Source organism: Melospiza melodia, chromosome 2, assembly GCF_035770615.1.
Source record: "Melospiza melodia melodia isolate bMelMel2 chromosome 2, bMelMel2.pri, whole genome shotgun sequence".
Lineage (NCBI taxonomy): Eukaryota > Metazoa > Chordata > Aves > Passeriformes > Passerellidae > Melospiza > Melospiza melodia.
The window spans coordinates 52,065,604-52,136,995 of NC_086195.1; positions in this window are offsets into that span (position 1 = coordinate 52,065,604).

Genomic DNA, 71,392 nt, shown 5'->3' on the forward strand with positions numbered 1-71,392 from the left:
ACCTTGGACGGGGCTTGGAGCAGCAACAAAGGAGAAGCTTGATGGTAGAGAAACAAAGTCGGACTATAGAAGAAACTCGGATTGAAGTATAGGATCAAGTTTTCTCTCAGCTCTTGGGGTAAATTCAAAGTTGTACAAAATGACATTTATCTGTGCTATTCACTACTGTAACAGAAAGTTTCATGAAAACTGTACAGAAGATAGTAAATTTTAAAAGAGATAAGAATTACAGCATAAAATCCATGGGATAGGTTACAACATGAGACACTCTCTAAGAGAAAATCTCTTTGTTTCAGCACTTCATCGGGGTAAGATTTCATGAAGTGCCAAAGAAGGCGGCAAAATATCATTCGGGACATTATTTACTGGAATTCAGCCTGGCCATTAGTAGGAACTGCCTTTGAACATATCATGTAGATATACCACACACGCTTTCCCTTCACTGAAAAATTACTGTTTACAACAAATAAGCAATTGACGATCAAAATTGATTGAAAGCATCTTAAACATGTCAAGTATTTCATTGTAGATGATCTGTGATCCAAATGCTTCTTCCACCTTCGAGAGGGACAGAAGAATTCTTCCATATCATGATGGTTTAAAATTGTATCAACCAATGTTTTCTGCTGAAAAGATATCATCTATTTTTTTCTATTTTTGGAAGAAAATATTCCTAGACATACAACAGGTGAGAACTAAGTAATTTTAAAGAAACAAATGAAATGAAAATATTCTGTAAATAGAATGAAATGAAAAGCTGTGTTTTAAATAGGAGCTAAATATTAAACAGAATTTTTGTACCAGGCATTTGAATTACTGCACCAGCTCTTTTGCCCATCAAGAGAGGCATTTAGCATTTCAGTCTTTTCCAAGGTGTTCATGATCTGCTATGCTGATCTCTGTGTGTGCCTAGGTGTGTGTGGAGGGGGGGGCATATGAAGGGGAGTGTGTATGTTTGCTTTACAATTGTTGTGGCAGATTCATGCCTCAGCTCCACATTTTGTTTTAAAAAGGTCACACCGAGTGGATATGAAGTTTACTATCAACAAGAGATCGATTCCCAAATCATCCATTTGACTCTCCCTTATAAATCATGTGCTTTGTTGCATATTTTATCAAATATACTTTCAAGCCAGATGGAGGAAGGAGGATGTGGGAATCCCTCCACCATCTTGCAACTTTTATGTAAGTAGGTTTTCAAGAAAATCATCATTTCTCTTTTAAATATGTCTGGAACAGGCATGATGGTAGTGTCAACCTGTTGGAGTTTTTGTTGCTGGAAGAAGTTGTACAAAAGGATTGGTTTTTACATTGACCAGTTACTGAATCAAGCGCAGGAATACATTGGAAATTTAGCTGGGGGTTCCTTTTCCCAGCAGACTACTTCTAGAACGAGCTTGTACACTGAAGCTGACTCTTTTGCTCTCTTTTTGTTTCTTTCCTATTTTCTTGGCTTCTTTGCCACTATCTAGACAATTTTGGAACTTTGTTCCCAACTAAAATGGTTTCAATAGTCTGATTGTGATCATACATTTTTACAAGGAATTTTTAAAATCTTTCCTCGAGTCCAGAAAGTCAAGGACTTAGATCTTTTTCTTCCCTTATCAATATTGCCATGAAATTGATAAATAAAGACCAACTCTTTATTTTTGTTTTTAACCCACGTAGATAATTCCCATCCATTAATCCATTTTGTGGACCAATAGCTGCCATTCTGATGGAAGCTGTCACTTCTTAACAATAGGCATTCTGTGACTATGTTGACTGCACTTTGGGTGAAGATCCTAACTGGTCTTAGATATACATAGGGAGAAATTTGCTCAGCCAGTGTCAGTCTTAAGCATGCGTATCAGAAGATCTTTCTAGAGCTGGGAATTTTCCCATGAAAGGGATTCAGTTAGGGAAGAGACACTTGTGCCAGAGTTTTACATTCTTCTTGAACACTGCTTAAGGAACTTAGATGCCATGTCCATTTGGATCTCTGTCTGCACAGAACTTTGTCATGCCAGCGCTTTGAAATGCATCTTGAAGAGAATTCACTAGCACAGAATGAAAGAGAGTGGAAGGGGTTGGTGGGGCTAACCAGGCCCAACCCCCCTGCCTAAACCAGGATACCTAGAGCCTCTTGCCCAGGATTCTATCTGGGTGTACTTTTAATGTCTTCAAAGATCCAGGCTCCACAATCTTTCTGGGCAGTCTGTGCCGTGGTTCAGTCACCCTGACAGTAAAGAAACATTTACTGATGTTCAAAGGCAATCTCCTGTATTTCAGTGTGTGCCCACTGCCTCTTGTCTTTTCCCTCAGCATCACTGAAAAGACACTGATTCCCTCCCCTTTGCACTATTGCTTCCATATGTATGTGTGATGCCATGTAGAGGTATGTCAAAAACCTCCCTGAAGCCCAGGCAGATAATATTCCCTTCATCTACCAGTCAAGTTGATTCATCAGAGGAGTTTAAAGTGATGTTCAGCATGAAATTCCCCTGAAAAATCATGCTAACTACATTATTTGGTCATCTGTCATGTGCCTGGCAAGGATTTCCAGGAAGAGCTGCTTCATCAACTTCCTGGGGATAAAAAAGAGGCTGGCTGGTTTGTACTATGGCGAGTCCTCTTAATTGCCTTTTTTGAAGATGGGTGTCATTTGCTAACATCCACTCTTTAGCTCCTCTTCTCATCTACACCTCGGCAAAAAGCTTTTCCACTATGTCTGGCTAGGAAAAACTGTGCCAGCACAGAAAACATCTCCCATCGTGTTCTAGAAGTTGCACGGATGTCTGCCAAGTGTTTGGCAGGAAGAAAAGAAAAGTTGTCCAAAACAGCTTCCAATCGAATGTTCCTGTGATTGGAAAAGTCAGGAGAGTGCAAAGGTACTGTTTTCTATCAGTTGGCAAGGTGCGCACACAATCCCAGTGTTGTACAGCTTGCTTCTTCACCTTCCCGAAGCTGCCGCTCTCGCCGGCTGCCGGAGCCCAAGAAGCGGCTTCTTCGCGCAAAGACGATTGTGCCGCTCACAGTGCTCTCCTTAGCGCGGCTTCTGCCGAAAGACGCCCGGCAGCGGCTCTTACCTCCGGAGAGCATCCTACCTTCGTCTTTAGCTCCTCTTCTCATCTACACCTCGGCAAAAAGCTTTTCCACTATGTCTGGCTAGGAAAAACTGTGCCAGCACAGAAAACATCTCCCATCGTGTTCTAGAAGTTGCACGGATGTCTGCCAAGTGTTTGGCAGGAAGAAAAGAAAAGTTGTCCAAAACAGCTTCCAATCGAATGTTCCTGTGATTGGAAAAGTCAGGAGAGTGCAAAGGTACTGTTTTCTATCAGTTGGCAAGGTGCGCACACAATCCCAGTGTTGTACAGCTTGCTTCTTCACCTTCCCGAAGCTGCCGCTCTCGCCGGCTGCCGGAGCCCAAGAAGCGGCTTCTTCGCGCAAAGACGATTGTGCCGCTCACAGTGCTCTCCTTAGCGCGGCTTCTGCTGAAAGACGCCCGGCAGCGGCTCTTACCTCCGGAGAGCATCCTACCTTCGTCTTTCGCGTCTTTTGTAGTCTACATCTTAGCAAAAAGCTTTTCCACTATGTCTGGCTAGGAAAAACTGTGCCAGCACAGAAAACATCTCCCATCGTGTTCTAGAAGTTGCACGGATGTCTGCCAAGTGTTTGGCAGGAAGAAAAGAAAAGTTGTCCAAAACAGCTTCCAATCGAATGTTCCTGTGATTGGAAAAGTCAGGAGAGTGCAAAGGTACTGTTTTCTATCAGTTGGCAAGGTGCGCACACAATCCCAGTGTTGTACAGCTTGCTTCTTCACCTTCCCGAAGCTGCCGCTCTCGCCGGCTCCCGGAACCGAAGAAGCGGCTTCTTCGCGCAAAGACGATTGTGCCGCTCACAGTGCTCTCCTTAGCGCGGCTTCTGCCGAAAGACGCCCGGCAGCGGCTCTTACCTCCGGAGAGCATCCTACCTTCGTCTTTCGCGTCTTTTGTAGTCTACATCTTAGCAAAACGCTTTTCCACTATGTCTGGCTAGGAAAAACTGTGCCAGCACAGAAAACATCTCCCATCGTGTTCTAGAAGTTGCACGGATGTCTGCCAAGTGTTTGGCAGGAAGAAAAGAAAAGTTGTCCAAAACAGCTTCCAATCGAATGTTCCTGTGATTGGAAAAGTCAGGAGAGTGCAAAGGTACTGTTTTCTATCAGTTGGCAAGGTGCGCACACAATCCCAGTGTTGTACAGCTTGCTTCTTCACCTTCCCGAAGCTGCCGCTCTCGCCGGCTGCCGGAGCCCAAGAAGCGGCTTCTTCGCGCAAAGACGATTGTGCCGCTCACAGTGCTCTCCTTAGCGCGGCTTCTGCCGAAAGACGCCCGGCAGCGGCTCTTACCTCCGGAGAGCATCCTACCTTCGTCTTTCGCGTCTTTTGTAGTCTACATCTTAGCAAAACGCTTTTCCACTATGTCTGGCTAGGAAAAACTGTGCCAGCACAGAAAACATCTCCCATCGTGTTCTAGAAGTTGCACGGATGTCTGCCAAGTGTTTGGCAGGAAGAAAAGAAAAGTTGTCCAAAACAGCTTCCAATCGAATGTTCCTGTGATTGGAAAAGTCAGGAGAGTGCAAAGGTACTGTTTTCTATCAGTTGGCAAGGTGCGCACACAATCCCAGTGTTGTACAGCTTGCTTCTTCACCTTCCCGAAGCTGCCGCTCTCGCCGGCTGCCGGAGCCCAAGAAGCGGCTTCTTCGCGCAAAGACGATTGTGCCGCTCACAGTGCTCCCCTTAGCGCGGCTTCTGCCGAAAGACGCCCGGCAGCGGCTCTTACCTCCTGAGAGTGGCAGCTTCGGGAAGGTGAAGAAGCAAGCTGTACAACACTGGGATTGTGTGCGCACCTTGCCAACTGATAGAAAACAGTACCTTTGCACTCTCCTGACTTTTCCAATCACAGGAACATTCGATTGGAAGCTGTTTTGGACAACTTTTCTTTTCTTCCTGCCAAACACTTGGCAGACATCCGTGCAACTTCTAGAACACGATGGGAGATGTTTTCTGTGCTGGCACAGTTTTTCCTAGCCAGACATAGTGGAAAAGCGTTTTGCTAAGATGTAGACTACAAAAGACGCGAAAGACGAAGGTAGGATGCTCTCCGGAGGTAAGAGCCGCTGCCGGGCGTCTTTCGGCAGAAGCCGCGCTAAGGAGAGCACTGTGAGCGGCACAATCGTCTTTGCGCGAAGAAGCCGCTTCTTGGGCTCCGGCAGCCGGCGAGAGCGGCAGCTTCGGGAAGGTGAAGAAGCAAGCTGTACAACACTGGGATTGTGTGCGCACCTTGCCAACTGATAGAAAACAGTACCTTTGCACTCTCCTGACTTTTCCAATCACAGGAACATTCGATTGGAAGCTGTTTTGGACAACTTTTCTTTTCTTCCTGCCAAACACTTGGCAGACATCCGTGCAACTTCTAGAACACGATGGGAGATGTTTTCTGTGCTGGCACAGTTTTTCCTAGCCAGACATAGTGGAAAAGCGTTTTGCTAAGATGTAGACTACAAAAGACGCGAAAGACGAAGGTAGGATGCTCTCCGGAGGTAAGAGCCGCTGCCGGGCGTCTTTCGGCAGAAGCCGCGCTAAGGAGAGCACTGTGAGCGGCACAATCGTCTTTGCGCGAAGAAGCCGCTTCTTGGGCTCCGGCAGCCGGCGAGAGCGGCAGCTTCGGGAAGGTGAAGAAGCAAGCTGTACAACACTGGGATTGTGTGCGCACCTTGCCAACTGATAGAAAACAGTACCTTTGCACTCTCCTGACTTTTCCAATCACAGGAACATTCGATTGGAAGCTGTTTTGAACAACTTTTCTTTTCTTCCTGCCAAACACTTGGCAGACATCCGTGCAACTTCTAGAACACGATGGGAGATGTTTTCTGTGCTGGCACAGTTTTTCCTAGCCAGACATAGTGGAAAAGCGTTTTGCTAAGATGTAGACTACAAAAGACGCGAAAGACGAAGGTAGGATGCTCTCCGGAGGTAAGAGCCGCTGCCGGGCGTCTTTCGGCAGAAGCCGCGCTAAGGAGAGCCCTGTGAGCGGCACAATCGTCTTTGCGCGAAGAAGCCGCTTCTTGGGCTCCGGCAGCCGGCGAGAGCGGCAGCTTCGGGAAGGTGAAGAAGCAAGCTGTACAACACTGGGATTGTGTGCGCACCTTGCCAACTGATAGAAAACAGTACCTTTGCACTCTCCTGACTTTTCCAATCACAGGAACATTCGATTGGAAGCTGTTTTGGACAACTTTTCTTTTCTTCCTGCCAAACACTTGGCAGACATCCGTGCAACTTCTAGAACACGATGGGAGATGTTTTCTGTGCTGGCACAGTTTTTCCTAGCCAGACATAGTGGAAAAGCTTTTTGCCGAGGTGTAGACTACATAAGACGCGAAAGACGAAGGTAGGATGCTCTCCGGAGGTAAGAGCCGCTGCCGGGCGTCTTTCGGCAGAAGCCGCGCTAAGGAGAGCACTGTGAGCGGCACAATCGTCTTTGCGCGAAGAAGCCGCTTCTTGGGCTCCGGCAGCCGGCGAGAGCGGCAGCTTCGGGAAGGTGAAGAAGCAAGCTGTACAACACTGGGATTGTGTGCGCACCTTGCCAACTGATAGAAAACAGTACCTTTGCACTCTCCTGACTTTTCCAATCACAGGAACATTCGATTGGAAGCTGTTTTGGACAACTTTTCTTTTCTTCCTGCCAAACACTTGGCAGACATCCGTGCAACTTCTAGAACACGATGGGAGATGTTTTCTGTGCTGGCACAGTTTTTCCTAGCCAGACATAGTGGAAAAGCGTTTTGCTAAGATGTAGACTACAAAAGACGCGAAAGACGAAGGTAGGATGCTCTCCGGAGGTAAGAGCCGCTGCCGGGCGTCTTTCGGCAGAAGCCGCGCTAAGGAGAGCACTGTGAGCGGCACAATCGTCTTTGCGCGAAGAAGCCGCTTCTTGGGCTCCGGCAGCCGGCGAGAGCGGCAGCTTCGGGAAGGTGAAGAAGCAAGCTGTACAACACTGGGATTGTGTGCGCACCTTGCCAACTGATAGAAAACAGTACCTTTGCACTCTCCTGACTTTTCCAATCACAGGAACATTCGATTGGAAGCTGTTTTGGACAACTTTTCTTTTCTTCCTGCCAAACACTTGGCAGACATCCGTGCAACTTCTAGAACACGATGGGAGATGTTTTCTGTGCTGGCACAGTTTTTCCTAGCCAGACATAGTGGAAAAGCGTTTTGCTAAGATGTAGACTACAAAAGACGCGAAAGACGAAGGTAGGATGCTCTCCGGAGGTAAGAGCCGCTGCCGGGCGTCTTTCGGCAGAAGCCGCGCTAAGGAGAGCACTGTGAGCGGCACAATCGTCTTTGCGCGAAGAAGCCGCTTCTTGGGCTCCGGCAGCCGGCGAGAGCGGCAGCTTCGGGAAGGTGAAGAAGCAAGCTGTACAACACTGGGATTGTGTGCGCACCTTGCCAACTGATAGAAAACAGTACCTTTGCACTCTCCTGACTTTTCCAATCACAGGAACATTCGATTGGAAGCTGTTTTGGACAACTTTTCTTTTCTTCCTGCCAAACACTTGGCAGACATCCGTGCAACTTCTAGAACACGATGGGAGATGTTTTCTGTGCTGGCACAGTTTTTCCTAGCCAGACATAGTGGAAAAGCGTTTTGCCGAGGTGTAGACTACAAAAGACGCGAAAGACGAAGGTAGGATGCTCTCCGGAGGTAAGAGCCGCTGCCGGGCGTCTTTCGGCAGAAGCCGCGCTAAGGAGAGCCCTGTGAGCGGCACAATCGTCTTTGCGCGAAGAAGCCGCTTCTTGGGCTCCGGCAGCCGGCGAGAGCGGCAGCTTCGGGAAGGTGAAGAAGCAAGCTGTACAACACTGGGATTGTGTGCGCACCTTGCCAACTGATAGAAAACAGTACCTTTGCACTCTCCTGACTTTTCCAATCACAGGAACATTCGATTGGAAGCTGTTTTGGACAACTTTTCTTTTCTTCCTGCCAAACACTTGGCAGACATCCGTGCAACTTCTAGAACACGATGGGAGATGTTTTCTGTGCTGGCACAGTTTTTCCTAGCCAGACATAGTGGAAAAGCTTTTTGCCGAGGTGTAGACTACATAAGACGCGAAAGACGAAGGTAGGATGCTCTCCGGAGGTAAGAGCCGCTGCCGGGCGTCTTTCGGCAGAAGCCGCGCTAAGGAGAGCACTGTGAGCGGCACAATCGTCTTTGCGCGAAGAAGCCGCTTCTTGGGCTCCGGCAGCCGGCGAGAGCGGCAGCTTCGGGAAGGTGAAGAAGCAAGCTGTACAACACTGGGATTGTGTGCGCACCTTGCCAACTGATAGAAAACAGTACCTTTGCACTCTCCTGACTTTTCCAATCACAGGAACATTCGATTGGAAGCTGTTTTGGACAACTTTTCTTTTCTTCCTGCCAAACACTTGGCAGACATCCGTGCAACTTCTAGAACACGATGGGAGATGTTTTCTGTGCTGGCACAGTTTTTCCTAGCCAGACATAGTGGAAAAGCGTTTTGCTAAGATGTAGACTACAAAAGACGCGAAAGACGAAGGTAGGATGCTCTCCGGAGGTAAGAGCCGCTGCCGGGCGTCTTTCGGCAGAAGCCGCGCTAAGGAGAGCACTGTGAGCGGCACAATCGTCTTTGCGCGAAGAAGCCGCTTCTTGGGCTCCGGCAGCCGGCGAGAGCGGCAGCTTCGGGAAGGTGAAGAAGCAAGCTGTACAACACTGGGATTGTGTGCGCACCTTGCCAACTGATAGAAAACAGTACCTTTGCACTCTCCTGACTTTTCCAATCACAGGAACATTCGATTGGAAGCTGTTTTGGACAACTTTTCTTTTCTTCCTGCCAAACACTTGGCAGACATCCGTGCAACTTCTAGAACACGATGGGAGATGTTTTCTGTGCTGGCACAGTTTTTCCTAGCCAGACATAGTGGAAAAGCGTTTTGCTAAGATGTAGACTACAAAAGACGCGAAAGACGAAGGTAGGATGCTCTCCGGAGGTAAGAGCCGCTGCCGGGCGTCTTTCGGCAGAAGCCGCGCTAAGGAGAGCACTGTGAGCGGCACAATCGTCTTTGCGCGAAGAAGCCGCTTCTTGGGCTCCGGCAGCCGGCGAGAGCGGCAGCTTCGGGAAGGTGAAGAAGCAAGCTGTACAACACTGGGATTGTGTGCGCACCTTGCCAACTGATAGAAAACAGTACCTTTGCACTCTCCTGACTTTTCCAATCACAGGAACATTCGATTGGAAGCTGTTTTGGACAACTTTTCTTTTCTTCCTGCCAAACACTTGGCAGACATCCGTGCAACTTCTAGAACACGATGGGAGATGTTTTCTGTGCTGGCACAGTTTTTCCTAGCCAGACATAGTGGAAAAGCTTTTTGCCGAGGTGTAGATGAGAAGAGGAGCTAAAGACGAAGGTAGGATGCTCTCCGGAGGTAAGAGCCGCTGCCGGGCGTCTTTCGGCAGAAGCCGCGCTAAGGAGAGCACTGTGAGCGGCACAATCGTCTTTGCGCGAAGAAGCCGCTTCTTGGGCTCCGGCAGCCGGCGAGAGCGGCAGCTTCGGGAAGGTGAAGAAGCAAGCTGTACAACACTGGGATTGTGTGCGCACCTTGCCAACTGATAGAAAACAGTACCTTTGCACTCTCCTGACTTTTCCAATCACAGGAACATTCGATTGGAAGCTGTTTTGGACAACTTTTCTTTTCTTCCTGCCAAACACTTGGCAGACATCCGTGCAACTTCTAGAACACGATGGGAGATGTTTTCTGTGCTGGCACAGTTTTTCCTAGCCAGACATAGTGGAAAAGCGTTTTGCCGAGGTGTAGATGAGAAGAGGAGCTAAAGAGTGGATGTTAGCAAATGACACCCATCTTCAAAAAAGGCAATTAAGAGGACTCGCCATAGTACAAACCAGCCAGCCTCTTTTTTATCCCCAGGAAGTTGATGAAGCAGCTCTTCCTGGAAATCCTTGCCAGGCACATGACAGATGACCAAATAATGTAGTTAGCATGATTTTTCAGGGGAATTTCATGCTGAACATCACTTTAAACTCCTCTGATGAATCAACTTGACTGGTAGATGAAGGGAATATTATCTGCCTGGGCTTCAGGGAGGTTTTTGACATACCTCTACATGGCATCACACATACATATGGAAGCAATAGTGCAAAGGGGAGGGAATCAGTGTCTTTTCAGTGATGCTGAGGGAAAAGACAAGAGGCAGTGGGCACACACTGAAATACAGGAGATTGCCTTTGAACATCAGTAAATGTTTCTTTACTGTCAGGGTGACTGAACCACGGCACAGACTGCCCAGAAAGATTGTGGAGCCTGGATCTTTGAAGACATTAAAAGTACACCCAGATAGAATCCTGGGCAAGAGGCTCTAGGTATCCTGGTTTAGGCAGGGGGGTTGGGCCTGGTTAGCCCCACCAACCCCTTCCACTCTCTTTCATTCTGTGCTAGTGAATTCTCTTCAAGATGCATTTCAAAGCGCTGGCATGACAAAGTTCTGTGCAGACAGAGATCCAAATGGACATGGCATCTAAGTTCCTTAAGCAGTGTTCAAGAAGAATGTAAAACTCTGGCACAAGTGTCTCTTCCCTAACTGAATCCCTTTCATGGGAAAATTCCCAGCTCTAGAAAGATCTTCTGATACGCATGCTTAAGACTGACACTGGCTGAGCAAATTTCTCCCTATGTATATCTAAGACCAGTTAGGATCTTCACCCAAAGTGCAGTCAACATAGTCACAGAATGCCTATTGTTAAGAAGTGACAGCTTCCATCAGAATGGCAGCTATTGGTCCACAAAATGGATTAATGGATGGGAATTATCTACGTGGGTTAAAAACAAAAATAAAGAGTTGGTCTTTATTTATCAATTTCATGGCAATATTGATAAGGGAAGAAAAAGATCTAAGTCCTTGACTTTCTGGACTCGAGGAAAGATTTTAAAAATTCCTTGTAAAAATGTATGATCACAATCAGACTATTGAAACCATTTTAGTTGGGAACAAAGTTCCAAAATTGTCTAGATAGTGGCAAAGAAGCCAAGAAAATAGGAAAGAAACAAAAAGAGAGCAAAAGAGTCAGCTTCAGTGTACAAGCTCGTTCTAGAAGTAGTCTGCTGGGAAAAGGAACCCCCAGCTAAATTTCCAATGTATTCCTGCGCTTGATTCAGTAACTGGTCAATGTAAAAACCAATCCTTTTGTACAACTTCTTCCAGCAACAAAAACTCCAACAGGTTGACACTACCATCATGCCTGTTCCAGACATATTTAAAAGAGAAATGATGATTTTCTTGAAAACCTACTTACATAAAAGTTGCAAGATGGTGGAGGGATTCCCACATCCTCCTTCCTCCATCTGGCTTGAAAGTATATTTGATAAAATATGCAACAAAGCACATGATTTATAAGGGAGAGTCAAATGGATGATTTGGGAATCGATCTCTTGTTGATAGTAAACTTCATATCCACTCGGTGTGACCTTTTTAAAACAAAATGTGGAGCTGAGGCATGAATCTGCCACAACAATTGTAAAGCAAACATACACACTCCCCTTCATATGCCCCCCCCTCCACACACACCTAGGCACACACAGAGATCAGCATAGCAGATCATGAACACCTTGGAAAAGACTGAAATGCTAAATGCCTCTCTTGATGGGCAAAAGAGCTGGTGCAGTAATTCAAATGCCTGGTACAAAAATTCTGTTTAATATTTAGCTCCTATTTAAAACACAGCTTTTCATTTCATTCTATTTACAGAATATTTTCATTTCATTTGTTTCTTTAAAATTACTTAGTTCTCACCTGTTGTATGTCTAGGAATATTTTCTTCCAAAAATAGAAAAAAATAGATGATATCTTTTCAGCAGAAAACATTGGTTGATACAATTTTAAACCATCATGATATGGAAGAATTCTTCTGTCCCTCTCGAAGGTGGAAGAAGCATTTGGATCACAGATCATCTACAATGAAATACTTGACATGTTTAAGATGCTTTCAATCAATTTTGATCGTCAATTGCTTATTTGTTGTAAACAGTAATTTTTCAGTGAAGGGAAAGCGTGTGTGGTATATCTACATGATATGTTCAAAGGCAGTTCCTACTAATGGCCAGGCTGAATTCCAGTAAATAATGTCCCGAATGATATTTTGCCGCCTTCTTTGGCACTTCATGAAATCTTACCCCGATGAAGTGCTGAAACACAGAGATTTTCTCTTAGAGAGTGTCTCATGTTGTAACCTATCCCATGGATTTTATGCTGTAATTCTTATCTCTTTTAAAATTTACTATCTTCTGTACAGTTTTCATGAAACTTTCTGTTACAGTAGTGAATAGCACAGATAAATGTCATTTTGTACAACTTTGAATTTACCCCAAGAGCTGAGAGAAAACTTGATCCTATACTTCAATCCGAGTTTCTTCTATAGTCCAACTTTGTTTCTCTACCATCAAGCTTCTCCTTTGTTGCTGCTCCAAGCCCCGTCCAAGGTGACCTTGAATACTTTCAGGGATGGGACACCCACAACTTCTCTGGGCAACCTGTTCCAGTGTTCCAGCACTCCCACAGTAAAAAAGGCCTTCCTTTCATCTAATATGTGTAGGAAATCATAAATCTAGGCATAGAAGCTTGGAGTGCAAATTTGAAATTCTTTGGATTTGAAGCACATTTTATATGAATACTGACTTACAGATGACTAAAAGATGTTGATGGGCATTTGAGCTGACAAGTTTTGAAAAAGTGCACGGAAATTAAAATTGAAACCACTAAAATTAAAAACTCCTTGCCATTTTCTTTTTCCTCTCCTATTCAAAATTGCATATGTCAGATATCAGTGCTTCATGCAAACCTCTCAGATGCTCTCAGAGAAAAAGCTTTTCTTTCAGACTAAGTTGCGGTTGACGTAGAACACTAGCAGGAGTGAAAGATTTTCTGGGCATCGGGGCAGCCCGTTCTCCTTGGATTTGTGTGCAGAATGCATTTTATCCAAACTGGAAAATAGATCCCAGCTCTGTTCTATTCATCATTCTTACTTCATCAGGCCAGAAGATTCTGTGAAAAGTAGCCTGTGGACCTTGAAGACAGCGCATGTGAACCAGATGAGAGGTGATAGAGAAGTTGAGGGAGAGAAGAAAGAGCATGAGGCTGAAACCAGAAAGTATTTCTCCACGTGATCATGGAAGATTGCAGGAGCCACTTGGTACTATCAAACCAGCCCAACTTGGCACTGGTGCCACCTTGGGTCTGGGAGCCATGTTGCATATCGTGCATTTTAAGGAGCCAGCTGGCCACACCCAGCCATATGCCCCCAAACACAAACCAAGGCCCTTTTCTCTGGCAAACAAAACTCAGCTGCCCTGCTTCTGGATGGCAGATTGCAGGAACCACTTGGTACTATCAAACCAGCCCAATTTGGCACTGGTGCCACCATGGGTCTGGTCACCATCCTGCCTATTGTAGCTTTTCAGGAGCCAGCCGGTCACTCTCAGCCATAGGCCCCCAAACACAAACCTCGGCCCGTTTCCCTGGCAAACAAAAGTAAGCTGCCCCGCTTCTGGATGGCAGATTGCAGGAGCCACTTTGCACCATCAAACCAGCCCGACTTGGCACTGGTGCCACCTTGGGTCTGGGAACAATCCTGCGTATCGTACATATTCAGGAACCAGCCGAACACTCCCAGCCACAGGCCCCCAAACACAAACAACGGCCCATTTCCCTGGCAAACAAAACTCAGCTGCCCCGCTTCTGGATGGCAGTTTGCAGGAGCCACTTGGGACTATCAAACCAGCCCGACTTGGCACTGGTGCCACCTTGGGTCTGGGAACCATCCTGCGTATGGTGGATTCTAAGGAGCCAGCCGGCCACTCCCAGCCACAGGCCCCCAACAAAAACCACGGCCCTTTTTTCTGGCAAACAAAACTTAGCTGCCTCACTTCTGGATGGCAGATTGCAGGAGCCACTTGGTGTAATCAAACCAGCCCGACTTGGCACTGGTGCCACCTTGGGTCTGGGAACCATCCTGCGTATCGTGGATTCTAAGGAGCCAGCCGGCCACTCCCAGCCACAGGCCCCCAAACAAAATCAACGGCGCTGTTCCCTGGAAAACAAAACACGCTTGCCAACTTTTTGATGGAGTTTGCAGGAGCCACTTGGTACTATCAAACCAGCCCGACTTGGCACTGGTGCCACCTTGGGTCTGGGAAACATCCTGCGTATCGTGGATTCTTAGGAGCCAGCCGGCCACTCCTAGCCACAGGCCCCCAGACAAAAACCTAGGCCTATTTCTCTGGCAAACAAAAGTAAGCTGCCCCGCTTCTGGATGGCAGATTGCAGGAGACACTTGGTACTATCAAACCAGCCCAACTTGGCACTGGTGCCACCTTGGATCTGGGAACCATGCTGTGTATCGTGGATATTCAGGGGCCAGCCGGCCACTCTCAGCCATATGTCCCCAAACAGAAACCTCGGCCCGTTTCTCTGGCAAACAAAACTCAACTGCCCCTCTTCTGGATGGCAAATTGCAGGATGAACTTGATACTAAAACCGCAGGCCGACTTGGTAGTGGTGACACCTTGGACCTGGGAACCATCATGCGTATCGAGCATTTTAAGGAGCCAGCCGGCCACTCCCAGCAATATGCCCCCAAAAACAATCCACGGAATTTTTCTCTGGCAAACAAAAATCAGCTGCCCCGCTCCTGGATGGCAGATTGCAGGAGCCACTTTGCACCATCAAACCAGCCCGACTTGGCACTGGTGCCACCTTGCATCTGGGAACCATGCTGCCTAGCGTGGATTTTCAGGAGCCAGCCGGCCACTCTCAGCCATAGGCCCCCAAACAAAACCCACGGCCCGTTTCCCTGGCAAACAAAATTAAGCTGCCCCGCTTCTGGATGGCAGATTGCAGGACGCACTTGGTAGTATCAAACCAGCCCGACTTGGCACTGGTGCCACCTTGGGTCTGGGAACCATCCTGCGTATGGTGGGTTCAAAGGAGCCAGCCGGCCACTCCCAGCCACAGGCCCCCAAATACAAACAACGGCGCTTTTCCCTGGAAAACAAAACTCGCCTGACAACTTTTTGATGGCAGATTGCAGGAGCCACTTGGTACTATCAAACCAGCCCAACTTGGCACTGGTGCCACCATGGGTCTGGTCACCATCCTGCCTATCGTAGCTTTTCAGGAGCCAGCCGGTCACTCCCAGCCATAGGTCCCCAGTCACAAACCTCGGCCCGTTTCCCTGGCAAACAAAAGTAAGCTGCCCCGCTTCTGGATGGCAGATTGCAGGAGCCACTTGGTACTATCAAACCAGCCCAACTTGGCACTGGTGCCACCTCTGGTCTGGGAACCATGCTGCGTAACACAGATTCTACGGCGCCAGTCGGCCACTCCCAGCCACAAGCCCCCAAACACAAACAACGGCGCTATTCTCTGGCAAACAAAACTCCACTGCCCCTCTTCTGGATGGCAAATTGCAGGACGCACTTGGTACTATAAAAACAGCCCGACTTGGCACTGGTGCCACCTTGGGTCTGGGAACCATCCTGCGTATTGATCTTTTTAATGAGACAGCCGGCCACTCCCAGCCATATGCCCCCAAACACAACCCACGGCCCTTTTCTCTGGCAAACAAAACTCAACTGCACCGCTTCTGGATGGCAGATTGCAGGAGCCACTTGGTACTATGAAACCAGCCCTACTTGGCACTGGTGCCACCTTGGGTCTGGGAACCATGCTGCCTAGCGTGGATTTTAAGGAGCCAGCCGGCTACTCCCAGCCACAGGCCCCCAACAAAAACCACGGCCCTTTTTTCTGGCAAACAAAACTTAGCTGCCTCACTTCTGGATGGCAGATTGCAGGAGCCACTTGGTGTAATCAAACCAGCCCGACTTGGCACTGGTGCCACCTTGGGTCTGGGAACCATCCTGCGTATCGTGGATTCTAAGGAGCCAGCCGGCCACTCCCAGCCACAGGTCCCCAAACAAAATCAACGGCGCTGTTCCCTGGAAAACAAAACACGTCTGCCAACATTTTGATGGAGTTTGCAGGAGCCACTTGGTACTATCAAACCAGCCCGACTTGGCACTGGTGCCACCTTGGGTCTGGGAAACATCCTGCGTATCGTGGATTCTAAGGAGCCAGCCGGCCACTCCTAGCCACAGGCCCCCAGACAAAAACCTAGGCCTATTTCTCTGGCAAACAAAAGTAAGCTGCCCCGCTTCTGGATGGCAGATTGCAGGAGACACTTGGGACTATCAAACCAGCCCAACTTGGCACTGGTGCCACCTTGGATCTGGGAACCATGCTGTGTATCGTGGATATTCAGGGGCCACCCGGCCACTCTCAGCCATATGTCCCCAAACAGAAACCTCGGCCCGTTTCTCTGGCAAACAAAACTCAACTGCCCCTCTTCTGGATGGCAAATTGCAGGATGAACTTGATACTAAAACCGCAGGCCGACTTGGTAGTGGTGACACCTTGGGCCTGGGAACCATCATGCGTATCGAGCATTTTAAGGAGCCAGCCGGCCACTCCCAGCAATATGCCCCCAAAAACAATCCACGGAATTTTTCTCTGGCAAACAAAAATCAGCTGCCCCGCTTCTGGATGGCAGATTGCAGGAGCCACTTTGCACCATCAAACCAGCCGGACTTGGCACTGGTGCCACCTTGCATCTGGGAACCATGCTGCCTAGCGTGGATTTTCAGGAGCCAGCCGGCCACTCTCAGCCATAGGCCCCCATACAAAACCCACGGCCCGTTTCCCTGGCAAACAAAATTAAGCTGCCCCGCTTCTGGATGGCAGATTGCAGGACGCACTTGGTAGTATCAAACCAGCCCGACTTGGCACTGGTGCCACCTTGGGTCTGGGAACCATCCTGCGCATCATGGATTTTCAGGAGCCAGCCGTCCACTGCCAGCCACAGGCCCCGAAACACAAACAACAGCCTTTTTCTCTGGCAAACAAAATTCAGCTGCCCCGCTTCTGGATGGCAGATTGCAGGAACCACTTGTTACTAACAAACCAGCCCGACTTGGCACTGGTGCCACCTTGGGTCTGGGAACCATCCTGCGTATCGTGGATTCTAAGGAGCCAGCTGGCCACTCCAGCCACAGGCGCCCAAAACACACACAACGGTGCTTTTCCCTGGAAAACAAAACTCGCCTGCCAAACATTTGATGGCAGATTGCAGGAGCCACTTGGTACTATCAAACCAGCCCAACTTGGCACTGGTGCCACCATGGGTCTGGTCACCATCCTGCCTATCGTAGCTTTTCAGGTGCCAGCCAGCCACCCCCAGCCAGAGCCCCCTAGATAAATATTTCGGCCCGTTTCCCTGGCAAACAAAAGTAAGCTACCCCGCTTCTGGATGGCAGATTGCAGGAGCCACTTTGCACCATCAAACCAGCCAAACTTGGCACTGGTGCCACCTCTGGTCTGGGAACCATCCTGCGTATCGTGGGTTCTAAGGAGCCAGCTGGCCACTCCCAGCCACAGGCCCCCAAACACAAACAACGGCGCTTTTCCCTGGAAAACAAAACTCGCCTGCCAACTTTTTGATGGCAGATTGCCGGAGCCACTTGGTACTATCAAACCAGCCCAACTTGGCACTGGTGCCACCATGGGTCTGGTCACCATCCTGCCTATCGTAGCTTTTCAGGAGCCAGCCGGTCATACCCAGCCATAGGCCCCCAGACACAAACCTCGGCCCGTTTCCCTGGCAAACAAAAGTAAGCTGCCCCGCTTCTGCATGGCAGATTGCAGGAGCTATTTAGTACTATCAAACCAGCCCGACTTGGCACTGGTGACACCTCTGGTCTGGGAACCATCCTGCCTATCGTGGATTTTCAGGGGCCAGCCGGCCACTCTCAGCCATATGCCCCCAAAAACAAACCACGGCCCTTTTCTCTGGCAAACAAAACTCAACTGCCCCTCTTCTGGATGGCAAATTTTAGGACGCACTTTGTACTACGAAAACCGCCCGACGTGGCACTGGTGCCACCTTGTGTCAGGGAACCATCCTGCATATCGAGCTTTTTAAGGAGCCAGCCGGCCACGCCCAGCCATATACCCCCAAAAACAAACCACGGACCATTTCTCATGGAAACAAAAATCCGCTGCCCCGCGTCTGGATGGCAGATTGCAGGAGCCACTTGGTACTATCAAATCATCCCAACTTGGCACTGGTGCCACTATGGTTCTGGGAACCATCCTGCCTATTGTAGCTTTTCAGGAGCCAGCCGGTCACTCCCAGCCATAGGCCCCCAGACACAAACCTCGGACCGTTTCCCTGGCAAACAAAATTAAGCTGCCCCGATTCTGGATGGCAGATCGCAGGAGCCACTTGGTAGTGTCAAACCAGCCCGACTTGGCACTGGTGCCACCTTGGGTCTGGGAACCATCCTGCGTATCGTGGATTCTAAGCAGCCACCCGGCCACTCTGAGCCACAGGCGCCCAAACACAAACAACGGCGCTTTTCCCTGGAAAACAAAACTCGCCTGCCAACATTTTGATGGCAGATTGCAGGAGCCACTTGGTGCTATCAAACCAGCCCAACTTGGCACTGGTGCCACCATGGGTCTGGTCACCATCCTGCCTATCGTAGCTTTTCAGGAGCCAGCCGGTCACTCCCAGCCATAGACCCCCAGACACAAACCTCGGCCCGTTTCCCTGGAAAACAAAAGTAAGCTGCCCCGATTCTGGATGGCAGATTGCAGGAGCCACTTGGTACTATCAAATCAGCCCAACTTGGCACTGGTGCCACCATGGGTCTGGTAAACATCCTGCCTATCATAGCTTTTCAGGAGCCAGCCGGTCACTCCCTGCCATAGGCCCCCAGACACAAACCTCGGCCCGTTTCCCTGGCAAACAAAAGTAAACTGCCCCGCTTTTGGATGGCAGATTGCAGGATGCATTTGGTACTATCAAACCTGCCCGACTTGGCCCTCGTGCCACCTTGGCTCTGGGAACCATGCTGCGTAACGTAGATTCTACGAGGACAGGCGGCCACTCCCAGCCACAGGCCTCTAAACAAAAACAACGGCGCTTTTCCCTGGAAAACAAAACTCGCCTGCCAAATTTTTGATGGCAGATTGCAGGAGCCACTTGGTACTATCAAACCAGCCCAACTTGGCACTGGTGCCACCATGGGTCTGGTCACCATCCTGCCTATCGTAGCTTTTCAGGAGCCAGCCGGTCACTCCCAGCCATAGGCCCCCAGACAAATATCTCGGCCCGTTTCCCTGGCAAACAAAAGTAAGCTGCCCCGCTTCTGGATGGCAGATTACAGCAGCCACATGGTACTATCAAACCAGGCCAACATGGCACTGGTGCCACCTTGGCTCTGGGAACCATCCTGCCTATCGTGGATTTTCAGGGGCCAGCCGGCCACTCTCAGCCATATGCCCCCAAACACATACCCCGGCCCTTTGCTCTGGCAAACAAAACTCAACTGCCCCTCTTCTGGATGGCAAATTGCAAGACGCACTTGGTACTACGAAAACAGCCCGACTTGGCAGTGATGCCACCTTGGGTCAGGGAACAATCCTGCGTATCGATCTTTTTAAGGAGCCAGCCGGCCACGTCGAGCCATATACCCCCAAAAAATAACCACGGAACTTTTCTCCAGCAAACAAAAATCCGCTGCCCCGCGTCTGAATGGCAGATTTCAGGAGCTATTTAGTATTATCAAACCAGCCCGACTTGGCACTGGTGCCACCATGAGTCTGGTAACCATCCTGCCTATCGTAGCTTTTCAGTAGCCAGCCGGTCACTCCCAGCCATTGGCCCCCAGACACAAACCTCGGCCCGTTTCCCTGGCAAACAAAAGTAAGCTGACCCGCTTCTGGATGGCAGATTGCAGGAGCCACTTGGTACTATCAAACCAGCCCAACTTGGCACTGGTGCCACCTTGGCTCTGGGAACCATCCTGCGTATCCTGGGTTCAAAGGAGGCAGCCGGCCACTCCCAGCCACAGGCCTCTAAACAAGAACAACGGCGCTTTTCCCTGGAAAACAAAAGTCGCCTGACAACTTTTTGATGGCAGATTGCAGGAGCCACTTGGTACTATCAAACCAGCCCAACTTGGCACTGGTGCCACCATGGGTCTGGTCACCATCCTGCCTATCGTAGCTTTTCAGGAGCCAGCCGCTCACTCCCAGCCATAGGCCCCCAGACAAATATCTCGGCCCGTTTCCCTGGCAAACAAAAGTAAGCAGCCCCGCTTCTGGATGGCAGATTGCAGGATGCACTTGGTACTATAAAACCAGCCCGACTTGGCACTGGTGCAACCTCTGGTCTGGGAACCATCCTGCGTATCGTGGATTCTAAGGAGCCAGCTGGCCACTCCCAGCCACAGGCCCCCAAACACAAACAACGGTGCTTTTCCCTGGAAAACAAAACTCACCTGCCAACTTTTTGATGGCAGATTGCAGGAGCCACTTGGTACTATCAAACCAGCCCAACTTGGCACTGGTGCCACCATGGGTCTGGTCACCATCCTGCCTATCGTAGCTTTTCAGGAGCCAGCCGGTCACTCCCAGCCATAGGCCCCCAGACACAAAGCTCTACCCGTTTCCCTGGCAAACAAAAGTAAGCTACCCCGCTTCTGGATGGCAGATTGCAGGAGTCACTTTGCACCATCAAACCAGCCCGACTTGGCACTGGTGCCACCTCTGGTCTGGGACCCATCCTGCGTATCGTGGATTCTAAGGAGACAGCTGGCCACTCCCAGCCACAGGCCCCCAAACACAAACAACGGCGCTTTTCCCTGGAAAACAAAACTCGCTTGCCAACTTTTTGATGGCAGATTGCAGGAGCCACTTGGTACTATCAAACCACCCCAACTTGGCAAGAAGTGGTTCCTGCAATCTGACATCCAGAAGCGGGGCAGCTTACTTTTGTTTGCCAGGGAAATGGACCGTTGTTTGTGTTTGGAGGCATATGGCTGGGAGTGGCCGACTGGCTCCTTAAAATCCACGATACGCAGCATGGTTCCCAGACCAGAGGTGGCACCAGTGCCAAGTCGGGCTGGTTTGATAGTACAAAGTGGCTCCTGCAATCTGCCATCCAGAAGCGGGGCAGCTTACTTTTGTTTGCCAGGGAAACGGGCCGGGCTTTCTGTCTCGGGGCCTATGGCAGGGAGTGACCGGCTGGCTCCTGAAAAGCTACGATAGGCAGGATGGTGACCAGACCCATGGTGGCACCAGTGCCAAGTTGGGCTGGTTTGATAGTACCAAGTGGCTCCTGCAATCTGCCATCAAAAAGTTGGCAGGCGAGTTTTGTTTTCCAGGGAAAAACGCCATTGTTTGTGTTTGGGGACCTGTGGTTGGGAGTGCCCGGCTGGCTCCTTAGAAACCACGATACGCAGCATGGTTACCAGACAAGAGGTGCCACCAGTGCCAAGTTGTGCTGGTTTGATACTACCAAGTGGTTCCTGCAATCTGCCATCCAGAAGCGGGGCAGCTTACTTTTGTTTGCCACGGAAACGGGCCGTTGTTTGTGTTTGGGGGCCTGTGGCTGGGAGTGGCCGACTGGCTCCTTAGAATCCACGATACGCAGGATGGGTCCCAGACCAGAGGTGGCACCAGTGCCAAGTCGGACTGGTTTGATAGTCCCAAGTGGCTCCTGCAAACTGCCATCCAGAAGCGGGGCAGCTTACTTTTGTTTGCCAGGGAAACGGGCCGAGGTTTGTGACTGGGGACCTATGGCTGGGAGTGACCGGCTGGCTCCTGAAAAGTTACGATAGGCAGGATTGTGACCAGACCCATGGTGGCACCAGTGCCAAGTTGGGCTGGTTTGATAGTACCAAGTGGCTCCTGTAATCTGCCATCAAATAGTTGGTAGGCGAGTTTTGTTTTCCAGGGAAAAGCGCCGTTGTTTTTGTTTGGGGGCCTGTGGTAGGGAGTGGCCGGCTGGCTAATTAGAATCCACGATACGCAGGATGGTTCCCAGACCAGAGGTGGCACCAGTGCCAAGTCGGGCTAGTTTGATGGTGCAAAGTGGCTCCTGCAATCTGCCATCCTGAAGCGGGGTAGCTTACTTTTGTTTGCCAGGGAAACGGGCCGAGCTTTTTGTCTGGGGGCCTATGGCGGGGAGTGACCGGCTGGCTCCTGAAAAGCTAAGATAGGCAGGATGGTGACCAGACCCATGGTGGCACCAGTGCCAAGTTGGGCTGATTTGATAAAACCAAGTGGCTCCTGCAATCTGCCATCAAAAAGTTGGCAGGAGAGTTTTGTTTTCCAGGGAAAAGCGCCGTTGTTTGTGTTTGGGGGCCTGTGGCTGGGAGTGGCCGGCTGGCTCCTTAGAATCCACGATACGCAGCATGGTATCCAGACCCAAGGTGGCACCAGTGCCAAGTTTTGCTGGTTTGATAGTACCAAGTGGTTCCTGCAATCTGCCATCCAGAAGCAGGGCAGCTTACTTTTGTTTGCCAGGGAAACGGGCCGTGGTTTTTGTCTGGGGGCCTATGGCTGAGAGTGACCGGCTGGCTCCTGAAAAGCTACGATAGGCAGGATGGTGACCAGACCCATGGTGGCACCAGTCCCAAGTTGGGCTGATTTGATAGTACCAAGTGGCTCCTGCAATCTGCCGTCAAAATTTGGCAGGCGAGTTTTTATTTTCCAGGGAAAAGCGCCGTTGTTTGTGTTTGGGGGCCTGTGGCTGGGAGTGGCCGGCTGGCTGCTTAGAATCCACGATACGCAGGATGGTTCCCAGACCCAAGGTGGCACCAGTGCCAAGTCGGGCTAGTATGATGGTGCAAAGTGGCTCCTGCAATCTGCCATCCAGAAGCGGGGCAGCTTACTTTTGTTTGCCAGGGAAACGGTCCGAGCTTTGTGTCTCGGGGCCTATGGCTGGGAGTGACCGGCTGGCTCCTGAAAAGCTACGATAGGCAGGATGGTGACCAGACCCATGGTGGCACCAGTGCCAAGTTGGGCTGGTTTGATAGTACCAAGTGGCTCCTGCAATCTGCCATCAAAATGTCGGCAGGCGAGTTTTGTTTTCCAGGGAAAAGCGCCGTTGTTTGTGTTTGGGGGCCTGTGGCTGGGAGTGGCCGGCTGGCTCCTTAGAATCCACGATACGCAGGATGGTTCCCAGACCTGAGGTGGCACCAGTGCCAAGTCGGGCTGGTTTTATAGTACCAAGTGCATCCTGCAATCTGCCATCCAGAAGCGGGGCAGCTTACTTTTGTTTGCCAGGGAAACGGGCCGAGATTTGTGTCAGGGGGCCTATGGCTGGGAGTGACCGGCTGGCTACTGAAAAGCTACGATAGGCAGGATGGTGACCAGACCCATGGTGGCACCAGTGCCATGTTCGCCTGATTTCATAGTACCAAGTGGCTCCTGCAATCTGCCATCAAAAAGTCGGCAGGCGAGTTTTGTTTTCCAGGGAAAAGTGCTGTTGTTTGTGTCTGCGGGCCTGTGGCTGGAGTGGCCGGCTGGCTCCTTAGAATCCACGATACGCAGCATGGTTCCCAGAACCAAGGTGGCACCAGTGCCAAGTTGGGCTGGTTTGATAGTACCAAGTGGTTCCTGCAATCTGCCATCAAAAAGATGGCAGGCGAGTTTTGTTTTCCAGGGAAAAGCGTCGTTGTTTGTGTTTGGGGGCCTGTGGCTGGGCGTGGCCGGCAGGCTCCTTAGAATCCACGATACACAGCATGGTTCCCAGACCCAAGGTGGCACCAGTCCCAAGTTGGGCTGGTTTGATAGTACCAAGTGGTTCCTGCAATCTGCCATCCAGAAGCGGGGCAGCTTACTTTTGTATGCCAGGGAAACGGGCCGAGGTTTGTGTCTGGGGGCCTATGGCTGGGAGTGACCGGCTGGCTCCTGAAAGGCTACGATAGGCAGGATGGTGACCAGACCCATGGTGGCACCAGTGCCAAGTTGGGCTGGTTTGATAGTACCAAGTGGCTCCTGCAATCTGCCATCAAAAAGTTGGCAGGCGAGTTTTGTTTTCCAGGGAAAAGCGCCGTTGTTTTTGTTTGGGGGCCTGTGGCTGGGAGTGGCCGGCTGGCTAATTAGAATCCACGACAGGCAGGATGGTTCCCAGACCAGAGGTGACACCAGTGCCAAGTCGGGCTAGTTTGATGGTGAAAAGCGGCTCCTGCAATCTGCCATCCAGAAGCGGGTTAACTTACTTTTGTTTGCCTGGGAAAAGGGCCGAGGTTTGTGTCTGGGGGCCTATGGCTGGGAGTGACCGGCTGTCTCCTGAAAAGCTACGATAGGCAGGATGGTGACCAGACCCATGGTGGCACCAGTGCCAAGTTGGGCTGGTTTGATAGTACCAAGTGGCTCCTGCAATCTGCCATCAAAAAGTTGGCAGGCGAGTTTGTTATCCAGGGAAAAGCGCCGTTGTTTTTGTTTGGGGGCCTGTGGTTGGGAGTGCCCGGCTGGCTCCTTAGAAACCACGATACGCAGCATGGTTACCAGACAAGAGGTGCCACCAGTGCCAAGTTGTGCTGGTTTGATACTACCAAGTGGTTCCTGCAATCTGCCATCCAGAAGCGGGGCAGCTTACTTGTGTTTGCCACGGAAACGGGCCGTTGTTTGTGTTTGGGGGCCTGTGGCTGGGAGTGGCCGACTGGCTCCTTAGAATCCACGATACGCAGGATGGGTCCCAGACCAGAGGTGGCACCAGTGCCAAGTCGGACTGGTTTGATAGTCCCAAGTGGCTCCTGCAAACTGCCATCCAGAAGCGGGGCAGCTTACTTTTGTTTGCCAGGGAAACGGGCCGAGGTTTGTGACTGGGGACCTATGGCTGGGAGTGACCGGCTGGCTCCTGAAAAGTTACGATAGGCAGGATTGTGACCAGACCCATGGTGGCACCAGTGCCAAGTTGGGCTGGTTTGATAGTACCAAGTGGCTCCTGTAATCTGCCATCAAATAGTTGGTAGGCGAGTTTTGTTTTCCAGGGAAAAGCGCCGTTGTTTTTGTTTGGGGGCCTGTGGTAGGGAGTGGCCGGCTGGCTAATTAGAATCCACGATAAGCACGATGGTTCCCAGACCAGAGGTGGCACCAGTGCCAAGTCGGGCTAGTTTGATGGTGCAAAGTGGCTCCTGCAATCTGCCATCCTGAAGCGGGGTAGCTTACTTTTGTTTGCCAGGGAAACGGGCCGAGCTTTTTGTCTGGGGGCCTATGGCGGGGAGTGACCGGCTGGCTCCTGAAAAGCTAAGATAGGCAGGATGGTGACCAGACCCATGGTGGCACCAGTGCCAAGTTGGGCTGATTTGATAAAACCAAGTGGCTCCTGCAATCTGCCATCAAAAAGTTGGCAGGAGAGTTTTGTTTTCCAGGGAAAAGCGCCGTTGTTTGTGTTTGGGGGCCTGTGGCTGGGAGTGGCCGGCTGGCTCCTTAGAATCCACGATACGCAGCATGGTATCCAGACCCAAGGTGGCACCAGTGCCAAGTTTTGCTGGTTTGATAGTACCAAGTGGTTCCTGCAATCTGCCATCCAGAAGCAGGGCAGCTTACTTTTGTTTGCCAGGGAAACGGGCCGTGGTTTTTGTCTGGGGGCCTATGGCTGAGAGTGACCGGCTGGCTCCTGAAAAGCTACGATAGGCAGGATGGTGACCAGACCCATGGTGGCACCAGTCCCAAGTTGGGCTGATTTGATAGTACCAAGTGGCTCCTGCAATCTGCCGTCAAAATTTGGCAGGCGAGTTTTTATTTTCCAGGGAAAAGCGCCGTTGTTTGTGTTTGGGGGCCTGTGGCTGGGAGTGGCCGGCTGGCTGCTTAGAATCCACGATACGCAGGATGGTTCCCAGACCCAAGGTGGCACCAGTGCCAAGTCGGGCTAGTATGATGGTGCAAAGTGGCTCCTGCAATCTGCCATCCAGAAGCGGGGCAGCTTACTTTTGTTTGCCAGGGAAACGGTCCGAGCTTTGTGTCTGGGGGCCTATGGCTGGGAGTGACCGGCTGGCTCCTGAAAAGCTACGATAGGCAGGATGGTGACCAGACCCATGGTGGCACCAGTGCCAAGTTGGGCTGGTTTGATAGTACCAAGTGGCTCCTGCAATCTGCCATCAAAATGTCGGCAGGCGAGTTTTGTTTTCCAGGGAAAAGCGCCGTTGTTTGTGTTTGGGGGCCTGTGGCTGGGAGTGGCCGGCTGGCTCCTTAGAATCCACGATACGCAGGATGGTTCCCAGACCTGAGGTGGCACCAGTGCCAAGTCGGGCTGGTTTTATAGTACCAAGTGCATCCTGCAATCTGCCATCCAGAAGCGGGGCAGCTTACTTTTGTTTGCCAGGGAAACGGGCCGAGCTTTGTGTCAGGGGGCCTATGGCTGGTAGTGACCGGCTGGCTACTGAAAAGCTACGATAGGCAGGATGGTGACCAGACCCATGGTGGCACCAGTGCCATGTTCGGCTGATTTCATAGTACCAAGTGGCTCCTGCAATCTGCCATCAAAAAGTCGGCAGGCGAGTTTTGTTTTCCAGGGAAAAGTGCTGTTGTTTGTGTCTGCGGGCCTGTGGCTGGAGTGGCCGGCTGGCTCCTTAGAATCCACGATACGCAGCATGGTTCCCAGAACCAAGGTGGCACCAGTGCCAAGTTGGGCTGGTTTGATAGTACCAAGTGGTTCCTGCAATCTGCCATCAAAAAGATGGCAGGCGAGTTTTGTTTTCCAGGGAAAAGCGTCGTTGTTTGTGTTTGGGGGCCTGTGGCTGGGCGTGGCCGGCAGGCTCCTTAGAATCCACGATACACAGCATGGTTCCCAGACCCAAGGTGGCACCAGTCCCAAGTTGGGCTGGTTTGATAGTACCAAGCGGCTCCTGCAATCTGCCATCCAGAAGCGGGGCAGCTTACTTTTGTTTGCCAGGGAAACGGGCCGAGGTTTGTGTCTGGGGGCCTATGGCTGGGAGTGACCGGCTGTCTCCTGAAAAGCTACGATAGGCAGGATGGTGACCAGACCCATGGTGGCACCAGTGCCAAGTTGGGCTGGTTTGATAGTACCAAGTGGCTCCTGCAATCTGCCATCAAAAAGTTGGCAGGCGAGTTTGTTATCCAGGGAAAAGCGCCGTTGTTTTTGTTTGGGGGCCTGTGGCTGGGAGTGGCCGGATGGCTAATTAGAATCCACGATACGCAGCATGGTTCCCAGACCTGAGGTGGCACCAGTGCCAAGTTGGGCTGGTTTGATACTACCAAGTGCGTCCTGCAATCTGCCATCCAGAAGCGGGGCAGCTTACTTTTGTTTGCCAGGGAAACGGGCCGAGGTTTTGTCTGGGGGCCTATGGCAGGGAGTGACCGGCTGGCTCCTGAAAAACTACGATAGGCAGGATGGTGACCAGACCCATGGTGGCACCAGTGGCAAGTTGGGCTGGTTTGATAGTACCAAGTGGCTCCTGCAATCTGCCATCAAAATGTTGGCAGGCAAGTTTTGTTTTCCAGGGAAAAGCGCCGTTGTTTGTGTTTGGGGGCCTGTGGCTGGGAGTGGCCGGCTGGCTCCTTAGAATCCAAAATACGCAGGATGGTTCCCAGACCTGAGGTGGCACCAGTGCCAAGTTGGGCTGGTTTGATTGTAGCAAATGGTTCCTGCAATCTACCATCCAGAAGCGGGGCAGCTTACTTTTGTTTGCCAGGGAAACGGGCCGAGGTTTGTGTCTGGGGGCCTATGGCTGGGAGTGACCGGCTGGCTCCTGAAAAGCTACGATAGGCAGGATGGTGACCAGACCCATGGTGGCACCAGTGCCATGTTCGGCTGATTTCATAGTACCAAGTGGCTCCTGCAATCTGCCATCCAGACGCGGGGCAGAGGATTTTTGCTTGCTGGAGAAAAGTTCCGTGGGTTTTTTTTGGGGGTATATGGCTGGACGTTGCCGGCTGACTCCTTAAAAACATCGATACGCAGGATGGTTCCCTGACCCAAGGTGGCATCACTGCCAAGTCGGGCTGTTTTCGTAGTACCAAGTGGCTCCTGCAATTTGCCATCCAGAAGAGGGGCAGTTGAGTTTTGTTTACCAGAGAAAAGGGCCGTGGTTTGTGTTTTGGGGCATATGGCTGAGAGTGGCCGGCTGGCGCCTGAAAATCCACGATAGGCAGGATGGTTCCCAGAGCCAAGGTGGCACCAGTGCCATGTTGGCCTGGTTTGATAGTACCATGTGGCTCCTGCAATCTGCCATCCAGAAGCGGGGCAGCTTACTTTTGTTTGCCAGGGAAACGGGCCGAGGTATTTGTCTGGGGGCCTATGGCTGGGAGTGACCGGCTGGCTCCTGAAAAGCTACGATAGGCAGGATGGTGACCAGACCCATGGTGGCACCAGTGCCAAGTTGGGCTGGTTTGATAGTACCAAGTGGCTCCTGCAATCTGCCATCAAAATGTTGGCAGGCGAGTATTGTTTTCCAGGGTAACGCGCCGTTGTTTTTGTTTAGAGGCCTGTGGCTGGGAGTGTCCGCCGGTCCTCTTAGAATCTAGGTTACGCAGCATGGTTCCCAGAGCCAAGGTGGCACCAGTGCCAAGTCGGGCTGGTTTGATAGTAGCAAGTGGTTCCTGCAATCTGCCATCCAGAAGAGGGGCAGCTTACTTTTGTTTGCCAGGGAAACGGGCCGAGGTATTTCTCTGGGGGCCTATGGCTGGGAGTGACCGGCCGGCTCCTGAAAAGCTAAGATAGGCAGGATGTTTACCAGACCCATGATGGCACCAGTGCCAAGTTGGGCTAATTTGATACTACCAAGTGGCTCCTGCAATCTGCCATCCAGAAGCGGGGCAGCTTACTTTTGTTTGCCAGGGAAACGGGCCGACGTTTGTGTCTGGGGGTTTATGGCTGGGAGTGACCGGCTGGCTCCTGAAAAGCTACGATAGGCAGGATGGTGAGCAGACCCATGGTGGCACCAGTGCCAAGTTGGGCTGGTTTGATAGTACCAAGTGGCTCCTGCAATCTGCCATCAAAATGTTGGCAGGCGAGTTTTGTTTTCCAGGGAAAAGCGCCGTTGTTTGTGTTTGGGCGCCTGTGGCACGGAGTGGCCGGGTGGCTGCTTAGAATCCACGATACGCAGGATGGTTCCCAGACCCAAGGTGGCACCAGTGCCAAGTCGGGCTGTTTTGACACTACCAAGTGGCTCCTGCAATCTGCCATCCAGAATCGGGGCAGCTTAATTTTGTGTGCCAGGGAAACGGTCCGAGGTTTGTGATGGGGGCCTATGGCTGGGAGAGACCGTCTGGCTCCTGAAATGGTACAATTGGCAGGATGGTTCCCAGACCCATAGTGGCACCAGTGCCAAGTTGGGATGATTTGATAGTACCAAGTGGCTCCTGCAATCTGCCATCAAAAAGCTGGCAGGCGAGTTTTGTTTTCCAGGGAAAAGCGCCGTTGTTTGTATTTGGGGGCCTGTGGCTGGGAGTGGCCGCCTGGCGCCTTAGAATCTACGTTACGCAGCATGGTTCCCAGACCCAAAGTGGCACGAGTGTCAAGTTGGGCTGGTTTGTTAGTACCAAGTGGCTCCTGCAATCTGCCATCCAGAAGCGGGGTAGCTTACTTTTGTTTGCCAGGGAAACGGGCAGAGCTTTCTGTCTGGGGGCCTATGGTTGGGAGTAACCGGCTGGCTCCTGAAAAGCTAAGATAGGCAGGATGGTTCCCAGATCCAAGATGGCACCAGTGCCAAGTCGGGGTGGTTTGATGGTGCAACGTGGCTCCTGCAATCTGCCATCCTGACGCGGGGCAGCGGATTTTTGTTTCCAAGAGAAATGGTCCGTGGTTTGTTTTTGGGGCTATATGGCTGGGCGTGGCCTGCTGGCTCCTTAAAAAGCTACGATAGGCAGGATGGTTCCCTGACCCAAGGTGGCACCAGTGCCAAGTCGGGCGGTTTTCGTAGTACAAAGTGCGTCCTAAAATTTGCCATCCAGAAGAGGGGCAGTTGAGTTTTGTTTACCAGAGAAAAGGGCCGTGGTTTGTTTTTGGGGGCATATGGCTGATAGTGGCCGTCTGGCGCCTGAAAATCCACGATAGGCAGGATGGTTCCCAGACCAGAGGTGGCACCAGTGCCAAGTCGGGCTGGTTTGATAGTACTAAATAGCACCTGCAATCTGCCATGCAGAAGCGGGGCAGCTTACTTTTGTTTGCCAGGGAAACGGGCCGAGGTTTGTGTCTGGGGGCCTATGGCTGGGAGTGACCGGCTGGCTCCTGAAAAGCTACGATAGGCAGGATGGTGACCAGACCCATGGTGGCACCAGTGCCAAGTTGGGCTGGTTTGATAGTACCAAGTGGCTCCTGCAATCTGCCATCAAAAAGTTGGCAGGCCAGTTTTGTTTTCCAGGGAAAAGCGCCGTTGTTTGTGTTTGGGGGACTGTTGGTGGGAGTGGCCGGCTGGCTCCTTAGAACACACGATACGCAGGATGGTTCCCAGACCCAAGGTGGCACCAGTGCCACGTCGGGCTGGTTTGATGGTGAAAAGTGGCTCCTGCAATCTGCCATCCTGAAGCGGGGTAGCTTACTTTTGTGTGCCAGGGAAACGGGCCGAGGTTTATGACTGGGGGCCTAGGGCTAGGAGTGACCGGCTGGCTCCTGAAAAGCAACAATAGGCAGGATGGTTCCCAGACCCAAGGTGGCACCAGTGCCAAGTTGGGCTGGTTTGATGGTACCAACTGGCTCCTGCAATCTGCCATCTAAAAGTTGTCAGGCGAGTTTTGTTTTCCAGGGAAAAGCGCCGTTGATTTTGTTTGGAGGACTGTGGCTGGCAGTGGCTGCCTGTCGTCTTACAATCCGGGTTACACAGCATGGTTCCCAGAGCCAAGGTGGCACCAGTGCCAAGTTGGGCTGGTTTGATGGTGCAAAGTGGCTCCTGCAATCTGCCATCCAGAAGTGCGGTAGCTTACTTTTGTGTGCCAGGGAAACAGGCCGAGGTTTGTGTCTGGGGGCCTATGGCTGGGAGTGACCGGCTGGCTCCTGAAAAGCTACGATAGGCAGGATGGTGACCAGACCCATGGTGGCACCAGTGCCAAGTTGGGCTGGTTTGATAGTACCAAGTGGCTCCTGCAATCTGCCATCAAAAAGTTGGCAGGCGAGTTTTGTTTTCCAGGGAAAAGCGCCGTTGTGTGTGTTTTGGGGCCTGTGGCTGGGAGTGGCCAGCTGGCTCCTTAGAATCCACGATACGCAGGATGGTTCCCAGACCCAAGGTGGCACCAGTGCCAAGTCGGGCTGGTTTGTTAGTACCAAGTGGTTCCTGCAATCTGCCATCCAGAAGCGGGGCAGCTGAATTTTGTTTGCCAGAGAAAAAGGCTGTTGTTTGTGTTTCGGGGCCTGTGGCTGGCAGTGGACGGCTGGCTCCTGAAAATCCATGATACGCAGCATGGTTCCCAGACCCAAGGTGGCACCAGTGCCAAGTAGGGCTGGTTTCATAGTACCCAGTGGCTCCTGCAATCTGCCATCCAGAAGAGGGGCAGTTGAGTTTTGTTTTCCAGAGAAAAGGGCCGTGGTTTGTGTTTGGGGCCTATGGCTGAGAGTGACCGGCTGGCTCCTGAAAAGCTACGATAGGCAGGATGGTGACCAGACCCATGGTGGCACCAGTGCCAAGTCGGGCTGGTTTGATAATACTAAATAGCTCCTGCAATCTGCCATCCAGACGCGGGGCAGCGGATTTTTGCTTGCTGGAGAAAAGTTCCGTGGGTTTTTTTTGGGGGTATATGGCTGGACGTTGCCGGCTGACTCCTTAAAAACATCGATACGCAGGATGGTTCCCTGACTCAAGGTGGCATCACTGCCAAGTCGGGCTGTTTTCGTAGTACCAAGTGCGTCCTGCAATTTGCCATCCAGAAGAGGGGCAGTTGAGTTTTGTTTACCAGAGAAAAGGGCCGTGGTTTGTGTTTGGGGGCATATGGCTGAGAGTGGCCGGCTGGCGCCTGAAAATCCACGATAGGCAGGATGGTTCCCAGAGCCAAGGTGGCACCAGTGCCATGTTGGCCTGGTTTGATAGTACCATGTGGCTCCTGCAATCTGCCATCCAGAAGCGGGGCAGCTTACATTTGTTTGCCAGGGAAACGGGCCGAGGTATTTGTCTGGGGGCCTATGGCTGGGAGTGACTGCCTGGCTCCTGAAAAGCTGCGATAGGCAGGATGGTTCCCAGATCCAAGATGGCACCAGTGCCAAGTCGGGGTGGTTTGATGGTGCAAAGTGGCTCCTGCAATCTGCCATCCTGACGCGGGGCAGCGGATTTTTGTTTCCAAGAGAAATGGTCCGTGGTTTGTTTTTGGGGCTATATGGCTGGGCGTGGCCTGCTGGCTCCTTAAAAAGCTACGATAGGCAGGATGGTTCCCTGACCCAAGGTGGCACTAGTGCCAAGTCGGGCGGTATTCGTAGTACAAAGTGCGTCCTAAAATTTGCCATCCAGAAGAGGGGCAATTGAGTTTTGTTTACCAGAGAAAAGGGCCGTGGTTTGTTTTTGGGGGCATATGGCTGATAGTGGCCGTCTGGCCCCTGAAAATCCACGATAGGCAGGATGGTTCCCAGACCAGAGGTGGCACCAGTGCCAAGTCGGGCTGGTTTGATAGTACTAAATAGCACCTGCAATCTGCCATGCAGAAGCGGGGCAGCTTACTTTTGTTTGCCAGGGAAACGGGCCGAGGTTTGTGTCTGGGGGCCTATGGCTGGGAGTGACCGCCTGGCTCCTGAAAAGCTACGATAGGCAGGATGGTTACCAGACCCATGGTGGCACCAGTGCCAAGTTGGGCTGGTTTGATAGTACCAAGTGGCTCCGGCAATCTGTCATCAAAAAGTTGGCAGGCCAGTTTTGTTTTCCAGGGAAAAGCGCCGTTGTTTGTGTTTGGGGGACTGTGGGTGGGAGTGGCCGGCTGGCTCCTTAGAACACACGATACGCAGGATGGTTCCCAGACCCAAGGTGGCACCAGTGCCACGTCGGGCTGGTTTGATGGTGAAAAGTGGCTCCTGCAATCTGCCATCCTGAAGCGGGGTAGCTTACATTTGTGTGCCAGGGAAACGGGCCGAGGTTTATGACTGGGGGCCTAGGGCTAGAAGTGACCGGCTGGCTCCTGAAAAGCAACAATAGGCAGGATGGTTCCCAGACCCAAGGTGGCACCAGTGCCAAGTTGGGCTGGTTTGATGGTACCAACTGGCTCCTGCAATCTGCCATCTAAAAGTTGTCAGGCGAGTTTTGTTTTCCAGGGAAAAGCGCCGTTGATTTTGTTTGGAGGCCTGTGGCTGGCAGTGGCTGCCTGTCGTCTTAGAATCCGGGTTACGCAGCATGGTTCCCAGAGCCAAGGTGGCACCAGTGTCAAGTTGGGCTGGTTTGATGGTGCAAAGTGGCTCCTGCAATCTGCCATCCAGAAGCGGGGCAGCTTACTTTTGTTTGCCAGGGAAACGGGCCGAGGTATTTGTCTGGGGACCTATGGCTGGGAGTGACCGGCTGGCTCCTGAAAAGCTACGATAGGCAGGATGGTTCCCTGACCCAAGGTGGCACCAGTGCCAAGTCGGGCGGTTTTCGTAGTACAAAGTGCGTCCTAAAATTTGCCATCCAGAAGAGGGGCAGTTGAGTTTTGTTTACCAGAGAAAAGGGCCGTGGTTTGTTTTTGGGGGCATATTGGTGATAGTGGCCGTCTGGCCCCTGAAAATCCACGATAGGCAGGATGGTTCCCAGACCAGAGGTGGCACCAGTGCCAAGTCGGGCTGGTTTGATAGTACTAAATAGCACCTGCAATCTGCCATGCAGAAGCGGGGCAGCTTACTTTTGTTTGCCAGGGAAACGGGCCGAGGTTTGTGTCTGGGGGCCTATGGCTGGGAGTGACCGCCTGGCTCCTGAAAAGCTACGATAGGCAGGATGGTGACCAGACCCATGGTGGCACCAGTGCCAAGTTGGGCTGGTTTGATAGTACCAAGTGGCTCCTGCAATCTGCCATCAAAAAGTTGGCAGGCCAGTTTTGTTTTCCAGGGAAAAGCGCCGTTGTTTGTGTTTGGGGGACTGTGGCTGGGAGTGGCCGGCTGGCTCCTTAGAACACACGATACGCAGGATGGTTCCCAGACCCAAGGTGGCACCAGTGCCACGTCGGGCTGGTTTGATGGTGCAAAGTGGCTCCTGCAATCTGCCATCCTGAAGCGGGGCAGCTTAATTTTGTGTGCCAGGGAAACGGTCCGAGGTTTGTGATGGGGGCCTATGGCTGGGAGAGACCGGCTGGCTCCTGAAATGGTACAATTGGCAGGATGGTTCCCAGACCCATAGTGGCACCAGTGCCAAGTTGGGATGATTTGATAGTACCAAGTGGCTCCTGCAATCTGCCATCAAAAAGCTGGCAGGCGAGTTTTGTTTTCCAGGGAAAAGCGCCGTTGTTTGTATTTGGGGGCCTGTGGCTGGGAGTGGCCGCCTGGCGCCTTAGAATCTACGTTACGCAGCATGGTTCCCAGACCCAAAGTGGCACGAGTGTCAAGTTGGGCTGGTTTGTTAGTACCAAGTGGCTCCTGCAATCTGCCATCCAGAAGCGGGGTAGCTTACTTTTGTTTGCCAGGGAAACGGGCAGAGCTTTCTGTCTGGGGGCCTATGGTTGGGAGTAACCGGCTGGCTCCTGAAAAGCTAAGATAGGCAGGATGGTTCCCAGATCCAAGATGGCACCAGTGCCAAGTCGGGGTGGTTTGATGGTGCAACGTGGCTCCTGCAATCTGCCATCCTGACGCGGGGCAGCGGATTTTTGTTTCCAAGAGAAATGGTCCGTGGTTTGTTTTTGGGGCTATATGGCTGGGCGTGGCCTGCTGGCTCCTTAAAAAGCTACGATAGGCAGGATGGTTCCCTGACCCAAGGTGGCACCAGTGCCAAGTCGGGCGGTTTTCGTAGTACAAAGTGCGTCCTAAAATTTGCCATCCAGAAGAGGGGCAGTTGAGTTTTGTTTACCAGAGAAAAGGGCCGTGGTTTGTTTTTGGGGGCATATGGCTGATAGTGGCCGTCTGGCGCCTGAAAATCCACGATAGGCAGGATGGTTCCCAGACCAGAGGTGGCACCAGTGCCAAGTCGGGCTGGTTTGATAGTACTAAATAGCACCTGCAATCTGCCATGCAGAAGCGGGGCAGCTTACTTTTGTTTGCCAGGGAAACGGGCCGAGGTTTGTGTCTGGGGGCCTATGGCTGGGAGTGACCGGCTGGCTCCTGAAAAGCTACGATAGGCAGGATGGTGACCAGACCCATGGTGGCACCAGTGCCAAGTTGGGCTGGTTTGATAGTACCAAGTGGCTCCTGCAATCTGCCATCAAAAAGTTGGCAGGCCAGTTTTGTTTTCCAGGGAAAAGCGCCGTTGTTTGTGTTTGGGGGACTGTTGGTGGGAGTGGCCGGCTGGCTCCTTAGAACACACGATACGCAGGATGGTTCCCAGACCCAAGGTGGCACCAGTGCCACGTCGGGCTGGTTTGATGGTGAAAAGTGGCTCCTGCAATCTGCCATCCTGAAGCGGGGTAGCTTACTTTTGTGTGCCAGGGAAACGGGCCGAGGTTTATGACTGGGGGCCTAGGGCTAGGAGTGACCGGCTGGCTCCTGAAAAGCAACAATAGGCAGGATGGTTCCCAGACCCAAGGTGGCACCAGTGCCAAGTTGGGCTGGTTTGATGGTACCAACTGGCTCCTGCAATCTGCCATCTAAAAGTTGTCAGGCGAGTTTTGTTTTCCAGGGAAAAGCGCCGTTGATTTTGTTTGGAGGACTGTGGCTGGCAGTGGCTGCCTGTCTTCTTAGAATCCGGGTTACACAGCATGGTTCCCAGAGCCAAGGTGGCACCAGTGCCAAGTTGGGCTGGTTTGATGGTGCAAAGTGGCTCCTGCAATCTGCCATCCAGAAGTGCGGTAGCTTACTTTTGTGTGCCAGGGAAACAGGCCGAGGTTTGTGTCTGGGGGCCTATGGCTGGGAGTGACCGGCTGGCTCCTGAAAAGCTACGATAGGCAGGATGGTGACCAGACCCATGGTGGCACCAGTGCCAAGTTGGGCTGGTTTGATAGTACCAAGTGGCTCCTGCAATCTGCCATCAAAAAGTTGGCAGGCGAGTTTTGTTTTCCAGGGAAAAGCGCCGTTGTGTGTGTTTTGGGGCCTGTGGCTGGGAGTGGCCAGCTGGCTCCTTAGAATCCACGATACGCAGGATGGTTCCCAGACCCAAGGTGGCACCAGTGCCAAGTCGGGCTGGTTTGTTAGTACCAAGTGGTTCCTGCAATCTGCCATCCAGAAGCGGGGCAGCTGAATTTTGTTTGCCAGAGAAAAAGGCTGTTGTTTGTGTTTCGGGGCCTGTGGCTGGCAGTGGACGGCTGGCTCCTGAAAATCCATGATACGCAGCATGGTTCCCAGACCCAAGGTGGCACCAGTGCCAAGTAGGGCTGGTTTCATAGTACCCAGTGGCTCCTGCAATCTGCCATCCAGAAGAGGGGCAGTTGAGTTTTGTTTTCCAGAGAAAAGGGCCGTGGTTTGTGTTTGGGGCCTATGGCTGAGAGTGACCGGCTGGCTCCTGAAAAGCTACGATAGGCAGGATGGTGACCAGACCCATGGTGGCACCAGTGCCAAGTCGGGCTGGTTTGATAATACTAAATAGCTCCTGCAATCTGCCATCCAGACGCGGGGCAGCGGATTTTTGCTTGCTGGAGAAAAGTTCCGTGGGTTTTTTTTGGGGGTATATGGCTGGACGTTGCCGGCTGACTCCTTAAAAACATCGATACGCAGGATGGTTCCCTGACTCAAGGTGGCATCACTGCCAAGTCGGGCTGTTTTCGTAGTACCAAGTGCGTCCTGCAATTTGCCATCCAGAAGAGGGGCAGTTGAGTTTTGTTTACCAGAGAAAAGGGCCGTGGTTTGTGTTTGGGGGCATATGGCTGAGAGTGGCCGGCTGGCGCCTGAAAATCCACGATAGGCAGGATGGTTCCCAGAGCCAAGGTGGCACCAGTGCCATGTTGGCCTGGTTTGATAGTACCATGTGGCTCCTGCAATCTGCCATCCAGAAGCGGGGCAGCTTACATTTGTTTGCCAGGGAAACGGGCCGAGGTATTTGTCTGGGGGCCTATGGCTGGGAGTGACTGCCTGGCTCCTGAAAAGCTACGATAGGCAGGATGGTTCCCAGATCCAAGATGGCACCAGTGCCAAGTCGGGGTGGTTTGATGGTGCAAAGTGGCTCCTGCAATCTGCCATCCTGACGCGGGGCAGCGGATTTTTGTTTCCAAGAGAAATGGTCCGTGGTTTGTTTTTGGGGCTATATGGCTGGGCGTGGCCTGCTGGCTCCTTAAAAAGCTACGATAGGCAGGATGGTTCCCTGACCCAAGGTGGCACTAGTGCCAAGTCGGGCGGTATTCGTAGTACAAAGTGCGTCCTAAAATTTGCCATCCAGAAGAGGGGCAATTGAGTTTTGTTTACCAGAGAAAAGGGCCGTGGTTTGTTTTTGGGGGCATATGGCTGATAGTGGCCGTCTGGCCCCTGAAAATCCACGATAGGCAGGATGGTTCCCAGACCAGAGGTGGCACCAGTGCCAAGTCGGGCTGGTTTGATAGTACTAAATAGCACCTGCAATCTGCCATGCAGAAGCGGGGCAGCTTACTTTTGTTTGCCAGGGAAACGGGCCGAGGTTTGTGTCTGGGGGCCTATGGCTGGGAGTGACCGCCTGGCTCCTGAAAAGCTACGATAGGCAGGATGGTTACCAGACCCATGGTGGCACCAGTGCCAAGTTGGGCTGGTTTGATAGTACCAAGTGGCTCCGGCAATCTGTCATCAAAAAGTTGGCAGGCCAGTTTTGTTTTCCAGGGAAAAGCGCCGTTGTTTGTGTTTGGGGGACTGTGGGTGGGAGTGGCCGGCTGGCTCCTTAGAACACACGATACGCAGGATGGTTCCCAGACCCAAGGTGGCACCAGTGCCACGTCGGGCTGGTTTGATGGTGAAAAGTGGCTCCTGCAATCTGCCATCCTGAAGCGGGGTAGCTTACATTTGTGTGCCAGGGAAACGGGCCGAGGTTTATGACTGGGGGCCTAGGGCTAGAAGTGACCGGCTGGCTCCTGAAAAGCAACAATAGGCAGGATGGTTCCCAGACCCAAGGTGGCACCAGTGCCAAGTTGGGCTGGTTTGATGGTACCAACTGGCTCCTGCAATCTGCCATCTAAAAGTTGTCAGGCGAGTTTTGTTTTCCAGGGAAAAGCGCCGTTGATTTTGTTTGGAGGCCTGTGGCTGGCAGTGGCTGCCTGTCGTCTTAGAATCCGGGTTACGCAGCATGGTTCCCAGAGCCAAGGTGGCACCAGTGTCAAGTTGGGCTGGTTTGATGGTGCAAAGTGGCTCCTGCAATCTGCCATCCAGAAGCGGGGCAGCTTACTTTTGTTTGCCAGGGAAACGGGCCGAGGTATTTGTCTGGGGACCTATGGCTGGGAGTGACCGGCTGGCTCCTGAAAAGCTACGATAGGCAGGATGGTTCCCTGACCCAAGGTGGCACCAGTGCCAAGTCGGGCGGTTTTCGTAGTACAAAGTGCGTCCTAAAATTTGCCATCCAGAAGAGGGGCAGTTGAGTTTTGTTTACCAGAGAAATGGGCCGTGGTTTGTTTTTGGGGGCATATTGGTGATAGTGGCCGTCTGGCCCCTGAAAATCCACGATAGGCAGGATGGTTCCCAGACCAGAGGTGGCACCAGTGCCAAGTCGGGCTGGTTTGATAGTACTAAATAGCACCTGCAATCTGCCATGCAGAAGCGGGGCAGCTTACTTTTGTTTGCCAGGGAAACGGGCCGAGGTTTGTGTCTGGGGGCCTATGGCTGGGAGTGACCGCCTGGCTCCTGAAAAGCTACGATAGGCAGGATGGTGACCAGACCCATGGTGGCACCAGTGCCAAGTTGGGCTGGTTTGATAGTACCAAGTGGCTCCTGCAATCTGCCATCAAAAAGTTGGCAGGCCAGTTTTGTTTTCCAGGGAAAAGCGCCGTTGTTTGTGTTTGGGGGACTGTGGCTGGGAGTGGCCGGCTGGCTCCTTAGAACACACGATACGCAGGATGGTTCCCAGACCCAAGGTGGCACCAGTGCCACGTCGGGCTGGTTTGATGGTGCAAAGTGGCTCCTGCAATCTGCCATCCTGAAGCGGGGTAGCTTACATTTGGGTGCCAGGGAAACGGGCCGAGGTTTATGACTGGGGGCCTAGGGCTAGAAGTGACCGGCTGGCTCCTGAAAAGCAACATTAGGCAGGAGGATTCCCAGACCCAAGGTGGCACCAGTGCCAAGTTGGGCTGGTTTGATGGTACCAACTGGCTCCTGCAATCTGCCATCTAAAAGTTTTCAGGCGAGTTTTGTTTTCCAGGGAAAAGCGCCGTTGATTTATTTGGAGGCCTGTGGCTGGCAGTGGCTGCCTGTCGTCTTAGAATCCGGGTTACGCAGCATGGTTCCCAGAGCCAAGGTGGCACCAGTGTCAAGTTGGGCTGGTTTGATAGTACTAAGTGGCTCCTGCAATCTGCCATCCAGAAGCGGGGCAGCTTACTTTTGTTTGCCAGGGAAACGGGCCGAGGTATTTGTCTGGGGACCTATGGCTGGGAGTGACCGGCTGGCTCCTGAAAAGCTACGATAGGCAGGATGGTTCCCTGACCCAAGGTGGCACCAGTGCCAAGTCGGGCGGTTTTCGTAGTACAAAGTGCGTCCTAAAATTTGCCATCCAGAAGAGGGGCAGGTGAGTTTTGTTTACCAGAGAAAAGGGCCGGGGTTTGTTTTTGGGGGCATATGGCTGATAGTGGCCGTCTGGCGCCTGAAAATCCACGATAGGCAGGATGGTTCCCAGACCAGAGGTGGCACCAGTGCCAAGTCGGGCTGGTTTGATAGTACTAAATAGCACCTGCAATCTGCCATGCAGAAGCGGGGCAGCTTACTTTTGTTTGCCAGGGAAACGGGCCGAGGTTTGTGTCTGGGGGCCTATGGCTGGGAGTGACCGGCTGGCTCCTGAAAAGCTACGATAGGCAGGATGGTGACCAGACCCATGGTGGCACCAGTGCCAAGTTGGGCTGGTTTGATAGTACCAAGTGGCTCCTGCAATCTGCCATCAAAAAGTTGGCAGGCCAGTTTTGTTTTCCAGGGAAAAGCGCCGTTGTTTGTGTTTGGGGGACTGTGGCTGGGAGTGGCCGGCTGGCTCCTTAGAACACACGATACGCAGGATGGTTCCCAGACCCAAGGTGGCACCAGTGCCACGTCGGGCTGGTTTGATGGTGAAAAGTGGCTCCTGCAATCTGCCATCCTGAAGCGGGGTAGCTTACATTTGTGTGCCAGGGAAACGGGCCGAGGTTTATGACTGGGGGCTTAGGGCTAGAAGTGACCGGCTGGCTCCTGAAAAGCAACAATAGGCAGGATGGTTCCCAGACCCAAGGTGGCACCAGTGCCAAGTTGGGCTGGTTTGATGGTACCAACTGGCTCCTGCAATCTGCCATCTAAAAGTTGTCAGGCGAGTTTTGTTTTCCAGGGAAAAGCGCCGTTGATTTTGTTTGGAGGCCTCTGGCTGGCAGTGGCTGCCTGTCGTCTTAGAATCCGGGTTACGCAGCATGGTTCCCAGACCCAAGGTGGCACCAGTGTCAAGTTGGGCTGGTTTGATTGTACGAAGTGGCTCCTGCAATCTGCCATCCAGAAGCGGGGCAGCTTACTTTTGTTTGCCAGGGAAATGGGCCGAGGTTTTTCTCAGGGGACCTATGGCTGGGAGTGACCGGCTGGCTCCTGAAAAGCTACGATAGGCAGGATGGTGACCAGACCCATGGTGGCACCAGTGCCAAGTTGGGCTGGTTTGATAGTACCAAGTTGCTCCTGCAATCTGCCATCAAAAAGTTGGCAGGTCAGTTTTGTTTTCCAGGGAAAAGCGCCGTTGTTTGTGTTTGGGGGACTGTGGCTGGGAGTGGCCGGCTGGCTCCTTAGAACACAGGATACGCAGGATGGTTCCCAGACCCAAGGTGGCACCAGTGCCAAGTCGGGCTGGTTTGATAGCACCAAGTGGCTCCTGCAATCTGCCATCCAGAAGCGGGGCAGCTTACTTTTGTTTTCCAGGGAAACGGACCGAGGTTTGTGTCTGGGGGCCTATGGCTGGGAGTGACCGGCTGGCTCCTGAAAAGCTACGATAGGCAGGATGGTGACCAGACCCATGGTGGCACCAGTGCCAAGTTGGGCTGGTTTGATAGTACCAAGTGGCTCCTGCAATCTGCCATCAAAATGTTGGCAGGCGAGTTTTGTTTTCCAGGGAAAAGCGCCGTTGTGTGTATTTTGGGGCCTGTGGCTGGGAGTGGCCAGCTGGCTCCTTAGAATCCACGATACGCAGGATGGTTCCCAGACCCAAGGTGGCACCAGTGCCAAGTCGGGCTGGTTTGTTAGTACCAAGTGGTTCCTGCAATCTGCCATCCAGAAGCGGGGCAGCTGAATTTTGTTTGCCAGAGAAAAAGGCTGTTGTTTGTGTTTCGGGGCCTGTGGCTGGCAGTGGACGGCTGGCTCCTGAAAATCCATGATACGCAGCATGGTTCCCAGACCCAAGGTGGCACCAGTGCCAAGTAGGACTAGTTTCATAGTACCCAGTGGCTCCTGCAATCTGCCATCCAGAAGAGGGGCAGTTGAGTTTTGTTTTCCAGAGAAAAGGGCCGTGGTTTGTGTTTGGGGCCTATGGCTGAGAGTGACCGGCTGGCCCCTGAAAATCCACGATAGGAAGGATGGTTCCCAGATCCAAGGTGGCAGCAGTGCCATGTTGTGCTGGTGTGATAGTCCCAAGTGGCTCCTGCAATCTGCCATCCAGAAGTGGGGCAGCTGAATTTTGTTTGCCAGAGAAAAAGGCTGTGGTTTTTGTTTGGGGGCCTATGGCTGGGAGTGGCCGGCTGGCTCCTGAAAATCCATGATACGCAGCATGGTTCCCAGACCCAAGGTGGCACCAGTGCCAAGTGGGGCTGGTTTCACAGTGTCAAGTGCCTCCTGCAATCTCCCATCCAGAAGCGGGGCAGCTGAGTTTTGTTTGCCTGTGAAACGGGCCGTTGTTTTTGATTGGGGTCTGTGGCCGAGAATGTTCAGCTGGCTCCTGACAATCCACAATATGCAGGATGGTTCCCAGACCCAAGGTGGCACCAGTGCCAAGTCTTGCTGGTTTGATAGTACCAAGTGGCTCCTGCAATCTGCCATCCAGAAGCGGTGCAGCTGAGTTTTGTTTGCCAGAGGAAAGGGCCGTGGGTTGTGTTTGGGGGCATATGGCTGGGAGTGGCCGGCTGTCTCATTAAAAAGATCGATACGCAGGATGGTTCCCAGACCCAAGGTGGCACCAGTGCCAAGTCGGGCTGTTTTTATAGTACCAAGTGCGTCCTGCAATTTGCCATCCAGAAGAGGGGCAGTTGAGTTTTGTTTGCCAGAGAAAAGCGCCGTTGTTTGTGTTTGGGGGCTTGTGGCTGGGAGTGGCCGACTGGCGCCTTAGAATCTGCGATACGCAGCATGGTTCCCAGACCCAAGGTGGAACCAGTTCCAAGTTGGGCTGGTTTGATAGTACCAAGTGGCTCCTGCAATCTGCCATCCAGAAGCGGGATAACTTACTTTTGTTTGCCAGGGAAACGGGCCGAGGTTTGTGTTTGGGGGCCTATGGCTGGGAGTGACCGGCTGGCTCCTGGAAAGCTACAATAGGCAGGATGGTGACCAGACCCATGGTGGCACCAGTGCCAAGTTGGGCTGGTTTGATAGTACCAAGTTGCTCCTGCAATCTGCCATCAAAAAGTTGGCAGGCGAGTTTTGTTTTCCAGGGAAAAGCGCCGTTGTTTGTGTTTGGGGGCCTGTGGCTGGGAGTGGCCGGCTGGCTCCTTAGAATCCACGATACGCAGGATGGTTCCCAGACCCAAGGTGGCACCAGTGCCAAGTCGGGCTGGTTTGATACTACCAAGTGGTTCCTGCAATCTGCCATCCAGAAGCAGGGCAGCTTACTTTGTTTGCCAGGGAAACGGGCCGTGGGTTTTGTTTGGGGGCATATAGCTGAGAGTGGCCCGCTGGCCCCTGAAAATCCACGCTAGGCAGCATGGTTCCCAGATGCAAGGTGGCACCAGTGCCAAGTCGGGCTGGTTTGATGGTGCAAAGTGGCTCCTGCAATCTGCCATCCAGAAGCGGGGCAGCTGATTTTTGTTTGCCAGAGAAAAATTCCGTGGATTGTTTTTGGGGGCATATTGCTGGGAGTGGCCGGCTGGCTCCTTAAAATGCTCGATACGCATGATGGTTCCCAGGCCCAAGGTGTCACCACTACCAAGTCGGCCTGCGGTTTTAGTATCAAGTTCACCCTGCAATTTGCCATCCAGAAGAGGGGCAGTTGAGTTTTGTTTGCCAGAGAAACGGGCCGAGGTTTCTGTTTGGGGACATATGGCTGAGAGTGGCCGGGTGGCCCCTGAAAATCCACGATACACAACATGGTTCCCAGATCCAAGGTGGCACCAGTGCCAAGTTGGGCTGGTTTGATAGTCCCAAGTGTCTCCTGCAATCTGCCATCCAGAAGCGGGGCAGCTTACTTTTGTTTGCCAGAGAAATAGGCCTAGGTTTTTGTTTGGGGGCCTGTGGCTAGGAGTGGCCTGCTGGCTCCTAAGAATCCACGATACGCAGGATGTTTACCAGACCCATGGTGGCACCAGTGCCAAGTTGGGCTGGTTTGATAGTACCAAGTGGCTCCTGCAAACTCCATCAAAAATTTGGCAGGCGTGTTTTGTTTTCCAGGGAACAGCGCCGTTGATTTTGTTTGGGGGCCTGTGGCTGGGAGTGGCCGGCTGGCTCCTTAGAATCCACGATACGCAGGATGGTTCCCAGACCCAAGGTGACACCAGTGCCAAGTCGGGCTGGTTTGATTACACCAAGTGGCTCCTGCAATCTGCCATCCATAAGTGAGGCAGCTAAGTTTTGTTTGCCAGAAAAAAGGGCCGTGGTTTTTGTTGGGGGCCTGTGGCTAAGAGTAGCCGGCTGGCTCCTTAAAATCCACGAGAGGCAGGATGGTTCCCAGACCCAAGGTGGTACCAGTGCCAAGTCGGGCTGGTTTGATAGCACCAAGTGGCTCCTGCAATCTGCCATCCAGAAGCGGGGCAGCTTACTTTTGTTTGCCAGGGAAACGGGCCGAGGTATTTGTCTGGGGACCTATGGCTGGGAGTGACCGGCTGGCTCCTGAAAAGCTACGATAGGCAGGATGGTGACCAGACCCATGGTGGCACCAGTGCCAAGTTGGGCTGGTTTGATAGTACCAAGTTGCTCCTGCAATCTGCCATCAAAAAGTTGGCAGGTCAGTTTTGTTTTCCAGGGAAAAGCGCCGTTGTTTTTGTTTGGGGGACTGTGGCTGGGAGTGGCCGGCTGGCTCCTTAGAACACAGGATACGCAGGATGGTTCCCAGACCCAAGGTGGCACCAGTGCCAAGTTGGGCTGGTTTGATAGCACCAAGTGGCTCCTGCAATCTGCCATCCAGAAGCGGGGCAGCTTACTTTTGTTTTCCAGGGAAACGGACCGAGGTTTTTTTCTGGGGGCCTATGGCTGGGAGTGACCGGCTGGCTCCTGAAAAGCTACGATAGGCAGGATGGTGACCAGACCCATGGTGGCACCAGTGCCAAGTTGGGCTGGTTTGATAGTACCAAGTGGCTCCTGCAATCTGCCATCAAAAAGTTGGCAGACGAGTTTTGTTTTCCAGGGAAAAGCGCCGTTGTGTGTATTTTTGGGCCTGTGGCTGGGAGTGGCCAGCTGGCTCCTTAGAATCCACGATACGCAGGATGGTTCCCAGACCCAAGGTGGCACCAGTGCCAAGTCGGGCTGGTTTGTTAGTACCAAGTGGTTCCTGCAATCTGCCATCCAGAAGCGGGGCAGCTGAATTTTGTTTGCCAGAGAAAAAGGCTGTTGTTTGTGTTTCGGGGCCTGTGGCTGGCAGTGGACGGCTGGCTCCTGAAAATCCATGATACGCAGCATGGTTCCCAGACCCAAGGTGGCACCAGTGCCAAGTAGGACTAGTTTCATAGTACCCAGTGGCTCCTGCAATCTGCCATCCAGAAGAGGGGCAGTTGAGTTTTGTTTTCCAGAGAAAAGGGCCGTGGTTTGTGTTTGGGGCCTATGGCTGAGAGTGACCGGCTGGCCCCTGAAAATCCACGATAGGAAGGATGGTTCCCATATCCAAGGTGGCACCAGTGCCATGTTGTGCTGGTGTGATAGTCCCAAGTGGCTCCTGCAATCTGCCATCCAGAAGTGGGGCAGCTGAATTTTGTTTGCCAGAGAAAAAGGCTGTGGTTTTTGTTTGGGGGCCTATGGCTGGGAGTGGCCGGCTGGCTCCTGAAAATCCATGATACGCAGCATGGTTCCCAGACCCAAGGTGGCACCAGTGCCAAGTGGGGCTGGTTTCACAGTGTCAAGTGCCTCCTGCAATCTCCCATCCAGAAGCGGGGCAGCTGAGTTTTGTTTGCCTGTGAAACGGGCCGTTGTTTTTGATTGGGGTCTGTGGCCGAGAATGTTCAGCTGGCTCCTGACAATCCACAATATGCAGGATGGTTCCCAGACCCAAGGTGGCACCAGTTCCAAGTTGGGCTGGTTTGATAGTACCAAGTGGCTCCTGCAATCTGCCATCCAGAAGCCGGGCAGCTTACTTTTGTTTGCCAGGGAAACGGGCCGAGGTTTGTGTTTGGGGCCTATGGCTGAGAGTGACCTGCCGGCCCCTGAAAATCCACGATAGGAAGGATGATTCCCAGATCCAAGGTGGCACCAGTGCCATGTTGTGCTGGTGTGATAGTCCCAAGTGGCTCCTGCAATCTGCCATCCAGAAGCGGGGCAGCTGAATTTTGTTTGCCAGAGAAAAAGGCTGTGGTTTTTGTTTGGGGGCCTATGGCTGGGAGTGGCCGGCTGGCTCCTGAAAATCCATGATACGCAGCATGGTTCCCAGACCCAAGGTGGCACCAGTGCCAAGTGGGGCGGTTTTCACAGTGTCAAGTGCCTCCTGCAATCTCCCATCCAGAAGCGGGGCAGCTGAGTTTTGTTTGCCCGTGAAACGGGCCGTTGTTTTTGATTGGGGTCTGTGGCCGAGAGTGTCCAGCTGGCTCCTGACAATCCACAATACGCAGGATGGTTCCCAGACCCAAGGTGGCACCAGTGCCAAGTCGTGCTGGTTTGATAGTACCAAGTGGTTCCTGCAATTTGCCATCCAGAAGAGGGGCAGTTGAGTTTTGTTTGCCAGAGAAAAGCGCCGTTGTTTGTGTTTGGGGTCTTGTGGCTGGGAGTGGCCGACTGGCGCCTTAGAATCTGCGATACGCAGCATGGTTCCCAGACCCAAGGTGGCACCAGTGCCAAGTCGGGCTGGTTTGATAGCACCAAGTGGCTCCTCCAATCTGCCATCCAGAAGCGGGGCAGCTTACTTTTGTTTGCCAGGGAAACGGGCCGAGGTTTGTGACTGGGGGCCTATGGCTGGGAGTGACCGGCTGGCTCCTGGAAAGCTACAATAGGCAGGATGGTTACCAGACCCATGGTGGCACCAGTGCCAAGTTGGGCTGGTTTGATAGTACCAAGTTTCTCCTGCAATCTGCCATCAAAAAGTTGGCAGGCGAGTTTTGTTTTCCAGGGAAAAGCGCCGTTGTTTGTATTTGGGGGCCTGTGGCTGGGAGTGGCCGGCTGGCTCCTTAGAATCCACGATACGCAGGATGGTTCCCAGACCCAAGGTGGCACCAGTGCCAAGTCGGGCTGGTTTGATACTACCAAGTGCATCCTGCAATCTGCCATGCAGAAGCGGGGCAGCTTACTTTTGTTTGCCAGGGAAACGGGCCGTGGGTTTTGTTTGGGGGCATATAGCTGAGAGTGACCGGCTGGCCCCTGAAAATCCACGCTAGGCAGCATGGTTCCAGGATGCAAGGTGGCACCAGTGCCAAGTCGGGCTGGTTTGATGGGTCAAAGTGGCTCCTGCAATCTGCCATCCAGAAGCGGGGCAGCTGATTTTTGTTTGCCAGAGAAAAATTCCGTGGATTGTTTTTGGGGGCATATTGCTGGGAGTGGCCGGCTGGCTCCTTAAAATGCTCGATACGCATGATGGTTCCCAGGCCCAAGGTGTCACCACTACCAAGTCGGCCTGCGGTTTTAGTATCAAGTTCATCTTGCAATTTGCCATCCAGAAGAGGGGCAGTTGAGTTTTGTTTGCCAGAGAAACGGGCCGAGGTTTCTGTTTGGGGGCATATGGCTGAGAGTGGCCGGCTGGCCCCTGAAAATCCACGATACACAACATGGTTCCCAGATCCAAGGTGGCACCAGTGCCAAGTTGGGCTGGTTTGATAGTCCCAAGTGTCTCCTGCAATCTGCCATCCAGAAGCGGGGCAGCTTACTTTTGTTTGCCAGAGAAATAGGCCTAGGTTTTTGTTTGAGGGCCTGTGGCTAGGAGTGGCCGGCTGGCTCCTAAGAATCCACGATACGCAGGATGTTTACCAGACCCATGGTGGCACCAGTGCCAAGTTGGGCTGGTTTGATAGTACCAAGTGGCTCCTGCAAACTCCATCAAAAAGTTGGCAGACGTGTTTTGTTTTCCAGGGAACAGCGCCGTTGATTTTGTTTGGGGGCCTGTGGCTGGGAGTGGCCGGCTGGCTCCTTAGAATCCACGATACGCAGGATGGTTCCCAGAACCAAGGTGGCACCAGTGCCAAGTCGGGCTGGTTTGATTACACCAAGTGACTCCTGCAATCTGCCATCCAGAAGTGAGGCAGCTAAGTTTTGTTTGCGAGAAAAAAGGGCCGTGGTTTTTGTTGGGGGCCTGTGGCTGGGAGTAGCCGGCTGGCTCCTTAAAATCCACAATAGGCAGGATGGTTCCCAGACCAGAGGTGGCACCAGTGCCAAGTCGGGCTGGTTTGATAGTACCAAGTGGCTCCTGCAATCTGCCATCCAGAAGCGGGGCAGCTGAGTTTTGTTTGCCAGAGAAAAAGGCTGTGGTTTTTGTTTGGGGGCCTGTGGCTGGGAGTGGCCGGCTGGCTCCTGAAAATCCACGATACGCAGCATGGTTCCCAGACCCAAGGTGGCACCAGTACAAAGTGGGGCTCGTTTGACAGTGTCAAGTGCCTCCTGCAATCTCCCATCCAGAAGCGGGGCAGCTGAGTTTTTTTTGCCAGGGAAACGGACCTTTGTTTTTGATTGGGGTCTGTGGCCGAGAGTGGTCGGCTGTCTCCTGACAATCCACAATACGCAGGGTGGTTCCCAGACCAAAGGTGGCACCAGTGCCAAGTCGGGCTGGTTTGATAGTACCAAGTGTCTCCTGCACTCTGCCATCCAGAAGCGGGGCAGCTGAGTTTTGTTTGCCAGAGAAAAGGGCCGTGGGTTGTGTTTGGGGGCATATGGCTGGGAGTGGCCCCCTGGCTCCTTAAAATGCACGATACGCCGCATGGTAACCAGACGCAAGGTGGCACCAGTGCCAAGTCGGGCTGTTTTTGTAGTACCCAGTGGCTCCTGCAATTTGCCATCCAGAAGCGGGGCAGCTAAATTTTGTTTGCTAGAGAAAAGGGCTGTGGTTTGTGTTTGGGGGCCTATGGCCGAGAGTGGTAGGCTGGCCCCTGAAAATCAACGATAGGCAGGATGGTTCCCAGATCCAAGGTGGCACCAGTGCCAAGTAAGGCTGGTTGTATGGTTCAAAGTGACTCCTGCAATCTGCCATCCAGAAGCGGGACAGCTGAGTTTTTTTTGCCAGAGAAAAGGTCCGTGGTTTCTTTTTGGGGCATACGGCTGGGAATTGCCGGCTGGCTCCTTAAAATGCTCGATACGCAGGATGGTTCCCAGAGCCAAGGTGGCACCACTGCCAAGTCGGGCTCTTTTTGTAGTACCAAGTGCGTCCTGCAATTTGCCATCCAGAAGAGGGGCAGTTGAGTTTTGTTTGCCAGAGAAAAGGGCCGAGGTTTGTGTTTGGGAGCATATGGCTGGGAATGACCGGCTGGCCCCTGAAAATCCACGATACGCCGGATGGTTCCCAGATCCAAGATGGTACCATTACCAAGTCAGGCTGCTTTGATAGTCCCAAGTGGCTCCTGCAAACTGCCACACCAGAAGCGGGGCAGCTGAGTTTTGTTTGCCAGGGAAATGGGCCGTTGTTTGTGTTTGGGGGCCTGTGGCTGGGAGTGTTCGGCTGGTTCCTGAATATGTACGATACGCAGGATTGTTCCCAGATCCAAGGTGGCAGCAGTGCCATGTTGTGCTGGTGTGATAGTCCCAAGTGGCTCCTGCAATCTGCCATCCAGAAGTGGGGCAGCTGATTTTTGTTTGCCAGAGAAAAGGTCCGTGGTTTGTGTTTGGGGGCATATGGCTGAGAGTGGCCGGCTGGCCCCTGAAAATCCACGATACACAGGATGGTTCCCAGATCCAAGGTGGCACCTGTGCCAAGTCGGGCTGATTTGATAGTACTGAGTAGCTCCTGCAATCTGCCATCCAGAAGCGGGGCAGCTTACTTTCGTTTGCCAGGGAAACGGGCCGAGGTTTCTGTTTGGGGGCCTATGGCTGGGAGTGACCGGCTGGCTCCTGAAAAGCTACAATAGGCAGGATGGTTCCCAGAGCCAAGGTGGCACCAGTGCCAAGTTGGGCTGGTTTGATAGTACCAAGTGGCTCCTGCAATCTGCCATCCAGAAGCAGGGCAGCTGAGTTTTGTTTGCCAGAGAAAAGGGCTTGGTTTGTGTTTGGGGGCATATGGCTGTGTGTGGCCAGCTGGCTCCTTAAAATGCACGATATGCAACATGGCTCCCAGACCCATAGTGGCACCAGTGCCAAGTCGGGCTGGTTTGATAGTATCAAGTGGCTCCTGCAATCTTCCATGATCACGTGGAGAAATACTTTCTGGTTTCAGCCATATGCTCTTTCTTCTCTCCCTCAACTTCTCTATCACCTCTCATCTGGTTCACATGCGCTGTCTTCAAGGTCCACAGGCTACTTTTCACAGAATCTTCTGGCCTGATGAAGTAAGAATGATGAATAGAACAGAGCTGGGATCTATTTTCCAGTTTGGATAAAATGCATTCTGCACACAAATCCAAGGAGAACGTGCTGCCCCAATGCCCAGAAAATCTTTCACTCCTGCTAGTGTTCTACGTCAACCGCAACTTAGTCTGAAAGAAAAGCTTTTTCTCTGAGAGCATCTGAGAGGTTTGCATGAAGCACTGATATCTGACATATGCAATTTTGAATAGGAGAGGAAAAAGAAAATGGCAAGGAGTTTTTAATTTTAGTGGTTTCAATTTTAATTTCCGTGCACTTTTTCAAAACTTGTCAGCTCAAATGCCCATCAACATCTTTTAGTCATCTGTAAGTCAGTATTCATATAAAATGTGCTTCAAATCCAAAGAATTTCAAATTTGCACTCCAAGCTTCTATGCCTAGATTTATGATTTCCTACACATATTAGATGAAAGGAAGGCCTTTTTTACTGTGGGAGTGCTGGAACACTGGAACAGGTTGCCCAGAGAAGTTGTGGGTGTCCCATCCCTGAAAGTATTCAAGGTCACCTTGGACGGGGCTTGGAGCAGCAACAAAGGAGAAGCTTGATGGTAGAGAAACAAAGTTGGACTATAGAAGAAACTCGGATTGAAGTATAGGATCAAGTTTTCTCTCAGCTCTTGGGGTAAATTCAAAGTTGTACAAAATGACATTTATCTGTGCTATTCACTACTGTAACAGAAAGTTTCATGAAAACTGTACAGAAGATAGTAAATTTTAAAAGAGATAAGAATTACAGCATAAAATCCATGGGATAGGTTACAACATGAGACACTCTCTAAGAGAAAATCTCTGTGTTTCAGCACTTCATCGGGGTAAGATTTCATGAAGTGCCAAAGAAGGCGGCAAAATATCATTCGGGACATTATTTACTGGAATTCAGCCTGGCCATTAGTAGGAACTGCCTTTGAACATATCATGTAGATATACCACACACGCTTTCCCTTCACTGAAAAATTACTGTTTACAACAAATAAGCAATTGACGATCAAAATTGATTGAAAGCATCTTAAACATGTCAAGTATTTCATTGTAGATGATCTGTGATCCAAATGCTTCTTCCACCTTCGAGAGGGACAGAAGAATTCTTCCATATCATGATGGTTTAAAATTGTATCAACCAATGTTTTCTGCTGAAAAGATATCATCTATTTTTTTCTATTTTTGGAAGAAAATATTCCTAGACATACAACAGGTGAGAACTAAGTAATTTTAAAGAAACAAATGAAATGAAAATATTCTGTAAATAGAATGAAATGAAAAGCTGTGTTTTAAATAGGAGCTAAATATTAAACAGAATTTTTGTACCAGGCATTTGAATTACTGCACCAGCTCTTTTGCCCATCAAGAGAGGCATTTAGCATTTCAGTCTTTTCCAAGGTGTTCATGATCTGCTATGCTGATCTCTGTGTGTGCCTAGGTGTGTGTGGAGGGGGGGGCATATGAAGGGGAGTGTGTATGTTTGCTTTACAATTGTAGTGGCAGATTCATGCCTCAGCTCCACATTTTGTTTTAAAAAGGTCACACCGAGTGGATATGAAGTTTACTATCAACAAGAGATCGATTCCCAAATCATCCATTTGACTCTCCCTTATAAATCATGTGCTTTGTTGCATATTTTATCAAATATACTTTCAAGCCAGATGGAGGAAGGAGGATGTGGGAATCCCTCCACCATCTTGCAACTTTTATGTAAGTAGGTTTTCAAGAAAATCATCATTTCTCTTTTAAATATGTCTGGAACAGGCATGATGGTAGTGTCAACCTGTTGGAGTTTTTGTTGCTGGAAGAAGTTGTACAAAAGGATTGGTTTTTACATTGACCAGTTACTGAATCAAGCGCAGGAATACATTGGAAATTTAGCTGGGGGTTCCTTTTCCCAGCAGACTACTTCTAGAACGAGCTTGTACACTGAAGCTGACTCTTTTGCTCTCTTTTTGTTTCTTTCCTATTTTCTTGGCTTCTTTGCCACTATCTAGACAATTTTGGAACTTTGTTCCCAACTAAAATGGTTTCAATAGTCTGATTGTGATCATACATTTTTACAAGGAATTTTTAAAATCTTTCCTCGAGTCCAGAAAGTCAAGGACTTAGATCTTTTTCTTCCCTTATCAATATTGCCATGAAATTGATAAATAAAGACCAACTCTTTATTTTTGTTTTTAACCCACGTAGATAATTCCCATCCATTAATCCATTTTGTGGACCAATAGCTGCCATTCTGATGGAAGCTGTCACTTCTTAACAATAGGCATTCTGTGACTATGTTGACTGCACTTTGGGTGAAGATCCTAACTGGTCTTAGATATACATAGGGAGAAATTTGCTCAGCCAGTGTCAGTCTTAAGCATGCGTATCAGAAGATCTTTCTAGAGCTGGGAATTTTCCCATGAAAGGGATTCAGTTAGGGAAGAGACACTTGTGCCAGAGTTTTACATTCTTCTTGAACACTGCTTAAGGAACTTAGATGCCATGTCCATTTGGATCTCTGTCTGCACAGAACTTTGTCATGCCAGCGCTTTGAAATGCATCTTGAAGAGAATTCACTAGCACAGAATGAAAGAGAGTGGAAGGGGTTGGTGGGGCTAACCAGGCCCAACCCCCCTGCCTAAACCAGGATACCTAGAGCCTCTTGCCCAGGATTCTATCTGGGTGTACTTTTAATGTCTTCAAAGATCCAGGCTCCACAATCTTTCTGGGCAGTCTGTGCCGTGGTTCAGTCACCCTGACAGTAAAGAAACATTTACTGATGTTCAAAGGCAATCTCCTGTATTTCAGTGTGTGCCCACTGCCTCTTGTCTTTTCCCTCAGCATCACTGAAAAGACACTGATTCCCTCCCCTTTGCACTATTGCTTCCATATGTATGTGTGATGCCATGTAGAGGTATGTCAAAAACCTCCCTGAAGCCCAGGCAGATAATATTCCCTTCATCTACCAGTCAAGTTGATTCATCAGAGGAGTTTAAAGTGATGTTCAGCATGAAATTCCCCTGAAAAATCATGCTAACTACATTATTTGGTCATCTGTCATGTGCCTGGCAAGGATTTCCAGGAAGAGCTGCTTCATCAACTTCCTGGGGATAAAAAAGAGGCTGGCTGGTTTGTACTATGGCGAGTCCTCTTAATTGCCTTTTTTGAAGATGGGTGTCATTTGCTAACATCCACTCTTTAGCTCCTCTTCTCATCTACACCTCGGCAAAAAGCTTTTCCACTATGTCTGGCTAGGAAAAACTGTGCCAGCACAGAAAACATCTCCCATCGTGTTCTAGAAGTTGCACGGATGTCTGCCAAGTGTTTGGCAGGAAGAAAAGAAAAGTTGTCCAAAACACCTTCCAATCGAATGTTCCTGTGATTGGAAAAGTCAGGAGAGTGCAAAGGTACTGTTTTCTATCAGTTGGCAAGGTGCGCACACAATCCCAGTGTTGTACAGCTTGCTTCTTCACCTTCCCGAAGCTGCCACTCTCAGGAGGTAAGAGCCGCTGCCGGGCGTCTTTCGGCAGAAGCCGCGCTAAGGAGAGCACTGTGAGCGGCACAATCGTCTTTGCGCGAAGAAGCCGCTTCTTGGGCTCCGGCAGCCGGCGAGAGCGGCAGCTTCGGGAAGGTGAAGAAGCAAGCTGTACAACACTGGGATTGTGTGCGCACCTTGCCAACTGATAGAAAACAGTACCTTTGCACTCTCCTGACTTTTCCAATCACAGGAACATTCGATTGGAAGCTGTTTTGGACAACTTTTCTTTTCTTCCTGCCAAACACTTGGCAGACATCCGTGCAACTTCTAGAACACGATGGGAGATGTTTTCTGTGCTGGCACAGTTTTTCCTAGCCAGACATAGTGGAAAAGCGTTTTGCCGAGGTGTAGATGAGAAGAGGAGCTAAAGACGAAGGTAGGATGCTCTCCGGAGGTAAGAGCCGCTGCCGGGCGTCTTTCGGCAGAAGCCGCGCTAAGGAGAGCACTGTGAGCGGCACAATCGTCTTTGCGCGAAGCCGCTTCTTGGGCTCCGGCAGCCGGCGAGAGCGGCAGCTTCGGGAAGGTGAAGAAGCAAGCTGTACAACACTGGGATTGTGTGCGCACCTTGCCAACTGATAGAAAACAGTACCTTTGCACTCTCCTGACTTTTCCAATCACAGGAACATTCGATTGGAAGCTGTTTTGGACAACTTTTCTTTTCTTCCTGCCAAACACTTGGCAGACATCCGTGCAACTTCTAGAACACGATGGGAGATGTTTTCTGTGCTGGCACAGTTTTTCCTAGCCAGACATAGTGGAAAAGCTTTTTGCCGAGGTGTAGATGAGAAGAGGAGCTAAAGAGTGGATGTTAGCAAATGACACCCATCTTCAAAAAAGGCAATTAAGAGGACTCGCCATAGTACAAACCAGCCAGCCTCTTTTTTATCCCCAGGAAGTTGATGAAGCAGCTCTTCCTGGAAATCCTTGCCAGGCACATGACAGATGACCAAATAATGTAGTTAGCATGATTTTTCAGGGGAATTTCATGCTGAACATCACTTTAAACTCCTCTGATGAATCAACTTGACTGGTAGATGAAGGGAATATTATCTGCCTGGGCTTCAGGGAGGTTTTTGACATACCTCTACATGGCATCACACATACATATGGAAGCAATAGTGCAAAGGGGAGGGAATCAGTGTCTTTTCAGTGATGCTGAGGGAAAAGACAAGAGGCAGTGGGCACACACTGAAATACAGGAGATTGCCTTTGAACATCAGTAAATGTTTCTTTACTGTCAGGGTGACTGAACCACGGCACAGACTGCCCAGAAAGATTGTGGAGCCTGGATCTTTGAAGACATTAAAAGTACACCCAGATAGAATCCTGGGCAAGAGGCTCTAGGTATCCTGGTTTAGGCAGGGGGGTTGGGCCTGGTTAGCCCCACCAACCCCTTCCACTCTCTTTCATTCTGTGCTAGTGAATTCTCTTCAAGATGCATTTCAAAGCGCTGGCATGACAAAGTTCTGTGCAGACAGAGATCCAAATGGACATGGCATCTAAGTTCCTTAAGCAGTGTTCAAGAAGAATGTAAAACTCTGGCACAAGTGTCTCTTCCCTAACTGAATCCCTTTCATGGGAAAATTCCCAGCTCTAGAAAGATCTTCTGATACGCATGCTTAAGACTGACACTGGCTGAGCAAATTTCTCCCTATGTATATCTAAGACCAGTTAGGATCTTCACCCAAAGTGCAGTCAACATAGTCACAGAATGCCTATTGTTAAGAAGTGACAGCTTCCATCAGAATGGCAGCTATTGGTCCACAAAATGGATTAATGGATGAGAATTATCTACGTGGGTTAAAAACAAAAATAAAGAGTTGGTCTTTATTTATCAATTTCATGGCAATATTGATAAGGGAAGAAAAAGATCTAAGTCCTTGACTTTCTGGACTCGAGGAAAGATTTTAAAAATTCCTTGTAAAAATGTATGATCACAATCAGACTATTGAAACCATTTTAGTTGGGAACAAAGTTCCAAAATTGTCTAGATAGTGGCAAAGAAGCCAAGAAAATAGGAAAGAAACAAAAAGAGAGCAAAAGAGTCAGCTTCAGTGTACAAGCTCGTTCTAGAAGTAGTCTGCTGGGAAAAGGAACCCCCAGCTAAATTTCCAATGTATTCCTGCGCTTGATTCAGTAACTGGTCAATGTAAAAACCAATCCTTTTGTACAACTTCTTCCAGCAACAAAAACTCCAACAGGTTGACACTACCATCATACCTGTTCCAGACATATTTAAAAGAGAAATGATGATTTTCTTGAAAACCTACTTACATAAAAGTTGCAAGATGGTGGAGGGATTCCCACATCCTCCTTCCTCCATCTGGCTTGAAAGTATATTTGATAAAATATGCAACAAAGCACATGATTTATAAGGGAGAGTCAAATGGATGATTTGGGAATCGATCTCTTGTTGATAGTAAACTTCATATCCACTCGGTGTGACCTTTTTAAAACAAAATGTGGAGCTGAGGCATGAATCTGCCACAACAATTGTAAAGCAAACATACACACTCCCCTTCATATGCCCCCCCCTCCACACACACCTAGGCACACACAGAGATCAGCATAGCAGATCATGAACACCTTGGAAAAGACTGAAATGCTAAATGCCTCTCTTGATGGGCAAAAGAGCTGGTGCAGTAATTCAAATGCCTGGTACAAAAATTCTGTTTAATATTTAGCTCCTATTTAAAACACAGCTTTTCATTTCATTCTATTTACAGAATATTTTCATTTCATTTGTTTCTTTAAAATTACTTAGTTCTCACCTGTTGTATGTCTAGGAATATTTTCTTCCAAAAATAGAAAAAAATAGATGATATCTTTTCAGCAGAAAACATTGGTTGATACAATTTTAAACCATCATGATATGGAAGAATTCTTCTGTCCCTCTCGAAGGTGGAAGAAGCATTTGGATCACAGATCATCTACAATGAAATACTTGACATGTTTAAGATGCTTTCAATCAATTTTGATCGTCAATTGCTTATTTGTTGTAAACAGTAATTTTTCAGTGAAGGGAAAGTGTGTGTGGTATATCTACATGATATGTTCAAAGGCAGTTCCTACTAATGGCCAGGCTGAATTCCAGTAAATAATGTCCCGAATGATATTTTGCCGCCTTCTTTGGCACTTCATGAAATCTTACCCCGATGAAGTGCTGAAACAAAGAGATTTTCTCTTAGAGAGTGTCTCATGTTGTAACCTATCCCATGGATTTTATGCTGTAATTCTTATCTCTTTTAAAATTTACTATCTTCTGTACAGTTTTCATGAAACTTTCTGTTACAGTAGTGAATAGCACAGATAAATGTCATTTTGTACAACTTTGAATTTACCCCAAGAGCTGAGAGAAAACTTGATCCTATACTTCAATCCGAGTTTCTTCTATAGTCCAACTTTGTTTCTCTACCATCAAGCTTCTCCTTTGTTGCTGCTCCAAGCCCCGTCCAAGGTGACCTTGAATACTTTCAGGGATGGGACACCCACAACTTCTCTGGGCAACCTGTTCCAGTGTTCCAGCACTCCCACAGTAAAAAAGGCCTTCCTTTCATCTAATATGTGTAGGAAATCATAAATCTAGGCATAGAAGCTTGGAGTGCAAATTTGAAATTCTTTGGATTTGAAGCACATTTTATATGAATACTGACTTACAGATGACTAAAAGATGTTGATGGGCATTTGAGCTGACAAGTTTTGAAAAAGTGCACGGAAATTAAAATTGAAACCACTAAAATTAAAAACTCCTTGCCATTTTCTTTTTCCTCTCCTATTCAAAATTGCATATGTCAGATATCAGTGCTTCATGCAAACCTCTCAGATGCTCTCAGAGAAAAAGCTTTTCTTTCAGACTAAGTTGCGGTTGACGTAGAACACTAGCAGGAGTGAAAGATTTTCTGGGCATTGGGGCAGCACGTTCTCCTTGGATTTGTGTGCAGAATGCATTTTATCCAAACTGGAAAATAGATCCCAGCTCTGTTCTATTCATCATTCTTACTTCATCAGGCCAGAAGATTCTGTGAAAAGTAGCCTGTGGACCTTGAAGACAGCGCATGTGAACCAGATGAGAGGTGATAGAGAAGTTGAGGGAGAGAAGAAAGAGCATGAGGCTGAAACCAGAAAGTATTTCTCCACGTGATCATGGAAGATTGCAGGAGCCACTTGGTACTATCAAACCAGCCCAACTTGGCACTGGTGCCACCTTGGGTCTGGGAGCCATGTTGCATATCGTGCATTTTAAGGAGCCAGCTGGCCACACCCAGCCATATGCCCCCAAACACAAACCAAGGCCCTTTTCTCTGGCAAACAAAACTCAGCTGCCCTGCTTCTGGATGGCAGATTGCAGGAACCACTTGGTACTATCAAACCAGCCCAACTTGGCACTGGTGCCACCATGGGTCTGGTCACCATCCTGCCTATTGTAGCTTTTCAGGAGCCAGCCGGTCACTCTCAGCCATAGGCCCCCAAACACAAACCTCGGCCCGTTTCCCTGGCAAACGAAAGTAAGCTGTCCCGCTTCTGGATGGCAGATTGCAGGAGCTACTTAGTACTATCAAATCAGCCCGACTTGGCACAGGTGCCACCTTGCATCTGGGAACCATCCTGTGTATCGTGGATTTTCAGGGGCCAGCCAGCCACTCTCAGCCATATGCCCCCAAAAACAAACCACGGACCTTTTCTCTGGCAAACAAAACTCAACTGCCCCTCTTCTGGATGGCAAATTTTAGGACGCACTTTGTACTACGAAAACCGCCCGACGTGGCACTGGTGCCACCTTGTGTCAGGGAACCATCCTGCATATCGAGCTTTTTAAGGAGCCAGCCGGCCAGGCCCAGCCATATACCCCCAAAAACAAACCACGGACCATTTCTCATGGAAACAAAAATCCGCTGCCCCGCGTCTGGATGGCAGATTGCAGGAGCCACTTTGCACCATCAAACCAGCCCGACTTGGCACTGGTGCCACCTTGGGTCTGGGAACAATCCTGCGTATCGTACATATTCAGGAACCAGCCGAACACTCCCAGCCACAGGCCCCCAAACACAAACAACGGCCCATTTCCCTGGCAAACAAAACTCAGCTACCCCGCTTCTGGATGGCAGTTTGCAGGAGCCACTTGGGACTATCAAACCAGCCCGACTTGGCACTGGTGCCACCTTGGGTCTGGGAACCATCCTGCGTATGGTGGATTCTAAGGAGCCAGCCGGCCACTCCCAGCCACAGGCCCCCAACAAAAACCACGGCCCTTTTTTCTGGCAAACAAAACTTAGCTGCCTCACTTCTGGATGGCAGATTGCAGGAGCCACTTGGTGTAATCAAACCAGCCCAACTTGGCACTGGTGCCACCTTGGGTCTGGGAACCATCCTGCGTATCGTGGATTCTAAGGAGCCAGCCGGCCACTCCCAGCCACAGGCCCCCAAACAAAATCAACGGCGCTGTTCCCTGGAAAACAAAACACACCTGCCAACTTTTTGATGGAGTTTGCAGGAGCCACTTGGTACTATCAAACCAGCCCGACTTGGCACTGGTGCCACCTTGGGTCTGGGAAACATCCTGCGTATCGTGGATTCTTAGGAGCCAGCCGGCCACTCCTAGCCACAGGCCCCCTGACAAAAACCTAGGCCTATTTCTCTGGCAAACAAAAGTAAGCTGCCCCGCTTCTGGATGGCAGATTGCAGGAGACACTTGGTACTATCAAACCAGCCCAACTTGGCACTGGTGCCACCTTGGATCTGGGAACCATGCTGTGTATCGTGGATATTCAGGGGCCAGCCGGCCACTCTCAGCCATATGTCCCCAAACAGAAACCTCGGCCCGTTTCTCTGGCAAACAAAACTCAACTGCCCCTCTTCTGGATGGCAAATTGCAGGATGAACTTGATACTAAAACCGCAGGCCGACTTGGTAGTGGTGACACCTTGGACCTGGGAACCATCATGCGTATCGAGCATTTTAAGGAGCCAGCCGGCCACTCCCAGCAATATGCCCCCAAAAACAATCCACGGAATTTTTCTCTGGCAAACAAAAATCAGCTGCCCCGCTTCTGGATGGCAGATTGCAGGAGCCACTTTGCACCATCAAACCAGCCCGACTTGGCACTGGTGCCACCTTGCATCTGGGAAGCATGCTGCCTAGCGTGGATTTTCAGGAGCCAGCCGGCCACTCTCAGCCATAGGCCCCCAAACAAAACCCACGGCCCGTTTCCCTGGCAAACAAAATTAAGCTGCCCCGCTTCTGGATGGCAGATTGCAGGACGCACTTGGTAGTATCAAACCAGCCCGACTTGGCACTGGTGCCACCTTGGGTCTGGGAACCATCCTGCGTATCGTGGGTTCAAAGGAGCCAGCCGGCCACTCCCAGCCACAGGCCCCCAAATACAAACAACGGCGCTTTTCCCTGGAAAACAAAACTCGCCTGACAACTTTTTGATGGCAGATTGCAGGAGCCACTTGGTACTATCAAACCAGCCCGACTTGGCACTGGTGCCACCATGGGTCTGGTCACCATCCTGCCTATCGTAGCTTTTCAGGAGCCAGCCAGCCACCCCCAGCCAGAGGCCCCTAGACAAATATTTCGGCCCGTTTCCCTGGCAAACAAAAGTAAGCTACCCCGCTTCTGGATGGCAGATTGCAGGAGCCACTTTGCACCATCAAACTAGCCCGACTTGGCACTGGTGCCACCTCAGCTCTGGGAACCATCCTGCGTATCGTTCAGTGTAAGGAGCCAGCCGGCCACTCCAGCCACAGGCCCCCAGACACAAACAACGGCGCTTTTCCCTGGAAAACAAAACTCGCCTGCCAACTTTTTGATGGCAGATTGCAGGAGCCACTTGCTACTATCAAATCAGCCCAACTTGGCACTGGTGCCACCATGGGTCTGGTCACCATCCTGCCTATCGTAGCTTTTCAGGAGCCAGCCGGTCACTCCCAGCCATAGGCCCCCAGACACAAAACTCGGCCCGTTTCCCTGGCAAACAAAAGTAAGCTACCCCGCTTCTGGATGGCAGATTGCAGGAGCCACTTTGCACCATCAAACTAGCCCGACTTGGCACTGGTGCCACCTCTGGTCTGGGAACCATCCTGCGTATCGTGGATTCTAAGGAGCCAGCCGGTCACTCCCACCCACAGGCCCCCAAACAAAAACAACGGCACTTTTCCCTGGAAAACAAAACTCGCCTGCCAACTTTTTGATGGCAGATTGCAGGAGCCACTTGGTACTATCAAACCAGCCCAACTTGGCACTGGTGCCACCATGGGTCTGCTCACCATCCTGCCTATCGTAGCTTTTCAGGAGCCATCCGGTCACTCCCAGCTATAGGCCCCCAGACAAAAACCTCGGCCCGTTTCCCTGGCAAACAAAAGTAAGTTATCCCGCTTCTGGATGGCAGATTGCAGGAGCCACTTTTCACCATCAAACCAGCCCGACTTGGCACTGGTGCCACCTCTGGTCTGGGAACCATCCTGCGTATCGTGGATTCTAAGGAGCCAGCCGGCCACTCCCAGCCACAGGCCCCCAAACACAAACAACGGCGCTTTTCCCTGGATAACAAACTCGCCTGCCAACTTTTTGATGGCAGATTGGAGGAGCCACTTGGTACTATCAAACCAGCCCAACTTGGCACTGGTGCCACCATGGGTCTGGTTACCATCCTGCCTATCGTAGCTTTTCAGGAGCCAGGCGGTCACTCCCAGCCATAGGCCCCCAGACACAAACCTCGGCCCGTTTCCCTGGCAAACAAAAGTAAGCTGCCCCGCTTCTGGATGGCAGATTGCAGGACGCACTTGGTAGTATCAAACCAGCCCGACTTGGCACTGGTGCCACCTCTGGTCTGGGAACCATCCTGCGTATCGTGGTTCTAAGGAGCCATCCGTCCACTCCCAGCCACAGGCCCCCAAACACAAACAACGGCGCTTTTCCCTGGAAAACAAAACTCGCCTGCCAACTTTTTGATGGCAGATTGCAGGAGCCACTTGGTACTATCAAATCAGCCCAACTTGGCACTGGTGCCACCATGGGTCTGGTCACCATCCTGCCTATCGTAGCTTTTCAGGAGCCAGCCGGTCACTCACAGCCATAGGCCCCCAGAAACAATACTCGGCCCGTTTCCCTGGCAAACAAAAGTAAGCTGCCCCGCTTCTGGAGGGCAGATTGCAGGAGCCACTTTGCACCATCAAACTAGCCCGACTTGGCACTGGTGCCACCTCAGCTCTGGGAACCATCCTGCGTATCGTGGATTCTAAGGAGCCAGCCGGCCACTCCCCCCCACAGGCCCCCAAACAAAAACAACGGCGCTTTTCCCTGGAAAACAAAACTCGCCTGCCAATTGTTTGATGGCAGATTGCAGGAGCCACTTGGTACTATCAAACCAGCCCAACTTGGCACTGGTGCCACCATGGGTCTGGTCACCATCCTGCCTATCGTAGCTTTTCAGGAGCCAGCCGGTCACTCCCAGCCATAGGCCCCCAGACACAAACCTCGGCCCGTTTCCCTGGCAAACAAAAGTAAGTTATCCCGCTTCTGGATGGCAGATTGCAGGAGCCACTTTTCACCATCAAACCAGCCCGACTTGGCACTGGTGCCACCTCTGGTCTGGGAACCATCCTGCGTATCGTGGATTCTAAGCAGCCAGCCGGCCACTCCCAGCCACAGGCCCCCAAACACAATCAACGGCGCTTTTCCCTGGAAAACAAAACTCGCCTGCCAACATTTTGATGGCAGATTGCAGGAGCCACTTGGTACTATCAAATCAGCCCAACTTGGCACTGGTGCCACCATGCGTTTGGTCACCATCCTGCCTATCGTAGCTTTTCAGGAGCCAGCCGGTCACTCGCAGCCGTAGGCCCCCAGAAACAATACTCGGCCCGTTTCCCTGGCAAACAAAAGTAAGCTGCCCCGCTTCTGGATGGCAGATTGCAGGAGCCACTTTGCACCATCAAACTAGCCCGACTTGGCACTGGTGCCACCTCTGGTCTGGGAACCATCCTGCGTATCGTGGATTCTAAGGAGCCAGCCGGCCACTCCCAGCCACAGGCCCCCAAACAAAAACAACAGGGCTTTTCCCTGGAAAACAAAACTCGCCTGCCAATTTTTTGATGGCAGATTGCAGGAGCCACTTGGTACTATCAAACCAGCCCAACTTGGCACTGGTGCCACCATGGGTCTGGTCACCATCCTGCCTATCGTAGCTTTTCAGGAGCCAGCCGGTCACTCCCAGCCATAGGCCCCCAGACACAAACCTCGGCCCGTTTCCCTGGCAAACAAAAGTAAGCTACCCCGCTTCTGGATGGCAGATTGCAGGACGCACTTGATAGTATCAAACCAGCCCGACTTGGCACTGGTGCCACCTCAGGTCTGGGAACCATGCTGCGTATCGTGGATTCTAATTAGCCATCTGGCCACTCCCACCCACAGGCCCCCAAACAAAAACAACGGCGCTTTTCCCTGGAAAACAAACCTCGCCTGCCAAATTTTGATGGCAGATTGCCGGAGCCACTTGGTACTATCAAACCAGCCCAACTTGACACTGGTGCCACCATGGGTCTGGTCACCATCCTGCCTATCGTAGCTTTTCAGGAGCCAGCCGGTCACTCCCAGCCATAGGCCCCCAGACAAAAACCCTGGCCCGTTTCCCTGGCAAACAAAAGTAAGTTATCCCGCTTCTGGATGGCAGATTGCAGGAGCCACTTTTCACCATCAAACCAGCCCGACTTGGCACTGGTGCCACCTCTGGTCTGGGAACCATCCTGCGTATCGTGGATTCTAAGGAGCCAGCCGTCCACTCCCAGCCACAGGCCCCCAAACACCATCCACAGCGCTTTTCCCTGGAAAACAAAACTCGCCTGCCAACTTTTTGATGGCAGATTGCAGGAGCCACTTGGTACTATCAAACCAGCCCAACTTGGCACTGGTGCCACCATGGATCTGGTCACCATCCTGCCTATCGTAGCTTTTCAGGACCTAGCCGGGCACTCCAAGCCATAGGCCCCCAGAGAAAAACCTCGGCCCGTTTCCCTGGCAAACAAAAGTAAGCTGCCCCGCTTCTGGATGGCAGATTGCAGGAGCCACTTGGTACTATCAAACCAGCCCAACTTGGCACTGGTGCCACCTCAGGTCTGGGAACCATCCTGCGTATCGTGGATTCTAAGGAGCCAGCCGGTCACTCCCAGCCACAGGCCACCAAACACAAACAACGGCGCTTTTCCCTGGAAAACAAAACTCGCCTGCCAACATTTTGATGGCAGATTGCAGGAGCCACTTGCTACTATCAAATCAGCCCAACTTGGCACTGGTGCCACCATGGGTCTGGTCACCATCCTGCCTATCGTAGCTTTTCAGGAGCCAGCCGGTCCCTCCCTGCCATAGGCCCCCAGAGAAAAACCTCGGCCCGTTTCCCTGGCAAACAAAAGTAAGCTGCCCCGCTTCTGGATGGCAGATTGCAGGAGCCACTTTGCACCATCAAACTAGCCCGACTTGGCACTGGTGCCACCTCAGGTCTGGGAACCATCCTGCGTATCGTTCATTGTAAGGAGCCAGCCGGCCACTCCCAGCCACCGGCCCCCAGACACAAACAACGGCGCTTTTCCCTGGAAAACAAAACTCGCCTGCCAACTTTTTGATGGCAGATTGCAGGAGCCACTTGGTACTATCAAATCAGCCCAACTTGGCACTGGTGCCACCATGGGTCTGGTCACCATCCTGCCTATCATAGCTTTTCAGGAGCCAGCCGGTCACTCCCAGCCATAGGCCCCCAGACAAAAACCTCGGCCCGTTTCCCTGGCAAACAAAAGTAAGTTATCCCGCTTCTGGATGGCAGATTGCAGGAGCCACTTTTCACCATCAAACCAGCCCGACTTGGCACTGGTGCCACCTCTGGTCTGGGAACCATCCTGCGTATCGTGGATTCTAAGGAGCCAGCCGGCCACTCCCAGCCACAGGCCCCCAAACACAAACAACGGCGCTTTTCCCTGGATAACAAACTCGCCTGCCAACTTTTTGATGGCAGATTGGAGGAGCCACTTGGTACTATCAAACCAGCCCAACTTGGCACTGGTGCCACCATGGGTCTGGTTACCATCCTGCCTATCGTAGCTTTTCAGGAGCCAGGCGGTCACTCCCAGCCATAGGCCCCCAGACACAAACCTCGGCCCGTTTCCCTGGCAAACAAAAGTAAGCTGCCCCGCTTCTGGATGGCAGATTGCAGGAACCACTTCGTAGTATCAAACCAGCCCGACTTGGCACTGGTGCCACCTCTGGTCTGGGAACCATCCTGCGTATCGTGGTTCTAAGGAGCCATCCGTCCACTCCCAGCCACAGGCCCCCAAACACAAACAACGGCGCTTTTCCCTGGAAAACAAAACTCGCCTGCCAACTTTTTGATGGCAGATTGCAGGAGCCACTTGGTACTATCAAATCAGCCCAACTTGGCACTGGTGCCACCATGGGTCTGGTCACCATCCTGCCTATCGTAGCTTTTCAGGAGCCAGCCGGTCACTCACAGCCATAGGCCCCCAGAAACAATACTCGGCCCGTTTCCCTGGCAAACAAAAGTAAGCTGCCCCGCTTCTGGAGGGCAGATTGCAGGAGCCACTTTGCACCATCAAACTAGCCCGACTTGGCACAGGTGCCACCTCAGCTCTGGGAACCATCCTGCGTATCGTGGATTCTAAGGAGCCAGCCGGCCACTCCCCCCCACAGGCCCCCAAACAAAAACAACGGCGCTTTTCCCTGGAAAACAAAACTCGCCTGCCAATTGTTTGATGGCAGATTGCAGGAGCCACTTGGTACTATCAAACCAGCCCAACTTGGCACTGGTGCCACCATGGGTCTGGTCACCATCCTGCCTATCGTAGCTTTTCAGGAGCCAGCCGGTCACTCCCAGCCATAGGCCCCCAGACACAAACCTCGGCCCGTTTCCCTGGCAAACAAAAGTAAGTTATCCCGCTTCTGGATGGCAGATTGCAGGAGCCACTTTTCACCATCAAACCAGCCCGACTTGGCACTGGTGCCACCTCTGGTCTGGGAACCATCCTGCGTATCGTGGATTCTAAGGAGCCAGCCGGCCACTCCCAGCCACAGGCCCCCAAACACAAACCACAGCGCTTTTCCCTGGAAAACAAAACTCGCCTGCCAACTTTTTGATGGCAGATTGCAGGAGCCACTTGGTACTATCAAACCAGCCCAACTTGGCACTGGTGCCACCATGGATCTGGTCACCATCCTGCCTATCGTAGCTTTTCAGGACCTAGCCGGTCACTCCAAGCCATAGGCCCTCAGAGAAAAACCTCGGCCCGTTTCCCTGGCAAACAAAAGTAAGCTGCCCCGCTTCTGGATGGCAGATTGCAGGACGCACTTGGTAGTATCAAACCAGCCCGACTTGGCACTGGTGCCACCTCTGGTCTGGGAACCATCCTGCGTATCGTGGATTCTAAGCAGCCAGCCGGCCACTCCCAGCCACAGGCCCCCAAACACAATCAACGGCGCTTTTCCCTGGAAAACAAAACTCGCCTGCCAACATTTTGATGGCAGATTGCAGGAGCCACTTGGTACTATCAAATCAGCCCAACTTGGCACTGGTGCCACCATGCGTTTGGTCACCATCCTGCCTATCGTAGCTTTTCAGGAGCCAGCCGGTCACTCCCAGCCATAGGCCCCCAGACAAAAACCTCGGCCCGTTTCCCTGGCATACAAAAGTAAGCTGCCCCGCTTCTGGATGGCAGATTGCAGGAACCACTTGGTACTATCAAACCAGCCCGACTTGGCACTGGTGCCACCTCTGGTCTGGGAACCATCCTGCGTATCGTGGTTCTAAGGAGCCATCCGTCCACTCCCAGCCACAGGCCCCCAAACACAAACAACGGCGCTTTTCCCTGGAAAACAAAACTCGCCTGCCAAATTTTTGATGGCAGATTGCGGGAGCCACTTGGTACTATCAAATCAGCCCAACTTGGCACTGGTGCCACCATGGGTCTGGTCACCATCCTGCCTATCGTAGCTTTTCAGGAGCCAGCCGGTCACTCGCAGCCGTAGGCCCCCAGAAACAATACTCGGCCCGTTTCCCTGGCAAACAAAAGTAAGTTATCCCGCTTCTGGATGGCAGATTGCAGGAGCCACTTTTCACCATCAAACCAGCCCGACTTGGCACTGGTGCCACCTCTGGTCTGGGAACCATCCTGCGTATCGTGGATTCTAAGGAGCCAGCCGGCCACTCCCAGCCACAGGCCCCCAAACACAAACCACAGCGCTTTTCCCTGGAAAACAAAACTCGCCTGCCAACTTTTTGATGGCAGATTGCAGGAGCCACTTGGTACTATCAAACCAGCCCAACTTGGCACTGGTGCCACCATGGATCTGGTCACCATCCTGCCTATCGTAGCTTTTCAGGACCTAGCCGGTCACTCCAAGCCATAGGCCCTCAGAGAAAAACCTCGGCCCGTTTCCCTGGCAAACAAAAGTAAGCTGCCCCGCTTCTGGATGGCAGATTGCAGGACGCACTTGGTAGTATCAAACCAGCCCGACTTGGCACTGGTGCCACCTCTGGTCTGGGAACCATCCTGCGTATCGTGGATTCTAAGCAGCCAGCCGGCCACTCCCAGCCACAGGCCCCCAAACACAATCAACGGCGCTTTTCCCTGGAAAACAAAACTCGCCTGCCAACATTTTGATGGCAGATTGCAGGAGCCACTTGGTACTATCAAATCAGCCCAACTTGGCACTGGTGCCACCATGCGTTTGGTCACCATCCTGCCTATCGTAGCTTTTCAGGAGCCAGCCGGTCACTCCCAGCTATAGGCCCCCAGACAAAAACCTCGGCCCGTTTCCCTGGCATACAAAAGTAAGCTGCCCCGCTTCTGGATGGCAGATTGCAGGAACCACTTGGTACTATCAAACCAGCCCGACTTGGCACTGGTGCCACCTCTGGTCTGGGAACCATCCTGCGTATCGTGGTTCTAAGGAGCCAGCCGGCCACTCCCAGCCACAGGCCCCCAAACACAAACAACGGCGCTTTTCCCTGGAAAACAAAACTCGCCTGCCAAATTTTTGATGGCAGATTGCAGGAGCCACTTGGTACTATCAAATCAGCCCAACTTGGCACTGGTGCCACCATGGGTCTGGTCACCATCCTGCCTATCGTAGCTTTTCAGGAGCCAGCCGGTCACTCGCAGCCGTAGGCTCCCAGAAACAATACTCGGCCCGTTTCCCTGGCAAACAAAAGTAAGCTGCCCCGCTTCTGGATGGCAGATTGCAGGAGCCACTTTGCACCATCAAACTAGCCCGACTTGGCACTGGTGCCACCTCTGGTCTGGGAACCATCCTGCGTATCGTGGATTCTAAGGAGCCAGCCGGCCACTCCCACCCACAGGCCCCCAAACAAAAACAACGGCGCTTTTCCCTGGAAAACAAAACTCGCCTGCCAATTTTTTGATGGCAGATTGCAGGAGCCACTTGGTACTATCAAACCAGCCCAACTTGGCACTGGTGCCACCATGGGTCTGGTCACCATCCTGCCTATCGTAGCTTTTCAGGAGCCAGCCGGTCACTCCCAGCCATAGGCCCCCAGACACAAACCTCGGCCCGTTTCCCTGGCAAACAAAAGTAAGCTATCCCGCTTCTGGATGGCAGATTGCAGGACGCACTTGATAGTATCAAACCAGCCCGACTTGGCACTGGTGCCACCTCAGGTCTGGGAACCATGCTGCGTATCGTGGATTCTAATTAGCCATCTGGCCACTCCCACCCACAGGCCCCCAAACAAAAACAACGGCGCTTTTCCCTGGAAAACAAACCTCGCCTGCCAAATTTTGATGGCAGATTGCCGGAGCCACTTGGTACTATCAAACCAGCCCAACTTGACACTGGTGCCACCATGGGTCTGGTCACCATCCTGCCTATCGTAGCTTTTCAGGAGCCAGCCGGTCACTCCCAGCCATAGGCCCCCAGACAAAAACCCTGGCCCGTTTCCCTGGCAAACAAAAGTAAGTTATCCCGCTTCTGGATGGCAGATTGCAGGAGCCACTTTTCACCATCAAACCAGCCCGACTTGGCACTGGTGCCACCTCTGGTCTGGGAACCATCCTGCGTATCGTGGATTCTAAGGAGCCAGCCGGCCACTCCCAGCCACAGGCCCCCAAACACAAACCACAGCGCTTTTCCCTGGAAAACAAAACTCGCCTGCCAACTTTTTGATGGCAGATTGCAGGAGCCACTTGGTACTATCAAACCAGCCCAACTTGGCACTGGTGCCACCATGGATCTGGTCACCATCCTGCCTATCGTAGCTTTTCAGGACCTAGCCGGTCACTCCAAGCCATAGGCCCCCAGAGAAAAACCTCGGCCCGTTTCCCTGGCAAACAAAAGTAAGCTGCCCCGCTTCTGGATGGCAGATTGCAGGAGCCACTTGGTACTATCAAACCAGCCCAACTTGGCACTGGTGCCACCTCAGGTCTGGGAACGATCCTGCGTATCGTGGATTCTAAGGAGCCAGCCGGTCACTCCCAGCCACAGGCCACCAAACACAAACAACGGCGCTTTTCCCTGGAAAACAAAACTCGCCTGCCAACATTTTGATGGCAGATTGCAGGAGCCACTTGCTACTATCAAATCAGCCCAACTTGGCACTGGTGCCACCATGGGTCTGGTCACCATCCTGCCTATCGTAGCTTTTCAGGAGCCAGCCGGTCCCTCCCTGCCATAGGCCCCCAGAGAAAAACCTCGGCCCGTTTCCCTGGCAAACAAAAGTAAGCTGCCCCGCTTCTGGATGGCAGATTGCAGGAGCCACTTTGCACCATCAAACTAGCCCGACTTGGCACTGGTGCCACCTCAGGTCTGGGAACCATCCTGCGTATCGTTCATTGTAAGGAGCCAGCCGGCCACTCCCAGCCACCGGCCCCCAGACACAAACAACGGCGCTTTTCCCTGGAAAACAAAACTCGCCTGCCAACTTTTTGATGGCAGATTGCAGGAGCCACTTGGTACTATCAAATCAGCCCAACTTGGCACTGGTGCCACCATGGGTCTGGTCACCATCCTGCCTATCATAGCTTTTCAGGAGCCAGCCGGTCACTCCCAGCCATAGGCCCCCAGACAAAAAGCTCGGCCCGTTTCCCTGGCAAACAAAAGTAAGTTATCCCGCTTCTGGATGGCAGATTGCAGGAGCCACTTTTCACCATCAAACCAGCCCGACTTGGCACTGGTGCCACCTCTGGTCTGGGAACCATCCTGCGTATCGTGGATTCTAAGGAGCCAGCCGGCCACTCCCAGCCACAGGCCCCCAAACACAAACAACGGCGCTTTTCCCTGGATAACAAACTCGCCTGCCAACTTTTTGATGGCAGATTGGAGGAGCCACTTGGTACTATCAAACCAGCCCAACTTGGCACTGGTGCCACCATGGGTCTGGTTACCATCCTGCCTATCGTAGCTTTTCAGGAGCCAGGCGGTCACTCCCAGCCATAGGCCCCCAGACACAAACCTCGGCCCGTTTCCCTGGCAAACAAAAGTAAGCTGCCCCGCTTCTGGATGGCAGATTGCAGGAACCACTTCGTAGTATCAAACCAGCCCGACTTGGCACTGGTGCCACCTCTGGTCTGGGAACCATCCTGCGTATCGTGGTTCTAAGGAGCCATCCGTCCACTCCCAGCCACAGGCCCCCAAACACAAACAACGGCGCTTTTCCCTGGAAAACAAAACTCGCCTGCCAACTTTTTGATGGCAGATTGCAGGAGCCACTTGGTACTATCAAATCAGCCCAACTTGGCACTGGTGCCACCATGGGTCTGGTCACCATCCTGCCTATCGTAGCTTTTCAGGAGCCAGCCGGTCACTCACAGCCATAGGCCCCCAGAAACAATACTCGGCCCGTTTCCCTGGCAAACAAAAGTAAGCTGCCCCGCTTCTGGATGGCAGATTGCAGGAGCCACTTTGCACCATCAAACTAGCCCGACTTGGCACTGGTGCCACCTCAGCTCTGGGAACCATCCTGCGTATCGTGGATTCTAAGGAGCCAGCCGGCCACTCCCCCCCACAGGCCCCCAAACAAAAACAACGGCGCTTTTCCCTGGAAAACAAAACTCGCCTGCCAATTGTTTGATGGCAGATTGCAGGAGCCACTTGGTACTATCAAACCAGCCCAACTTGGCACTGGTGCCACCATGGGTCTGGTCACCATCCTGCCTATCGTAGCTTTTCAGGAGCCAGCCGGTCACTCGCAGCCATAGGCCCCCAGACACAAACCTCGGCCCGTTTCCCTGGCAAACAAAAGTAAGTTATCCCGCTTCTGGATGGCAGATTGCAGGAGCCACTTTTCACCATCAAACCAGCCCGACTTGGCACTGGTGCCACCTCTGGTCTGGGAACCATCCTGCGTATCGTGGATTCTAAGGAGCCAGCCGGCCACTCCCAGCCACAGGCCCCCAAACACAAACCACAGCGCTTTTCCCTGGAAAACAAAACTCGCCTGCCAACTTTTTGATGGCAGATTGCAGGAGCCACTTGGTACTATCAAATCAGCCCAACTTGGCACTGGTGCCACCATGCGTTTGGTCACCATCCTGCCTATCGTAGCTTTTCAGGAGCCAGCCGGTCACTCCCAGCTATAGGCCCCCAGACAAAAACCTCGGCCCGTTTCCCTGGCAAACAAAAGTAAGCTGCCCCGCTTCTGGATGGCAGATTGCAGGAGCCACTTTGCACCATCAAACTAGCCCGACTTGGCACTGGTGCCACCTCTGGTCTGGGAACCATCCTGCGTATCGTGGATTCTAAGGAGCCAGCCGGCCACTCCCAGCCACAGGCCCCCAAACAAAAACAACGGCGCTTTTCCCTGGAAAACAAAACTCGCCTGCCAATTTTTTGATGGCAGATTGCAGGAGCCACTTGGTACTATCAAACCAGCCCAACTTGGCACTGGTGCCACCATGGGTCTGGTCACCATCCTGCCTATCGTAGCTTTTCAGGAGCCAGCCGGTCACTCCCAGCCATAGGCCCCCAGACACAAACCTCGGCCCGTTTCCCTGGCAAACA